This window comes from Amborella trichopoda, chromosome 5 (assembly GCF_054954075.1).
Source record: "Amborella trichopoda isolate Santa Cruz 75 chromosome 5, AtrichopodaSantaCruz75HAP2 v2.0, whole genome shotgun sequence".
Lineage (NCBI taxonomy): Eukaryota > Viridiplantae > Streptophyta > Magnoliopsida > Amborellales > Amborellaceae > Amborella > Amborella trichopoda.
The window spans coordinates 33,290,081-33,362,169 of record NC_142340.1 but is presented as its reverse complement, the minus strand read 5'-3'; the positions used below and the strand labels follow the sequence as shown (position 1 = coordinate 33,362,169).

The window sequence follows — 72,089 nt, the reverse complement described above, 5'->3', positions numbered from 1 at the left end:
GTAAGGTGTCCCGATAAACATGGGCATGTCATGAGGAACTTTACAGGATCGGCTTTTGATACAAGTTTTACTTCATGATCAAGCAGGTAATGATGGAGTTTTTATACTACGAAGATCAGGGTGAGACACATCTTTTCTATCGGGGGATAATTCTTCTCGGCCCCTTGCATCCTGCGATTGAGGTAATATAACACAATTTCTTTTCCTTCCTCATTGCTTTGTGCCAATAATGCTTCGAGGGACTCGTCTAAGGCAGTCACATATAGAATGAGGGGTCTTCCCAATACTGGTGTCGTGAGTACTGGAGTATTGAGTAAATAATACTTGATGTCATCAAGGGCTGCCTAACATGCTTCATCCAGATGAATGGGGTATCTTTCTTTAACAGGTGTGTAAAGGGTTTACAACAACCTAAGAGGTTCGAGATGAACTTGTGAATGTATGCCAGTTGCCCTTAGAGGGAGAGTAGTTCTCGAAGTGTAGTTGGTGACGACATTTATTAGATTTCCTTGATCTAAATTGGATCAACTTCAAGCCCTCGATGTCTGACGATGAACCCTAAGAATTTTCTCGAATGCACAAAAAAAGCGCTTTTTAGCGGGTTCATTTTTAGCTGATGGAGATGCAAACACTTGAACACTTTTTCAAGATCCCTCATGTGAGCATCCTTCGCTTTGGATTTTACAACCAGGTCATCCACATCACATTCCACCTCTTTGTGCATCATGTATTCGAAAATGGTTGTCATTGCTCTCTGGTACATGGTGTCAGCATTCTTTAGTCCAAAAGGAATCATTGTGTAACAGAAGACCCCTTTCGAAGTTAAGAATGTTGAGGCCTCTTCGTCTTCGGGCGCCATTCATATCTAATTATACTTGGAATATCCATCCATGCAGAAAAAGATTTGACAATGAGTTGTGGAGTCGATGAGCATCTCGGTGAATGCCAACGAGAAGTCATCCTTGGGACAGGCAGTATTCAAATCGTGAAACTCAATACACACCCTGATTTGAGCGTTCTCTGCTTGATCAGAACGACATTTCGGGTACTTTCCTTCATGGATGAAACCTGGTTGTTTAAGTTTGGTTATCTCGACGTCTATCTACAGTGTTTAGTCTGCACTGGATGGTGCTTCACAAACTTGTATCACGTAGCAAGTTTCCTGAGAGTAGATATTTTTCCCCCTTGATTCACTCAATCTTTGCTCGAAGTCAGGCTCAAGTGGCCACTGGGGTTTCTTTGGCTTAGACTTCTTGCGCTTGTTCGAAGAAGGTGGTTGCACCTTAGCTTTAGCTGTCAGGGCATCCACTACTGTTAAGAATCCTGCTGCCTGCTCCAGGGTCTTTCTCAACTGCTTCCGTTGCATCTTGGTTATGTGACCCCTTAAGTTCTCTATCAAGATCCTTGAAGTTCATACATATCAAGGTTGTACCTGCAAGAGACATAGACAAGGAAGAATGAGAAGCAGGAGAAGAAGGAGGAGTTGGGTTAGAAGGTAGAGGACTTTTAAGGTTGGTCCCCTCATCAGACCGATTTGGGCTACTTTTTACGTTGTCACCAGGGTTGGATGGGTGCAAGCAGTCTTTTGGGTCTTTCCCTTGCTTAGACTGCTGAGGAGTGCTTTTAACATCGTCACCCTCATTGGAAGTTTGCTGAGTGGGAGATGAGACGGGACCATCTTCTTGACAAAATGAAGAAGGAAAAAGGATTGTGCCATGGATGAAGTCCAGCAAGGTTGGCAAAGGGGGAAGGGGTTTGAGAAATTCCTGCTCGACTATGGGTTGAGCGGTCTTGTTTCTTCGACGAGCAGCCCTTGTGCCTGTCTCTTTCTGGTTTTCTGAAGTGATGTCTGATTCATCTTGCTGGGGTGAAAAACCACTCTAGGATGGCGAACTGCTTCTCGTCTTAAGGACTTGAGTGTTCTTCGGCCATGGTAGTTTATCCATGGCTAAGAATCCGAGTCGGCAGAGTCTGAGTCATTGATAGGAAGGTCCTGGTTTGTGAGACCTTCTTGCCAGGATGGAGAAGTGATTTGGGGATCAGTTACAAGGAGATTATAAAATTCTTGACACTCTCGCATCTTCTCTATGAATATATCGAGGAAAGTTGTGCATTCTGAAAAATAATGACCTCTTATCTGATGGAATGCGCACCAACGATCTTCGGTCCCCATAGTGTCTGCTTTGGTGTTATTATGCCTTCCTAAAGAATTATAATGAAGAAGTCATGGAGGATACCAGGCATTTCGTCTTCCTCTTGAATGGTTATAGCATGGGAGGCCTCAGCTGCCCCGATGGCCTTCTTCAAATCTTCAAGCTTTATCTGACCTTTCAGAATCAGGGCCTCAATGATATCCTTCAACGTGTAGCAATCATTTGTGGGATGATTGATCCTCCGATCGTAGGCATAATAATTATCAACGCCAGAATGCTCAAGGAATATTGCTTCTGAAAGCTAGATCATATTTTGTTCTAATAATAATCAGAACAGCGCAGGGACCCATTCCTTCTCGAAGGGATAGACCGTGTTCTTATGCCTAGTGAAATAATTGCCCCGATCAAAGTTGGCTAATGGAGGTACCCGATTGTACGACTGTTGCTGCTTGCCAGCATCGAGTGTTACCTTCGTCGTTCTTACCTCTTTAGAGAGATCCAAAGTATGGGAAGGAGCCACCGTTGAATCAGTGACCATGACGGCTGCACTAACTACCCCTTTCTGTTGGCTACCCCTTGTGTTATTCCGAGAGCTGCCATTGCCTCGCTTGTTTGCTGAACTTGCAGATGGTTGTCATGTTTCACCATGATGGCATGATAAACTCTCTATACGTACTGATTTAGAGATCAACTCTGACATGGAGGTCAGATTATAGAGCTTGACATGTAGAGCGATTTCAAGTCACACGTTTCGCACGCAAGTTTGGACTCCTTCCTTCTCAAGCATAGGATTAGGATGGCGAGAAGCCAAGTTTCTCCATCCTGATATGAACTGATCCACGGGTTCATAGGGGTTGTGAGTCAGGGTGAGATGTTCGATGGTTTGAACCTCGCTCTCGACCTCATAGAAGCATTAATAGAACAATTTCTCCATCCCTTCCCATGTATGCACCGAGTTTGGCGGAATTCGGGCATACCATTGGAATGGTGGTCCATCAAGGGTCTCAACAAACTCTCGGAGAAGAAGTCTCTCGTCAGCCATTGTTTCCCGACATGCTGCCTGGAAGTGGGCAATATGCTGGTTTGGGGACGTGGTTCCACTGAATAAAGGAAACTTCCATTTCTTATAGTTCGGGGGAAACGGGACCTGATCAATATAGGAGGGGTAAGGTCTTTGATAAGGCATCAGGCCCTATATCCCAGGAATTTGTCTGCGCTTCAGGCTATGGGTGACCATAGAGTCAATATCTGACTGAGAGACTGGATGAGGGACAAAATTGTCCTGTGAGGTAGACGGAGGGGGCTATCATGGAGGTGCACCATCAAAGTGATGGGAACTGCCCTCATGGTTAGCCGATTGGCATGCAGCATTGATACAATTGATCTTTGCCATCATCGCGTGCACCATGTCCTCAAACTTGTTCATGTGCTCTTTCTGTGCATCATCGGGCTCTACAACCATTACACTGACCATTTCAATAGGGAGGCCAACGTTAGTGGTGACTGAGGGCTTGCGAGCTTGACAGGTCGTACGTGGTAGGTCAGTCAATAGGGGGCCAGCATGCCCTAATTGAACTCGACTCCTGTATGTGGATCACATTTAGACCGGTTCTCGATGGTCTTAGGACCGTGTTTGCTGTGTGGCTGGGTCTTCATCTGCGACGGTCACCATAGCACAGGGCTCACAAAGCTCTTCTTTAGGCTTCATCATCTGAAGGGGGTAGAAGGGATTCAGGTGAAGAGAGTCACCATAATTGGTTGTTTCAACTACCTTGCTCACCTCCTCAGCCTAAATTTGCAGACCTCTATGGCATTTAGCCTTGGAGTTTTGATGGAACTCGTACCAAAACTGCGATCTAGGTCGCTACTGGTCCGCTCTTCTTGCACAGGAGAGAGCTGTCTCCATCAGATGCGACAATGGATGAGGTCCAGGAACTGAAGTCATCTTAGGTTGGGGAGGATGAAGGACTCGATCTTCTATCAGGTCGATGCCCCGAGGTCTCTTGTGGGCTCGAGAGACACGACCAAAGTGACGGGGCTGGTTCAGGATGGTACTCTTAGGGAAAACCTTCAAGTAATAAGGCTAAAGGTGCTTGCTCAATGAAGAAGGTGCAGGCAGGAGCAAGGTTGAGTCATGAGGAGGCCTGAGTCGAGGGCAAGGGGACGTTTGTGATGGTGATGCATGTGCGCCCCTTGAAGAAGGATTACAAGAGATCAGAGGTTCAACCGGGGCTCGTGCAAGTGATTTGGCCATAGGAGGCTAAGAACTATGAGCAAGTGTCTGTAAGAGAACAGGTGTAGGCCTGCCCCTTACAGGGTGTGCTTGTATGTGCATAGTAAGAGGACGAGGAGTCCGTCTCTTGTGTGCTCGGGTTGGCATAATAACGGCGTCGCCCCGAGCAGTGACATGCATATGAGTGGCGTGCACATGATCTAGCCTTCGAAGGTTTGATCTTGAACATGGTCTCGAGGCAACAAAAGGGTTGCCCCAAGGTGTGACTCGAATGGGTGACCCACGAGCCTTGTGATGTGTGTGAGGGGTGGGGACCGTGGAGTTTCCACCTCTATGTGTTGGACCTCGAGGGATGGAGACCAGTGGTGAAGAGATATATGGGGTAGCCTTATGGTGACCCACATAAGCAATGGAAAATTATTTGCCTTTTGTAGAAAGGGACTGAGCGGCCTTCCGACGTACCTCATGAACATGACTGGCAAGTGACTTGCCTATGGCTAGGTGCATGCTGTGTGAGGCAACAAAAGTGTTTCCGATGCAAGGCAGCTTGGTGGAGTTTCCCCCAAAGCGAGGAGATGGGGAGTGAGGGATTTTTAGGTCCCACCTCACGTTGGTCCAGGTTAAGACCTAGGAGCTAGACTAGGGGTCCTTGCTCCAGAGGATGGTCAAGAACAAAGTCGAAGGAACTTGTTCCCTACAGACACTCTCGAATACGGGGATAAGAAAATCCTCGATCCGGATAAATGAGTTCCAGAACCCAACAGCCATAGGTGAATGTGAAAAGATAATGAAAGCAGATAATAAAAGAAGAAACTAGCCAAACAATAACGTTTCGACTAAGGGGTAGTAAGTCCCCCGTGGAGTCGCCAAGCTGATTAAGTGTCTCGATCTCGCCCTCTGGATCATGGATGATCGGGCGGCACGTGTCTCGAGTTTCGAGGGAAGACCCGAGACTTTTTTGACATCTCTCTCTTGGGAACCCCATTCGAAAAGTGGGAAGGTATTACCAACTGATGAGAGATGAATTTTAAGATGGGTTCGAGACTCGCTCGGTCTGGCTCGCATGGGCACCCTCTTAAATCACGAAGAAAGCCCCCTAGTAATAAAATTGATTCGGTATTGCCCCTCTTGGCTTGTATTACTCTTGTTTTCTATTTTCTGTAATCACACATATATATGGTAAAGGTTATAAAATAGGTGGGTTAAACCTCACCCTTTTCCTCTATGATGAATGTACACAAGCATGCGCACTCATAAAGAAGAAGAGAAGAAAGATGGGGGAGAGAAGAATTTGACTAAGCGAGAGGATAAGAGCGGTGACTAGGCCGATGGATAATTGGCCCGACGTGGTAGTAAAACTGGCTCGATAACTACGACCGGCTCATAAGATTACTACTAGACGTCGTTACCAATACCGACTAGCTAGGCACGATGGTTAGTCTGTCTTGGCAATAACACGAGCCAAGTAACCCTGACACAACAAAATTATAGCTAGACGACATGACTATCATGAGAGGCTAATCTCATTCCCTCTTAGTCCAACGAAAGAGTAGCAGAATTAAGGATATGAGGAGAGAATAAGAAGAGAAGAAGGGAAAGAAAGAAGGAGGGAGAAGAAAGGAAGAGAAGAGTATGAAAGACGAGGGACTAAAGGAGAGAGGGGGAAGGAAGGCGCAGTCAGGGTTAACCATTGTCAACTATGTTTAGAAGGAAGAGAGAGAAATCCAGCTGGCACTAGGCTTCACCGACCAACAGGAGGGAAAACCAGTCGATGTTATATCTTACCGATTGATAAAGGAAGATAGAGAAAACCAGTCAACACTAGATCTCACCGACTGACAGAGGAAGAGAGATAAAATCAGTCGACACTAGGTCTCGCCGACTAATAGAAGAAGAGAGAAAACCAACAGGCACTAATCCTCACTGACTGGCAAAAGAAGAGAGAGAAAACCAACCGATGCTATGTCTCACCTACTGATAGAGGAAGAGAGAGATAATCAGTTGGCCTTAGGTCTCACCAATAGACAGAGGAAGAGGGAGAAAATCAATCGACACTAAGTCTCGTCGACTGATAGAGGAAGAGAGAAAACCAACAGGCACTAAGCCTCGTTGACTGACAGAAGAAGAGAGAGAAAACCAATTGATGCTGAGCCTCATCGACTGACTGAAGAAGTGAGAGAAAATCAACTGATGCTAGGTCTCGCCGATTGCCAAAAAATGAGAGAGAAAACCAACCGGCACTTGGCCTCACCAGTTGTGATAAAAGAAAGGAAGAATCAACTGGCACTAAGCCTCGTCGACTGACAGAAGAAGAGAGAGAAAATCAACTGGTGCTAAGTCTCGTCGATTGATAAAAGAAGAGAGAGAAAACCAACTGGTGCTAAGTCTCGTCGACTGATAGAAGAAGAGAGAGAAAACCAACTAGTGCTAAGCCCTGTCGACTGATAAAAAAGAGAGAGAAAATCAACCGACGTTTGGTCTCACCGATTAATAAAAGAAGAGAGAGAAAACCAACAGACTGTAAGCCTCGCCAGGTTGTGACAGAAGAAAGACAAAACTAATTGGCACTAAGCCTCATCGATTGATAGAAGAAGAGAGAGAAAACCAACCGGTGCTAAGCCTCACCGACTGATAAAAGAAGAGACAGAAAACCAACCAACGCTAAGTCTCACCGACTGACAGAAGAAGAGACAGAAAATCAACCGATGCTAAGCCTCATCGATTATGACAGAAGAAAGGAAGAACCAACCAACGCTAAGCCTCGCCGGTTGTAACAGAAGAGGACGGATGGAGATAGAGTTGAGAAGAAAAGAGAGAAGAGGATAGAAATGTGAAGAGGGGATGAGAGAGAAAGAGATAGAGGTACGAAGAGGGTATAAGAGAGAAAGAAATAGAGATGAGAATAAAGGAGAGGGAAAGAGATAGAGAGGAGAAGAGAGGAGAGAGAAAGAGTGGATGATAGAGAGAAAGATAGAGATGAAAAGAGAGAGAAAGAGGGAGGAGAGAGAAAGAGGGGAGCAGAGAGAAAGATAGATAGATGAGAGGAGAGAGAAGGAGGGAGGAGAGAGAAAGTTACTTACTTGAAGGGTACCAGTCCTTTTCTTCTCTCTCCTCTCTCTCTCTCCAAGACGTACTCACAGGCTCAAGCAAGAATGGAAATTTTTAATGAATGATCAAAGAATGAACCGAGCCTCTTTACAATTTAGCTTTGCATGTTTATATAGAATTGGGCTCAAACAAGGGTGAATACCCAAAACTACCTAAAATTGATGATAATTACAAGAATTAAAGAAAATTTAGAAAATGGGGTGCAAAAGGACTGTTTTGCCCCTGCCTAACAATTCATGAAATTTCAAAACAGTCCATGTTGCTGCACTAGAGCTTGTGTGATCTTTCATGATTGATCTAAGGTTGCTCTGACCCGTTTGATCGAAATATGATTGTTTTCTTGTAGGGCTTGGCATGACGATCAATTTGATACCAATTTTGAGCCATGGATCGTGTTTCAAACCACGATCACGAGACTTTCATTTTGCTCAAATCTTAAAAACTTTGGATCAATAATACACTCGTTCCTTGATGTTTTTCTATGCTTTCTTCATCATAGTGCACTAAGCATGTCGCCACGATCGCGTGGCAACAAATGGAACATGATTTAAAGCTCGAACGAAGATTTCGTAAGTTTTGAGTTTTGACCGAAATATGGAATCTAACGACCAGAATTTCGGTTACTTCGTCAGCTTCGTGCATGAAATCTGACCATCCATCAGGTACGGGGATCAAAGCAATGATAGCCTTGGACCATACGCACATAATGGAATTGATTTTACATTGATCTGTTGCGCAAGCATTGTGATTTGGTCCATCGAACGAGGCGTGTCACTGTTGAATTTTCTACAACTTCTTCACGAATCGAAAAATTTTCTTCAGCTTTTCTCCATGTTCGGATGTTGTCATGAGGCGTACCACATATCAAAACGCTCGTCTCGACGAGATGAACATGCTCACGAAATTTGAGAGCGATCTGACATGGATCGAGTGAGATATGGGCCCCAAATGTGGCTGCTTGTGACTGTGAAAACATCCACCTTTAATGGTGTTTTAGTGCAGTGAGGCCACATAGGAATAGTGTGCGGCCCCTTGTTTCAATGTTTTGCTCATAACTTTATCCTGTAGTGTCTGATTAAGCTGAAACATAGCCCATAAGGATTTTCAACTGTGCCGGATCCAATGGCGGTGGTCCCGCAACTGTTTGACGCACTGATAATGTAGTTCCAGTTATTGGGCCCTTTTCAAGGTGCTAGAGGCCAATTTTTTGAAAACTGTTTCTTTGTGTTCATTGCTTTAGACATGTTGACATGTGGCCTTTTGAAGTGCTTATAAAGATCTTGACCAGTTTTGGGGCCATTCTAGGACTGTCGGGAATTTCCACTATTTTTGTAGGCTTTTATTGACCTGCTTCTTATCAAGGACCAAGGTGCTGAAAAATACATTCAAACAGCTGTCACAGGAGAAGACTCAGCCCCTCAGTAAGCACTATCCCTAGAGCGATGAGAACCAGTCCAAACGTGATCAGCATACAAGAATCGAGTTCAGTCAGGGCATGTTGTTCCCCTACTAACTGACCTACCATGTACGACCTGTCAAGTTCACAAGACCTCAATTATCACTAACATTGACCTCCATAAAGAAACGGCCAATGTAATGGTTGGAAGCGAGCCCGATGATGCACATGAAGAGCGCATGAACAAGTTTGAGGATATGGTGTGTGCAATGATGGGAAAGATCGATCTTATCGATGTCGCATGCCAGTCGGCTACCCATAAGGTCAATTCCCATCACTCTAATAGTGCACCTCCACAGCAGCCCCCTCCTTCTACCTCACCGGACAATTCTGTCTGTCATCTCCTCTCTCATACAGACATTGATGCTATGGTCACCCATAGCTTAAAGAACAGACAATTCCTGAGAATACAGGGTGCAACGCCTTATCAAAGGCCATACCCCTCATATATTAATCAGGTCCTGTTTCCCTCAGATTATAAGAAAGGGAAGTTTCCTTTATTGAATGGAACCATGTCCCCGAAGTAGCATATTGCCCACTTCCAAGCAGCATGTCGAGAAAAAGCGACTGACGAGGGACTTCTTCTCCGACAATTCGTTGAGACCCTAAATGGTCCAGCATTTCAATGATATGCCAGACTTCCTTCAAACTCAGTGCATACATGGGAGGAGATGGAGAAACTGTTCTATCAACGCTTCTATGAGGTCGAGAGAGAGGTTCAAACCATCGAACTCCTCACCCTGACTCAAGACTCCGATGAGCCTGTGGATTAGTTCATATCAAGATGGAGAAATTTGGCTTTCCGCCATTCTAATCCTATGCCTAATAAGGAAGTAGTCCAAACTAGTGTGAGGAACATGCAACCCGAGATTGCTCTACATGTCGAGGCCTCTAATCCGACCTCCATGTCCTAGTTGATCTATAAATTAGTTGACATAGAAAGTTTATCATACCACCATGGTGGAATACGACAACCATCTACAAGCTCAATAAACAACCAGAGCATTGGTAGCTCTCGAAATAACACACGGCGTAGCCAACAAAAAGGGGTAATCAGTGCAACCGTTATGGTCACTGATTCAAAGAAGGCTCCCTCCCAGACTTTGGACCTCTTTAAAGGGGTAAGAACGACAAAGGTAACACCCCAGGCTGGCAAGCAACAATAGTCGTACAATCGGGTACCCCCTCCAACCAACCCTGATCGGGGTGATTATTTCACCAAGCATAGGAACAAGGTCTATCCCTTTGAGAAGGAATGAGTCCCTATGTTGTTCCTGTTATTATTGGAACAAAATATGATCCAGCGTCAAGAAACCAAGTTCCTTGACCATCCTGGCCTTGACACTCAGGCGAATTATTGTGCCTACCATCGGAGGATCAATCATCCCATAGATGACTGCTACATGCAGAAGAATGTTATCGAGGCCCTGATTCAAAAGGTTCAAATAAAGCTTGAAGACTTAAAGAAGGCCTTTGGGGCATCGGAGGCCTCCCATGCCATAACTATCCAAGAGGAAGACGAAATGCCTGGTATCCTTTTCGCCTTCTTCATTATAATGCTTCAGGAAGGCATAATCACATTGAAGTAGGCAAGGGAATCTTGTCGCCTTGCTAAGGGGATGAAAATCGTTCGTGTCCGTACCATCAGATAAGAGGCCATTACCTGTCAGAATGCACAAGCTTCCTTGATACATTCGCAAAGAAAATGTGGGAGTGTCAGGAGTTTTTCAATATCCCCATAAGTGATCCCCAAGTCATTCCTCTATCGAGGCAAGAAGATCTCACAAAGCAGGACCTTCCTATCAATGACTCGTACTCCATCGAATCCTCGACTTCCCAGCCATGGATAGTCTATCATGGCCGAAGCAGACTTAAGTCCTTAAGGTGAGAAGCAATCCGCCAAGCTAGAGTTGTTGGCAAGCCCAGCGAGATGAATCAAACATAACCTCAGAAAACCAAAAAGAGATGGCCACCAAGGGCTACTCGCCGAAGAAACAAGACCGCTCAACCCACAATCAAGCAGGAATTTCTCGAGCCCCTGTCGCCATTGCCAACTTTACTGGACTTCATCCCTAGCACGGTCCTTCTTCTTCTTCATCCTATCAAGAAGACGTCCGCATTCCATCTCCCACTCATACCATGTCGAATGAGGGTGACGACGTTAAAAGCATTCCCCAACAGTCTAAGCAAGGGAAAGTCTTAAAAGACCCCCTGCACCCGTCCAACCCTGATGATGACGTAAAAGCCTGTATAGATCGGTCTGATGAGGGGAATGACCTAAATATCCCCCACCTTCTAACCCTTCTCCTTATTCTTCTCCTACTTCTTATTCCCTTTATTATATGTGCCCTGCAGGTACAACATTGATATGCCTAGACTTCGAGGCTCTTGACCGGGAATTCAAAGGAATCGATATAAGCAGGATGCAACGAAAATGATTGAGAAAGACCCTAGCATAAGCAGCAGAATTTCTAACAGTTGTTGATGCCCTGGCAGCTAAAATCAAGGCAGAGCCACCTTCTTTAAGCAAGCACAAAAAGTCGAAGCCAAAGAAACCTCAATGGCCCCCCTGAGCCCGACTTCGAGCAGAGGCTGAGAGAATCGAGGGGCCAAAGCTTTTACTCTCAAGAGGCTTGCCGTATGGTGCAAGTCTATGAAGCACAAGTAATTGCAGAGAAAACACAATACACATCTACGTAAGGACCGTGTGATTCATACGAGGACACTTCGTGCCCAACCTTTGTTGAACCCCAAAACAAGCTCTTGCAGCCTAATTGGCTCCCTATGTTTTAGGCTGACCCTTCTGTCCCTCGATTCGAGAAAGGCACAGAAATCATGACATACTCTAAAACCCTTTTAGAAGCAGAGATGTTAGGGTCATGGGTCTCTGCGCTTGATGTTGATGAAAAGACCTCTGAAAATAATGATGAAGAGTTGCAAGAGGCCCTAAAAGAATGGGAAGAAGGTGGTCAGGCCACAGCTGACGAACTCAAAGAAATAAATCTTGGAGACGAAGCATATCCCAGACCCACTTTCATTTTAGTGAATATCTCTCAAGAAGAGAAAGAGCATTTCACTACTTTCTTACTAGCAAACCGTGAAGTCTTTGCTTGGCATTATCATGAGGTGCTCGGCTTGGACCCTCAAGTCATCGTTCACCGTCTCAGCATCGATTCAATTGTCAAGCTTGTCAAATAAAAATCTAGGAGGTTTAGGCCCGACCACAAAATGCAGATAGATGTCGAAGTAACCAAACTCAAACAAGCAGGTTTCATTCGTGAAGTTAAGTATCCGAAATGGCTAGCAAATGTCATTCCAGTCAAGAAGAAGAATGGCAAAATTAGGGTTTGCATTGACTTCTGCAACTTCAATATTGCCTATCTTAAGAATGACTTCTCGTTGCCAATCACCGAGATGCTCATCGACTCAATGGCTCACTGTCAAGTCTTTTCCTTCATGGACGGTCACTCTGGGTATAACCATATAAGGATGGCGCCTGAAGATGAAGAGGCCACTGCGTTCTTAGCTCCGAAAGGGTCTTCTGTTACACGATGATGCCTTTTGGATTAAAGAACGCAGGTACCACACACAAGAGAGCAATGACGACCATCTTCAAAGACATGATGCACAAAGAAGTAGAATGCTATGTAAATGATTTGGTGGTAAAATCTGAAGAGGCAGATGCTCACATGATAGACTTGAAAAGGTATTCGAGTGTTTGCGTCGTCATCAACTTTAAATGAACCCGCTAAAATGCGCTTTTGGTGTGTACTCTAGAAAATTCTTGGGGTTCATTGTCAGACATCGAGGGCTTGAAGTTGAGCAAGTCAAAATCAGGGCAATCTAAGAAATGCCCTCACCGACTACACTTTGAGAGCTGCGCTCCCTCAAAGGGAAACTGGCATACATTCACAGGTTCATCTCGAACCTCTCAGGTCGCTGTAAACCCTTTACACACCTGCTAAAGAAAGACACCGCTTTCATCTGAGATGAAGCATGTCAGGCAGCCCTTGATGACATCAACATTATTTACTCAACCCTCCAGTACTCTTTACACCAGTATTGGGAAAACCCCTCACTCTGTACATGACTACTTTAAACGATTCACTCGGATCATTGTTCGCACAAAACAATGAAGAGAGAAAAGAGACTGTGTTATAGTACCTCAGCTGTAGGATGCAATAGAAAAGATGTGTCTGGCTCTGATCTTCGCAGTACAAAAACTTCGCCATTACTTTCTTGGTCATGAAGTTAAACTTATATCAAAAGCTAATCCTGTAAAGTTTCTCAGGACACACCCATGCCTAATGCCTTGCTAAGTGGGCATTATTACTGATGTAGTTTGACGTCACGTATGTCCCACAGAAGGCCATCAAGGGCCAAGCCTTGGCTGACTTTCTCGTAGCACACCTCGTGCTAGGCGAAATCTCCATTATTAAGCGACCTCCCCAATGAAGAAGTATTATGTACTGAGCTCGCTCATGCTTGGGAAATGTAGTTTGATGGAGCCTTCCAATTAGATCGAAGAGGCACCGGAGTAGTCTTCTTAACCCCGAAAGGAGGAATATTTCCACTTTCTTTCTCCCTCGCCCAAGCCAGTTCTCACAATGAGGCAGAATGTCAGGCCCTTATAATTGGGCTAGAGATGGCCTTCGACCTAGATTTGGGGTAGCTCAAGATCTATGGTGACTCAGAGTTGGTTATCCGACAACTCAAAGGGATCTATGATGTAAGGAAAGACACTCTAAAGCCTTATCACGATACTGCAAAATTGTATATGGCTCAGTTTGAGGACGTATCCCTGAGTCACATCCTTAGGAGGCTAAACTCGTAGGTTCACGCACTTGCGAAACTTGACGCTACAATTCAGTTGTCGTCATCGGGACCCACACTTGTTTGAGTGGCAGAATGGAGACACATTGACCTAAGAACCGAGATCGATGTGGATGATGAGAGAAATATCTTCCTGGAGTGCCCTCCTTATCCGTTCGACGCACTTCTATCAGCCAAAGAAGTAATCAAGATTGAACAAGGAATAACACAGAGTCAAGGAGCTAAGAGTCAAAATCAAAGACCAGAATTCTTTGACCTAATACTCGTAGAAATTGAGCAGGTAGAAGATTGGAGAGAGCCCATCACTAGTTTCCTAAAACTTGGTAGGCTCTCGGAAGATCTTGCCGAACGCAACAACATACTTCGAATGTCCACCAAGTATACCCTCCTGGAAGGTGATGCTCTCTTCAAACGGTCGTTTGACGGCATTCTTCTTAGACGTGTGGACATCCAAGAAGCAAATAACGTGTTAGAAGTAGTCCACTCAGGCATTTGTGGACTACACTAGCCCAATCTTAAGCTCTATGAACGAACATGCTGGTTGGGATACTATTGGCCCTCAATGATCTTAGATTCCTTAATCTACGCTAAAAAGTGCCAAGTATGCCGAATACACTCCAACCATGTTCACCAGCCTCCAGAGCCCTTACACCCTACGGTTGCATCATGGCCCTTCTCACAATGCGGTATGGACATCGTAGGGCCTATTGACCATCCTTCCGCAATGGGCCATGTTTTTATCCTAGTTGCAACAGATTACTCCTCTAAGTGGGCTGAAGCGATCCCCCTTAAGCAGGTTCCTGGGACAGCGGTGGCCTACTTCATTCGACATCATATCATATATCGCTTCGGAGTACCCCACCATATTATATCTGACAACGATCCTCAATTTAGGAGTCATCACATCGATCGCTTAGTTAACCAATTCAGTTTCGAATGGAGGTACTCGACTATGTACCACCCTCAAGCGAATGGATTAGCTAAGGCTTTCAATAAGACTTTGTGCAACTTTTTAAGAAAGCCAGTATCAAAAACAAGGAAGAACTGAGATGAGAAGCTTCCCGAAGTACTATGGGCTTATCGTACTACTACCCAAAGTGCTACTGATTCAACTCCTTATTCTCTAGTCTATGGGAGTGAAGCAATTTTATCTCTTGAAATACAAGTCCCTTCATTGCGAGTCGCTATTCGCAAGCAATAACCGAAGATAAGAGAGTCAAGCTCCGGTACCAAGAATTGGATGCACTCAACGAGAGAGGCTAGAGGCTCAGCAAAACTTTGAACTCAACCAAGGGATAATGAAGAGGGCTCTTGGCAAGTCCATCAAGGTCCCCTCATTCACCAGTGGTGATCTAGTCTTAGTTGCTAAGAGACCTATTGTTATGCACGGCCGCGTAAAGGGAAGTTTGAGCTTAAGTTAGAAGGTCCCTTTATAGCCAAGAAAGTCTCGCCCAATGGAGCACATCCTGAGGGAGGGGAAGCAATGCCCCCTATCAATGGAAGATACTTAAAAGTATTATCCGTGATGCGTATTCAAAAGAAAGGGACTCAAAGCGAAAATAACCAAGATAGTCGAAACAAATTCTAACCCTTTTTATTGCAGTAAATATGAGTTACAATTTACGAAGAAACCCATTATGAGGGAGGCTACAAGTCTCTTACATTTAAGGATAAGAGGACAATTACAAACCAAAACTTGTACTTTTGTTCTTGCATCTGAGGATAAGAGGACAGTTACAGGCGAAAACAGATGCCTGCCCCATGAGGAAGAATCAAACCCACCAAAGAAAGGCCCTCCTCATGAAGAAGAAGCAAAACTACTTAGAGAGTTAGCTTTAATTCATCTAACGAGCAAGAGGATGGTTACAGGCCAGAAGACGTAGCAAAGCCACTCCAAGAAGTTAGCCTCGGTCCATTCGACATGTATATAAAACATACAAGCCAGATATCTCATTTGATGTGTACATCAAATATATGACGTAGGATTCATTCGACACTGTGTATCAAACATACAAAGCTGGCTTCCTTGGCAAGGAACTAGCCTATGACAGAAAGCATACCCTGTTCACAGTGGATGCCCTTCCACAAAACAACATGGATCTCACTGTTCTCGTAGAGGATTTGGCTTCCAACAGGTATTGCAAGCCACGCCTTACCATCATTCACCACTTTTTTCCGACCCATGAACATCGTCGTGCATAGCTCATCGTCGAACATCTCAAATCCCGCATGTAACTTACTGTTCCAAGCAAGTATCACTCTCCACATCATGATAGGCCACACGTGCTAATGAGAGCCGGCTGAAGACAACACCAGCTGTGTCCTCCAAGGCCCAGCACCGATTGTGCTCCTAACTCTCAATGCTGGTTGCCTTTCTTGAGGATGAACGCCAATTGTCTCATCGCTGGCTCCGCTTTTGTTAGCGCTAGACCCGTCACGACTGTTCACTTCTCGAGACTCCTCATTTTCAAAGATTAAGTTTTTGTACCTCCTTAATGGTCGCACGATTTTTGGAGGTAACCGTGCACCTTCCCTGCGACGGTTCACCTCCTGCAACTGTACACCTCCTATGATGGTCCACCTCCTGTGACCATTCGCCTCCCGTTGGAACTTCTCCTAACACTGCCAGAAACCAAATGAAAAACCTTCCTGCCTGCGTTTTCACCTGGATGTCAACAGAATCTCACCGAAAACTTTTGTAAACTTTCCCTAAGTCCTGGGAACCTCTGCAACATCACAAACAATTTCAAAAAAGTTACCACATTCCTCCAAAAACCCCTTAAAACTCCCAAGACGTGCAGAAATGCTCACTATTCCACCTCTCGCCTATTGTGTAAAAAACAAAATTGCAGCTGGAACCTCTTCTATTTCCCAGAAAACTCCCCAAAGAACTCTCCTTTCTTGCTCCTTTCTCTGCAACTTCACCAAATTCTTGGCAAAGTCTGCTCGCCGAAGGCCTTCCTTGTAAAACCGTCGAGAATCCCACTGTCTGCCAAAAACCTTCCCTGCAGAACTTTTGTTGGAATCCCACTGCTTGCTAGAACCTCAACCGAGCGCCCTTTCCTCACTGTAATTTTGCTTAAGATTTTTTACCTTTTGTGAAAAGTGAGGGAAAATTCCAGATGCATCCAAGGGACGCCAAGCGACGATGAGTCAGGTGGGCTATGACTCAAGCCTTGAGGTAACTCTCATCGATCCATGCCCAACGCCAGGTGAGCTTCAAACAACCCTAGCTTTGGTTGACATGGCGTCGGGTGAATTCCAAACAACCCTAGCGATGGTTGACTTAGTGCCAGGTGAGTTTTGAAATGACACTAGTGTCGATTGCGTTTAAACAGCCTCGCAGGTCGTTCAAAGTGTCAGCTGAGTTTTTCACAACCCAGCGTCGGTTGTGTTTTTGAGAACTCAGCTCCTGTTGAACACTCACGAGAAACAATTATCACTACACCTGGTGCCGGCTATATTTCAAGCAGCCTATTATCACCTACTCCAGGATGAAGCCTTGCGTATCCTCCCAATATCGCCAGTGGAGTTGCACCAAGTCGTTCCACCCAAACTGTGACCTATCATCCCTAATGGAGTCAGGAGCTATCCCTCATCCCCATAGGAGTCACACCCATACTGCAGCCCATTATCCCCAGTGGAGTTAGGGTCATTCTAATCGCTTCAACTCCTGATGGGTCTGTTTCACAACAAGCTATCTTATCCCCAGGAAGTCAGGTTACCTATTCTCCATAGAGTCACCCCAGGGAGTACGCTTATCCCCTAGCCCTAGTGAAGTCCGCCTCTGTTGGCCATCCTTCATCAGGTCACCATTTCCATCTGAGCCATTAGTTTGTGAACGGTCTTAACCATTTTATCCTTAGGGAGTCGGATTGCCACCCACAGACCTATTCCCCATGGTGCTTCACCGACATGGCGACCTACATGATGGTCTAGATGCATGAACCTAAACTACATGGTCCAAACTATATGACCTTAAATTATAGTGGAGGTCTAGTTGCACGACCTTAAACTACATGGTCTAGATGTATGACCTTTAACTACATGGTCCAAACTATATGACCTTAAACTATAATGGAGGTCTAGTTGTACGACCTTAAACTGCATCGTCTTAGTTTCATGACTTTAAAACTGCATACCTATGGTCCGTGCTGCATGACCCTAAACTGCACAGCCCAAGTCCTAGTTGTCTGACTTTAAACTACATAACCATGGTCCGAACCATATGACCTTAAACTATCGCGGAGGTTTAGTTGCACGACCTTAATCTGCATGGTCCTAGTTGTATTATTTTAAACTATATAGCCACGGTCCAGCTGTACGACCTTAAACCATAGTTTACATCCTAACCGCATGATGATAAAAGGCTCAGCACCATGGTCCAAACTATATGACCTTAAACTGTAGCGGAGGTCTAGTCGCACGACCTTAAACTGCACGATCCTAACTGTATGACTTTAAACTGCATAACCACGATCCAACTGTATGACCCTAAACCATAGTGCACGTCCTGACAACATGACGATAAACTGCTTTGCACAGGTCTAGGAGGCATGACCATAAAACTCGCCCCCACATGTGCTCACACGCCTTTACATGCACTTTCACACATGCCTTCCCTAACCTACTTGTTAGTATGTGCACAACACCTTCATTACGTCCCTAGTGAGTTCATTCCTTTCATCACCATGCCTCATTCCCCAGTGAGTCTCACCCACACTCACAAAACGACAAACCATCCTGCCATCCATACTTGTTGTAAGTTAGTGGGTCACCATCGTCCACTCACATTTCATACATCATCCATCTTTCATAGGTAGCCTAATGCAATTTTCTTAAGTGAGCCAAACCACCACCATACTCCCTCCATAGCCTCTACAGACTGTCATCCATCTCTATTATGGTCCAGTTGTATGACCTTAAACCATAGTGCACATCCTAACCGTATGACGTTAAACTGTTTCACACAGGTCCTGGAGACATGAGCTTAAACGTGCCCTCAAAAAAAAAAAAAAGAACAGCAGGTATGGTGTATACATGAACAAAGGAACACCATGAGTAAAAATGACGGACGGGCATGGTCATGAAACCATGAGTAAAAGAGTTCCATGAATAAAACAAAACCGAGCACAGTGAAAACTCAAAAGAGCATCGTGAGTAAAAATGGATGAAAAGGGTGGACACAGCTGAAAGGTCATGGGTAAAAGATCCCCAAAATATATATACAAAAAAAAAAGAAGTTGGTGAAAACTGTCGTTATGGCACCGCTTCCCAAGTTCAAGAAAAAATCCACAAAGGATGCTTGGACCAATAAACAAGTTGATGCAACACTCACGACTTCAGCCCTCACTCAAAAGAAGAAAATCCTTGGTGTCACTATGCCAAGAATCCAAAAATACGAGTGTTAAGGAAAAGATTCCGACAGCCTAAGTCCACTTGTCAAAGGACTCGAAAGATAAAAGACTTGCCAAGACGATGAGACAAGTCTCATGAGGAAGAACATTATTCCCATGAGGTTACAAACACACTTCCAAGATGTTTGAGATGCCCCAAGGAAGCTAAGTCAACCATGACTTTGGAGTGGCAAATCAGATGATTGTCGTAGCTGCCCAGTAGTGGGTAGGGTACCCAAAGTGGTTATCTCGACAAACTGAGGTATCTTACTCACCAAGGAATAACTAGTCAGTCATAACATTGATGCGGCAATCAAATGATTGTCGTAGCTGCAAAGCAGTGGGTAGGGGTGGTTGTACCCAAAGTGGCTATCTCGATAAACTAAGGTACCCTACTCACCAAGGAATGACTGATGCATGAAGCAGACAACGTCGACACAAGGCCTTTCAGCATACCATTCAAGTAATTCTCAAAATGTGGCTCAACACCAGAGGATATACACAAAATCCAGACCAAATGGGAACAATTCCCTTCAACATGGCACTCAATTGCCAGACGGGCCTAATTCTGACTGACGAGGTTCGTACAAAATCCTCAGCTTTAGAATCACCAATAGTCTGCACGAGGGTGAGAACTTTGACAAGATCTCTCCAAAAAAAGTTTCTTCTCCCCCTAAAGTCTCCATGAACGGACCCGTGAACAATGCATCCCTACGTTTGAGCATCCTAGTTACACCGTTACATGAATCTCCTTGGTGCTCACATGGTCTTGTGGCTAGGAAGGAAAAAAGTAAAAGCTGAAGAAAAGTTTTTGAATGATTGTATTTATCATTTTTCTTGAAGCATAACATTCGGCGGGGCAAGCTGTTTGAACGTATTTTTCAACACCTTGGTCCCTGATAGGAAGCAGGTCAATAAAGCCAATGAAATAGTGGAAATTCTTGACAGTCTCATAATTTCCCTAGAATTCGTCAAGATCGTCATCAGCACTTCAAAAGACCACCTGTCAAGTTTCATCACGATCAGACATGTCTAAGGCAGTGAACACAAATAAATAATTTTAGCGATATCGGTCTCTAGCACTCTTAAATAGACCCTGTAACTAGAGCCATACTTTTGATGTGTCAAAAAAGGAGTGGGACCACCTTCATTAGATCCGGAACAGTCGAAAACCCCTGTGGATCAAGTTTTGGCTTAATCGGGCACTCCAAGACAAAGTTACAGGTAAAATACCGAAAAGGGGTAGGCCGCACATTATTCTCGTGTGGCTTGACTCCATCCAAAGACCATTAAAGGTGGCTATTTTTATAGCCACGAGAAGTTACTTTCAGGGTCTATATCTCACTCGTTCCAAGTCAGATCGCTGTCAAATTTGGTGAACGTGTTCGTCTCATCAAGACGAGCAATTCCATATGTGGTACACCCCGTGACGATGCCTGAGCAGGGAGAAAAACTAAATGAAAGTCACTGATCCGTGAAGGAAGTTGCAGAAAATTCAGCAGCAGCACGCCTCGTTCAAGCCGCTAGATCACGACACTCGCATACCCGATTGGCATGAAACCAATTACATTATGTGCTTTAGGTTCGAGGCTATCTCTGGTCTTAACCTCGTTTAAGATGAACGGTTGGATTTCACACATGAAGGCGTCCAAATTTCTATAAATTTCGACCGCCGGATTCCAAGATTTCGGTCAAAACTCAAAACGACAAAATATTCATCTAAACGCGAAATCAAGCGACGGTTGTTGCAACGTGATCGTGATGGCATGCTCAGTGTAATTCATTGAAGAAATCATGAAGAAAAATTAAGGAACAATCACACAATCGATCTAAAGTTTTCAAGATTCATCTAAAATTCAAGTCTCTTGATCCTGGCTCAAAAGCATGATTCATGGCTGGAAGTTGGTATCAAAATGATCGTTATACTGAGCCTTACAAGAAAACAATAATCTTTCAATCAAACAGGCATCAAAACGACCCCGGGTTAGCCAAGGAAGGTCACACAAGTTCTCGAGTAGCAGTAGGGACTGTTCTGGAATTCTACATATTGTTAGGCAAGAGCAAAACAATCCGTTTGCACCCGTTTTTAGAATTTCTTTAAATTCAATTAAATTGTAATTATCTTCAATTCTAGCTAATTTTTTTTAGTACACCCACGTTTTAGCCCAACTCTATATAAACATGCAATGCTAACTGTAAGGAGCTTCGGTTCATTTTTCATTGATTCAATAAAATTTCCATCCATGCTGAAGTTCTTGAAAAACAAGAAGAATACAAGCCATGGGAGGTGATTCCAAACCATTTTATTACTTGGGGGCTTTCTTCGTGATCTAAGAGGGCGCCCACGTGAGCCAACCTGAGTTAGTGTGAAACCCACCTTATATTCCTCTTTCACTGATTGGTAACACCCTTGCAATCCTTGCTTTGATGGTTGATATTCCTCAAGAAATCACCACATTGCCATTCTTTGTGAAAGAGGTTTGGGGTAATAGTGCAGTGGCTTTTTGTGGTATTGATACTGTTGGGGCTTCTGGTGGGTTGGGGGTTTTGTGGGACCCCCTGATTTTGATTAATTTTGAGGTTATTGTCAGGGAACATTTTTATTCTTCTAGGCTTTCAGGGGCCTACAATGGGTTTCTCTTAGGGTTTGCTGAATGTCTATGCTCCATGCTTGTCCTCTTTGAAAGAAGCTTTCATTAATGATTTAGATTATGTTATTCGCTCCTTTTCTTTTCCTATGGTGATTGGTGGTGATTTCAATCTTATTCGTTGGCCTGACGAATGTTTATCGCCCCCCCCCATAAATTTGGCGATGAGATTATTCAATAGTTTCATTGTTAATAATTCTTTGGTGGATCTGCCCATTTCTGGCGCACAGTTCATGTGGTCGAATAATAGTCTTTCTAATTTGGCTATGTCCAAGCTAGAAAGATTCTTGGTCTTACTTGAGTGGTTGGAAGTTTTTCCTCTTGCCTCCGTCAAAGCTCTGCCGAGGGTCTCTATGGATCACTGTCCAATTTTGTTGACCTTTGGTCGATTGGATAGTGGTCCAAGGCCTTTTTAGATGGAGGCAGGATGGTTACTTGAAGTTGAGGTGGTGGAGTTGATTAGAAGAACTTGGGTTACTACGGTTGTGGAAGGTACTGTTGATTATCAACTTCATAAAAAACTCTTAAATGTCAAACATAAGTTGTTAGAATGGAAGAAAGAAAATGGGTTTGACATTAAGAGAAAGATTGATATGGCCCTTGCTGATTTAGAATTGGTAGATCTCAATGTCCAAGACATTGAGATACTGTCAGAGCAGTCTGCGTTTCTTAGGTGCCAAAAGTTGAAAGAATTAGAGGAATTACGGAGATCTGAAGAGGTTTATTGGTGTCAGAGATTGTGCTCAAAGTGGCTGAAGGAGGGGAATCTTAACACGAAATTTTTTCATGCTATTGCTAGTACTAGAAGAAGGCAATGACATCTCTGGGTTGTCTATTCCAGAGATAGATTCTGATAATGATGATGCCTTGAAAGGTGCAATCATTAATCATTTTAAGCAAGCTTTCTCCAAATAAATTAATACGTCCCCTTCTTTTAATAGAGTTCCTTTTAAGACTCTTTTTAATGATTTAAGAGCTTCTTTGGAGCGGGACATTTCTTTGGATGAATTACATAAGGCGGTTTTCTCTTTTTCTCTTTGCCTGAGGATAAAGCCCAAGGTCCCAATGGTTTCCCTCTGGCTTTTTTCCATAAGTTTTGGGATCTGGTTAAAGGGGAGCTTTTGGAATTTATTAAAGGCTTCATGATCAATGGTGATATTTTTACAGGGGTGAACTCAACTTTGCTGGCTCTGATTCCTAAGAAATCAATGATCTCATGTCTGTCTGATATTCGCTCTATTAGTCTTTTGACTAGCCTTTACAAAATTCTAGCTAAAGTTTTAACTGAGCGCTTGAAACTTGTTTTACCACTTTTGATCTCAGATAAGTAGTCGGCCTTTATCAATGACAGGCAAATTACAGACAGCGTACTCAAAGCCCAAGAGTTCATCCATTCCAGAGTGCTTCGTAGGAAACTTGATATTTTATTGAAGCTAGATATGGAAAAGGCTTACGACCGAGTTGAATGGAGAATTTTGTTGGATATTTTAAAATGTATGGGTTTTGGGGAGAGGTGGTGCAATTGGATTTATGGTTGCCTTTCTTCAAGGGAAGTCCTATCGATGTTTTTGGTACATCTATAGGTTTTCATCAGGGGGACCCCCTTTCCTCATTTCTTTTCACTATCTATGCAAAATGCTTCAGTTTGATGCTTGATGGAGTGGAAAGGGCTGGTCATTTCTCTGGTTTTTCTGTGGCTAATTCTGCTTTGGTAATTTCCTATCTACAATATGCAGATGACACTCTGATTTTTTGTGATGCGGATCCTTTTACAGATAGAGAGAGTTGCTACGTTTTTGGATATTTGTGAGGTAACTATTGGCTTTAAAGTGAATTTTCATAATCCGTGCTAGTAGAAATTAATTGTGAGGAAGCTGAGGTTGTTTCTCTGTCGAAAGGTTTGGGTTGCAAGGTTGGGACCTTCCCCATTCTTTATTTGGGCATACTTATTTCTGATTCTAGGTTTTCCATAGTAGTATCAGACATGGTTTTGGAGAGAATTCAAAGTAAGTTCGATTTGTGGAAATCAAGATACCTTTCTTTGGGGGCTAGAGTGACACTCCTTAGAGCTTGTCTGGCTAATCTTCCTAACTATCAGATGTCTCTTATTGAGATGCCTGCAACAGTTGTCAAAAAATTTGAGAAGATAATGAGGGATTTTTTGTGGGATTCTAGTTCTGAGCATCGAAAGTTCCATTTGCTCTGATGGGATAGAGTCTGCACACCCACAAAGGATGGTGGTCTGGGCATCAGGAGAATCAAAGTGGTCAACCAAGCACTGTTGTGCAAATGGTGGTGGTGCAGCCTCCATCTCAAAGACCATCTGGTATCAAGTTATCCTTGCAAAATATGGCATTGGACGTTTGGATGGTTGGCTCGAGAAAGGGATACATAGGAAAACATCTCAAGTTTGGAGATGTAGAGATGTAGACCTATTGTTCTTGATTACTGTAGATGGTCTCTAGGAAGTGGGGATTGTATTTTGTTTTGGCATCACTTATGGGTTTCGGATTTCCCTCTGAAGTCCCTCTTCCCTGAGCTGTTTGCAATAGTCACAAGGCCTAATATCAAGGTAGGTGAAGTGGTTGACAGAAGTGGAGAGAATTGGTCATGGAATATTCCTTTGGTTTATAACAGACTTGACAATTTAAGGCTTATGCAGTGGTGTGCTTTGATGGAATTGCTTGATGCAATCTATGTTGCCTCAAATGCAGCTAACGAGATGGTGTGGGTGTTGGAGAGTGATGGTGTCTTCGCGGTTAAATCTTGCTACAAGCTCCTCTTCTATGACCATTGCCAGTGGAGTTTTTCCCAGATTGTATTTCTATGGAAATGGCCCATACTCCATAAGGTTCAGGTCTTTATCTAGTTGTCCGCTATTAATAAAATTTTAACCATTGATAATTTGTCCAAAAGAGGGAAGATCCTTCCTAATGTTTGTTTATTGTGCTAGGCTAATGGTGAGTCGGTTGCACACCTTTTAGTCCACTGCCCTTTTACATGTCAGATTTGGTGTTGGCTTTTTGGTTTGGTCAACAGTAGTTTGACTCTGCCTTCTGTGGTGGATGGAATTGTTTTTCAATTATCTGTGCCACATCTGCCTACGGTTGGTAAAACTTTGTGGAACATTGCTAAAGGGGTTATTCTTTGGGAAGTGTGGAGAGAAAGAAATAGAAGAACTTTTGAGGGTGTCTCCCTTACTGTGGACTGTTTGATTTATGCTATGAAATTGTCCAATTAATCGTGGTTTTCTGTGACAAAGGAAGGGTGGGGAGTGTCTAAGATTGATGTTTTTGCAAATCTTAGAAATCTATTTCTGCTTGGGGTCAATAGGAGCCGGCCTAAATCCTTTTGGCTGCCACCTTTGGATGGTACTTTGAAGCTCAATTTTGATGGTAGTTCCATGAGCAATCCTGGAATTGCTGGCATAGGTGGGGTTCTTAGAGATGGTGGTGGAAATGTTATCTTCTCTTATGCTGGCCCTATTGGGTATGCTACTGCCAACAAGGCTGAACTGAGTACGCTGTATCACTGACTGAAGCTTTTGAAGGAGAGGAACTGTGGGAATACTGTTGGGTTGAAGGGGACTCTCTCAATGTCGTCAAGTGGTGCAACAAGGAGTAGCGTGTTCTTTGGGATCTTCGCCCTCTCGGTTGTGAATCATGGACATTTCCTCTACCCTTTTGGTTTTTTTTTGCTCATGTTTATTGTTTTGGCGGATCTTTTGGCTAAAGGGGGTGCGCAACTCTCTTCTTTGGTCATTTATGACTCTATAATTAAGTTCTCTTAGTTCTTAATAAAAGTAGTAACATTTGTCAAAAGAAGAAGAAGAAGTGGGTTGTGTTAGATATGCAGCTACCATAAAACACATCTTATCATGAATCTTGAACCTTTTCCTTACTAAAGGTATGGCCCTTGATAGAAAAAAATGGATGAAGAGAATAATGGACTTCAAATAATTGAGATAAGACTTGGATGATGATGATCATACTATATCTAAATTGTGACAAAAATAACATAATTATGACGTAGTCACTACACAAATTTACAAGCATGGACCACAACCAAATAACCTTACTAAGAAACTCCCAATCCAACTGTTTTATTTTTATCTTTATTGGATTAAAGAATGTAGTGAAAAAAAAAAAAAAATCAAACCTTGCAGAACAATGAAGAAAATAGAGAGAATTAGGTTAATAATTAAGATTTAAGAAGATGAAAACAAGGAACTTACGATTTCAAAACCAGTAAAGGAAAATATATATGATTTCCATATTTCCGATTTTCAGAGCAAAAGATTTACAGCTACATGATTTCCATATTTCCGATTGGACTACTAGAACATTTGTTTAAACTAAGATGTTCCATATGGAATGAGAACTTGCCTTCAGTCGATCTTGATACTAAAAAATGAGCAATCATTTTTTTTTTTAATGTCACCGATCACACTTGTTCCCTTTCTTAGTGAACCTCAAGTTTTTGTGATCTGTCCTAGAAAACACACTTGACAATTAGTGGATGATAATCTCCAACTGACTATCTAGACCATTTAAATCCAATTATCTAAATTTTGTGGAGTCTAACTGAGAGAAGGGTGCAGTTTGTATAGAGCCGAGGCTCTAAACAATCAAAGTAAAGCACACGTTTACATAGTGTCGAGAAATGTGGTTTCAATAATGAAAATTCTTGTGATAGCTTTAAAATATATTTTCATCTTTAATAAAATTTAAATCTTAAGAAATAATGTAGATCGAGCAGATCTATCAAAACTTAAATATATTGAAATTTGATGGTCTAAATATATGTTAGAAGATGCACTATTTTCAAAACTTGAAATCCATTTTTCTCTCATGTCCATCCATCTTGATGTCAAGATGATCAATTTGAAGATATTTGAGCATTAAAACAACCTCTTCTAGTGAAATTTTTGATGTGGGCTCTAATTTGATTAATTAGAGCCTTGGCTCAAAACTTTTTCCTTGAGGGAATAACTATCTGTGTGTTCAATAAAAATGAAGCAAACATTAAAAAAAAAGGAAAATAAACATTGTTGACTTATTGATACAGAGAAAAAATAAAACTAGAACATTAATAAATAAATAAATAATTGAGAGAATATACTCTGTTTCAAGACCTACAGGAGAATCGATCAAAAAAAAAAAGCTGATAAAATATACTCTCTCTCAAGGTCTGCTAGATAATCGACCCCAAAAACGATATTTTCACAATACCAAATTTACTCAATTCTCATTATCTGATGGATTCTCCTACTTTAAATACATTTCAAAGAAAGATAAATAAATAACTAAAAGAACCCAAAAAAGGGGAAATGTTTCTATACATCCCCTAAGGCATAGAAGATCTATGTTTCTCCTACCATCCAGCCATCCAATTTTGATCAAGAGAGTCACTCATCATTTGATCTTAGAACTGAAATCTCAAAGTATTTTATTTTTAGTTTTTTTTATACAAATTGTATGAATATAAAATTTAGTACGTGCCATATTTTCATTGGGGCACACATATAAAAAATATTAAAAATATTTTTTCAATAAAATATAATGATCAAAATACCCCTTGAAATTTTAAGGGGTATTTTGCTCATTTTATTTTTTTGGAAATATTTTATTTATTTTTAGCTAGCAAGAGTTTAATAGAGGATTGGACGTCCAAAATTTGGTATCAAAATACTTTATATAAAAAAAATTAAAAATAAAATAGTATAGAGACGTGACATTGTCATTAGGACACTCTTAGCCCTCCATTCAGAATGGAGGGTTGGATAAAGAGAAGTATATAAGTTTTCTGTTGTAAAGAAAGCATAAAAATCTTGCCCTTAAAAAAGAAAAAAAAAAACAAAAGGAAATTCTCTCTCTCTCAAAAGTGATGCACTTCCCTCCCACACTATCTTCTCTCTTCATCTCCCTATTTTTTCTCTGTCTTCATGTCTCTCTAATGTCTCTCATGTGGAGTCCCTTGAATCAAGGAAACTTCCCCCACATAATCTTCATGTACTCTCTCTATCTTTTATTTAACTAACCTCATCCTCTATCATCTAAAAGGTAAACTTGCTATCTTTAAAAAAACTTCCGCAAATTAGGGATAGCCCTAATTTAAAGATAGTATTTCCTAAAAAAATAACCCAATTGATCGAAACACCCTAATCTCTAACTCATGCCTAAAATATTTAGGCTCTTCATATCCCTAAGAAAAAAAAAAAAAAAAATACTAGATCTTTTTTTATTTAAACTTCGCATCTAGGACAATCTCCCCTGGTTGGGAGAAGCACAACCTCGAGCTTGATTCCAAATGAACTATTTTCATCACCATGCAAGACAATGTCTTAAACTTGATCTTCTTTTGGAATTTCATCATCTTCCTTAGCCAAGTGTACCTTCATCTTCGCTTTTGGCCATTCATACACACAGTATCCTAGTTCATGTATACTTTGCAATATCCATTTTTCTTCATTCAATTTTAGTTGGCGCGAAACCTCCTTCTGGGTTGAAAATTGCTTATCGATCCTCCATTGAAATTTAGTCTCTACTCGTATCACAATTAGAAAAACTTCACTTAAAGTCAATGGCTAATGTAGAAAAACATTGTCCCTAATGAAGGGTTGAAGACTATTTATATATCGAACAAATTTTTATCATTCTATATCTTGAAGGTTATTTCGAGCATTCGAGCAACTAATCAATAAAACTTTCAAGTATAATATTTCAATTTTTTTTCATTAAGTCGGAGATTTTGGAGTTCTGGAAAGAAAATTTGCTCATGATCCACAAGAAGAAAACTTTCTTTTAATTTTTTTTTCATCTTTCGCCAGTCACTAATTTCTCCCTTTAAGTCGGGATTGTTGATCTAGCTCCCACCAGTGCAATACACCCACAAAGCTTCGTTGCAAGCTGTTTAAACTTACGTTCCTCGGGACATTCACTCCATTCAAAATAACTTTCAACCGCACTGAACCAATAAATAAAAACTTCAATATGGGGCTTACCATGAAATTCTGAGAGATTGACTTATGTTTTTTGGGCGATTCTCTCGATTCAAAATAATTTTCAACCGCACTGAACCAATCAATAAAAAACTTCAATATGGAGCTTACCATGAAATTTCGAGAGATCAACTTTAATACCGAAACCTCATGATTGCTCTATGGGATGCAGATCTAGCCTATAAATTTCTTCGGTTTATAAATTTCTTCGTTACGCTTGGAATCAGCACCTTGGATTTGTTATATGACTATTGGTGCAAGATTAATGCTGCTGTGAGAATCTTTTTCATGATGGCATTGTTCTCCAACCCGTTGTAAACCGTTGATTCATTTCACGTATTTCTGTCCGAATATCGACCAAACTGTCACAAACATCCTCCATGTCAGCCAAATTTTCTATATCTTGTCTAAGCAATCGTCCAAGCTTGATTAGCTTTTGGTGGCATTGCAAAAAAAAATCTGGATAATCTTGCGAAAATGATCGAGAGAATATATCATCTCTCAAAGTCTGCAAGAAAATCCCCCAAAAATGATCTTTTCATAAGACCAAAGTTATTCAATTTTTATTCTTTAACCTCTACAATTAGGGATTCTTCCTCTTTAAGTACAACTCAATTGGAAGATAAATAATAACAGAAAGAACCCATAAAAAAATCGAAAATTCTCTCTCTTTTTAAAGAGTTACGCAGTTTCCTCCCTCCCTATCTTCTCTCTTTCATCTCCCTATTTTCTCTCTCGTCACGTATCTCTCTAATCTCCCTCATGTTGAGTCCCTTAATCAAAAAAATTCCCCCCAACCAATCTTCACGTACTCTCCTGATCTTCCATTTAACTTCCTCCTTTCTCCTCTAAAAGATAAATTTGTTATCCTTAACAAACTTCCTTAACCTAGGGATAGCCCTAATTCAAAGATATTATTTCCTAAAAACATAACCCAATTGATCATAACACCCAAATCTCTAACTCACGCCCAAAATATTTGAGCCTACCTAACATATCTTTTTTTATCCCTAAGAAAAATAGAAATAGTAATATTAATTTTATTTATTTATTTTTAACTTTTCTTTTGTGTCACTTATTAACCATTAAATATGGACCCGCGGGTCCAAGGGATCAATAATGTACCAACAACTGGGTGACATGGAAACTTATCAACACTTCTAGAAATAGATACGATGACCCTATTGAGCGTCCAATAGTGTGTCCCTCTTTTTGGACACGTTTCAACTTTAGAATGCGGCCTTTCTTTGTTAGAAACTTAGAAATATCATTCTTCAATGATGAAGATATTATTTTGGAAACAAAATATGTTTTAGAATAAAAAAATAAAGGATTTTCCATGTTATGTAAACTCGTAGCATGCACATTCTTCATGAAATGTATTTTTATTTTTTATTTCATTATATAAATAATTAAAATAGCCATATTCATTTTCTAAACGTAAGCTATTGTCCATGTGTACATAAATTACTTCTTTTTATGTTAGTTACATAAATTTATTCTGAAACAACCAATTTACATTAATCAATTTTAAATTGTTAAGGGGAATCAGGACGACTCCATAGCTGCTACTCCTGCTCCTCTTGTGATGCCAACTGCTGATTTTGCAATGGAAGAGGTTGGTATTCCATCAATCAATCTCTTTGAGGAGCACCAAGCTTATCTGGATATATTCGGGGATATGGGAGCTTCATTCAATGCACCGATGTCCTTGATTTTGTCATCTTTGGATTCCATTACCCAATCTACTGCGGATGAGCATGCTGCGCTGCGAGTGTTGTTAACTCTAATACTGCTGCTGCACATGTGCACTCTGTTGCCTCTCCCTTGGCCCCTTTTGAAGCAGTTTTGGCTGCTCCTGAAGCAACTACTGCTCACAATCCAGCTTCTTCTACTATGGCGGTTGCGAAAATCCAAAATTCTCCACACTGCCTCGCACTCATCGGCTCGTCTGGCTGCACGATTTCCCTGCATCTCTTCTGAGGATGTTTCTATTCAGAGCCTGTGCAATGATATACAACCTTTGGGGATCCCTAGCAACAACTTTTCTATTTCAAGCTCCGACGAAGATGGTGGCTTTGATGGGCTAGGTAATACATCCTCCTTTTATGAAGATCATTAGCCGGAATGTCCACGGCCTTGGAGAAGAACAACGTAAAAAGGATGTTCTTTTTCTTGTTAATAAGTTTCATTATTTTGCAAAAAACAAAACATATTTCCCCTACATTATTCGATGCTAAAGAAATTTGGGGTAATAGCTATGTTCGTTTTGATGGGTGGATGCTCTGGGCAATTCAGGTGAGCTATGGCTCCTTTGGGACCCCACAATTCTTCTGTGTTGCAATGTTGCAAACTTGGATCTAGTGCTTGACTATTATATTTGAATGATCCATTAGAAACATCCATTGGGTTCTTGTTAATGTTTATGGAGCCAATTCTCCTTCTCTTAAAACTGATTTTTTGGAAGATGTATTTAATATTTTTGTTTCATCTGGGCTTCTTGTTTGCATTCGGGGGACTTTAATTTGATTAGGCACCCTGATGAGATTTTTTCACCTGCTCGCTTCAATTCGTATATGCACTTATTAAATGACTTTATTATGAGTCACAATCTGTTAGATCTCCTGATTACTGGTCCACGATCTACTTGGTCTAACACCAGTGTTGACTACCTTTCTAAGTTGGATAGATTCTTTCTCTCTACTACTTGGAAAAATGCATTCCCTTTGGTTGAGGTACATGCTTTGATTTGCCTATTTGTTTAAGCATTGATGATGTTATTTCTGGCCCTAAGCCTTTTCGATTTGAAATTGGTTCGATTTGAAATTGGTTGGCTTGATGAACCTGATGTTATTGATCTTATTAGACAATCTTTGGAAAATGGTTATGCACATGGCAATGTGGGTTTTTAGCTTCACAAAAAACTCATAGCCCTCCAGCATAAAATTATTGCTTGAAAGAAAAAATAGAAACTACTTATTTGGATTTAGAGTTGATTGAAAACCACAGATTTAGGAATGTCAACAAATCTTAGAGGATCTATTGATTAATAAGAATTGTTAGCTCAAAAATTTGCATGACTATATGAGATTAGAGGAAATTTATTGGAGGAAAAAGTTGCATGTGAAATGGCTGAAGGAAGAAAATAGAAACACTAAGTTTTTCCATGCCATTGCCAATGCCCGTAGAAGACAAAATGACATCTCATTCTTAAGTTTGCCTGGAGTTACTGAAAGGGACTCCTTAGGCCAAAACAATGCCATTATTAAACATTTCTTAAAAACCTTCTCTATTGAGCCTCACTTTGATGTAAATCTGAATGGAGTACCTTTCAAGGTTTTGCCATCTTCTTTGGTAGAGGACTTCTCACTTTGATGTAAATCTGAATGGAGTACCTTTCAAGGTTTTGCCATCTTCTTTGGTAGAGGACTTGGAAAGGTACGTTTCAATGGAAGAAGTTAAAAATGCAGTATTTAGTTTTTTATGTGATAAGGCACCAGGACCTAATGGTTTCCCACTTATTTTCTTTCTGAGATTTTGGGGAATGCTTAAATTTGATCTTGTTCTTATGGCCAAGGAATTCATGAGTTCTAATCATATCCTCAAAGGTATCAACCTATATTTCTCTTATTTCAAAGAAAGATATTATTACAAAACTTGGTGATATCCGTCCAATCAGTCTTCTTTCTAGTCTTTATAAAATTATTGCCAAAATTCTTGCATAAAGACTTAAGGTTGTTTTACCATTCCTTGTTTCTGGAGAACAATCTGCCTTCATTCGCGATATGATGATAACAGACAGTATCCTAATTGCACAAGAATGTCTCCATTTAAGATCTTTAGATGAGAAGGCTGGGGTAATTATTAAATTGGATATGGATTTCTTGTATTTTGGGATGCCTTTCCTCAACGCATTTTTTTGTTCTTATAAATGATTGCCCAAAAGGGTTCTTCAAGGCAACTAGGGGTATCATACAAGGTGATCATCTTTCTCTCATTTTATTCACTTTGGTTGCAGAGGGTTTCAACATTATATTCAAAAATATTGTTCAGAAGGGCAGATTGTTGGGTTTCCAAGTGGGTTCCCGTGGGCCTGTCATATCCCACCTGCAATATATGGATGACACCTTAATTTTCTGTGATGCGGACCCTGTTATGATAAAAAACCTTAACACCTTCCTTATTTGTTGTTAGTTAGCTCTTGACCTTAATGTTAACTTTCATAAAACTTCAATGGTGGCGGTTTCTTGTGATTCTAATCTTATTCATTCTTTGGGTCCTATCCTTGGATGCAAAATTGATAAGTTTCCCATTAAATATTTGGGGGTCCCTATCCCAGACTCTAGGCTTTCTCGTCTAGTTTGGGACCCTCTAATCCATAGATACCAAGTTAAGTTGGATCTTTGGAAAACAAAAACTCTTTCTCTAGAAGGATGTATTACTCTTGTGAAGTCTACTTAAGCAGATCTATCCATTTATTTAATGTCTATCCTTCAAATGCCTAGTGATGGTATTAAGATTATTGAGAGACATATGCGGAATTTTATTTGGGGTTCTTATGATAATGATCACAAGAAATTTCATTTAATAAGCTCGGACAAAATTTGCACCCCAATTGAAGTGGGTGGGCTGGGTATTCGAAGGCTTAAATATATGAATCAGGCACTTCTCTCAAAGTGGTGGTAGAGAATAGTTCAAGGCCCAAACTATATTTAGATGGAAGTTTTAGGATCTAAGTATGATTTTGATCATATCTCTCATCTTATCAAACAAGGAAGGAGAGGAAAATTTTCATCTTAGGTTTGGAAAGGTATTTACAGTTTTAGGAATGTGGTTCTTGGTAATATTCGGTGGCTGATTGGCAGTACAGAGGATATTTATTTCTGGATTAATATATGGCACGGTGATAGCTCTCTTTCGCTTCTCTATCCAGATCTATTTTCTAGAGTCTCTTCTCCTTCAACAAAGATTGCAAATTTATTTTCTCGCAATCAGTCTGAGGATCTTGTATGGAACATTGCTTGCAGCTACAATAGTGTGCTTTATCATATCATCTCACAACTTCAAAGTCTCATTCTATTGCTTGAAAATATTTATATTTCGCCAAATAGAGAAGATAAGGTGATTTGGGAAAGTGAGAGTGATGGTTTTTTCTCAGTCAAATCAGCCTATAGTCTCTTTTATGATCGAGTTCAATGGTCTTTGGAGAGCTTTCTTGCTATTTGGAAATGGCCTATCCGGTGAAGATTCAATCCTTCCTATGGATAACCCTTCAAGAAAAGGGTCTTACTATAGACAACCTTTTCATTCAGGCTAAAATCCTGCCTAATGTTGGCCTTATGTGTAAGAATGTGGAAGAGACTGGTTGTCATTGGTTGTCATCGCTTTTTACACTGCCCTTTACCTGATTCAATATGGAGATGAGCATTTCATTTGCTTGGTTTCACTTTGACGCAACCTGCCAAATTATTCAATTATTAATAATCTTCATATTCCTTCCCCACCTTTTAAAGGTCTTATTATTTGGAAGATTTTTAGAAGTGTTATTATTTGGTAGATATGGCCGGAAAGAAATAGAAGAACTTTTGATGGGATCTCTTTGGATATATAAAGTATTAAAGATAAGATTTTGCAGTGTCTTTGGGACTGTTACTATGGAATGGTGTGGGGTTTCGACAGCAGATACGTTTTTTAATTTGAAAGTTCTTGCTTTCTCCTTTGTGCCCAAAAATAGGTCGGTCTCCTTCGGGATGCCTCCTCCTAAGGGTTCTTTCAAATTAAATTTCGATGGTAGTTCTTTAGGGAATTTGGGACCAACTGGAGTTGAAGGTGTTCTCAGAGATCATAGCGGGTCTGTTATCTTATCCTTTGCAAGGCCTTGTGGCTCCAACATAACTAACCAAGCTGAGATAGTTCCTCTCCTCAATGGCTTGCAAACTATTGTCAATCGGGGAATTTTGGGAACTATCTTTGTTGAAGGAAATTCCTATAATGTCATAAAATGGTGCCTGTTGGAGCAAAAGGTCCCTTGGACTCTTCATACTTTTTGGCTGAAAATCATGGATGTTTGCTCTTATCCTAGGCTTCAAGTTTCTTTCTCTCATATTTTTCGTGAAGCCAATGATTTAGTGGGTCGCTGGTTAAGCATGGATTCTCTTTATATTCCTTGTCTATTTTTTATGCTTTGATCCTAACTATGTAATCGATGCTTTTAAGCAAACCATAAATAAAAGTTCATAATATTATTAAAAAGAAAACAAAAATTGATTATGTTTCATAAATTAATTTAGAAAATGATATATTTTTTACTTTCAAAATAAGCAACAATTTAGAATAAAGATAAACAATATTTATATTTTTCTTAAATAGTGTTTACACATGTATAAATAAAACTACTTTGTTTTCCAGAAGCATTTTTGTCATTTTATTTTATTAAAAATATTTTTAAAAATTTGAGTTTAATAGAATATTGGATGCCCAAAATATGGCGTGAAAATAAATTATATAAAAAAAATTAAAAATAAAACAGTGTAGAGACGTGACATTATGATTACTTAGCCCTTTATTCATAATAGAGGGTTAGATAAGAGAAAGCATATAAGTTTTATGTTGTAGAAGAAGCATTGAAAGCCAGCCCAACTTTTTGGGGTTCACATTTCTATTACACACGTGTTACAAATAGAGGCGCGTTTCTATAGAGGCTATTTATCGTTTTCATTGCAACTGCAAATGATAATCGATAATGAGGAAATTGAAGCTAAAAAGCCCAAGATCCTTTCTTGTTCATGCGTTGAGTTTTGGCAATCTTCATTGAACTTTGACTACACTAAAATCTTGAGATTTTACTACGTTAAACCTTGCATACCATCAGGGAGACTCTGTTTTTACTGAAAAGACTGCTTTCCACAGTCATGTAGAATGCATCAGCCAATAATTACTTATCGGTATTATTGTGACTTTTTCTAACAATGTCCATCCAATAGTTTGAATATAAATTAATCTTATGGAGTTAAAATGCAAAGATAATGCCCATGAATATCAGTTAATAAGACCCAAATATTTTTTTTTTTGAGAAACAAAAAAAATTAAAAAATTCACCTGTGCATATAATAGATTCACATGGATCTGTTCATTTGTCAGTGCATATATATATATATATATATATATATATATATATATATATATATATATAAAATGATGAAGATGATCCTGTGAACCAATGGGCTTACAAGAAAAAATGAACTCAACAGCTCAGATTGAATCTGAATCGATTTGACGATCATGAATATCCGATAGTGTTTGAATTTTAATGTTTTTTATATAAATCCAAATCACTTGAAATTTTGGACGTATGTTCATCAAAAATAGATGAATCTTCGAAAAATATCAAAACAATATTTTACATGAAAAAATTGATCAAAATATCCCGATAAAGTTTCAAAAGCATTTTGGTCAATTTGTTTTTGGCGGAGAGAGAGAAAACATTGTCTTAAAAAAATTTATGCTGATGTAAGAGTGTCAAAAAGATGAAACTTTTTACCTATTGCACTTCAGAGGAGATTGTCTTCTACCAATTATAGACTAATATAATTGATTAGTGCATTCACATGCTAAGTTCTTGTGTTTCTGTCATTCTTCTTGGTATTAGAGTAGCCTAGGGATCAATGAGCATCCTGGAGCTGTTATAAGGAGATGCCACAGGTTTCTTTCCAAACACAGTGAAATTCAGAAACAAGGAAAGCTCCCACATCGTTCACCAAAATCCCGTAATGCACCATTGTGCCCCAAACAATGCATGTCCAGCTTGAAATTTTAAAAAAAAAAATCGAAAAACTCCATGAGAGCACAATTCCACTGATAAGTGTGGTGTCAAAAGGAAATCAAGGCCATTTTTTTTCTGAGCTCATGGCATTCATATATAACCAACTGGATTATAGTACATTTTAAATAATCAAAAGCTCAAGAAATAAAGATCTACTGCACACCAAGCTTAGGGCACCCTGAAGGTAGTGGTAGATCCAAATTTTCAACTGTTCTAAATGTCCTAGGGACCATTTTGTCAACATAAATTGTTCCATCCAAGTGGTCACATTCATGCTGCAATATCCGTGCCTTCCAACCAATTGCATTTACCTTGATGGGGCACCCATCGCGCCCAAGACCTATAACTTCAACCTCGAGGTATCGCTCCACCAATGCCCTAAACCCATCCACACTGAACCTAACAGTTTACTCATTAATAATTCATTCCTACGTAATAACAATATACTTAATCATAACTGCATGTTGAATCCACCAAAATCTCATCAATCTAGCCATTTTTTTCAGTTAATCATGATTCAAGAGTTTATTCCCTATCTTTCTTATGCCATAATCGTATGTTTAGGCAATGATAGTGTCCAATTCAATTGTTGATAAAATTTGATGCAATCAGTTTGTTTTTTATATCGTCAAATTGACTCTCTCAGTTACCCATGGAAGTCTGAAAAATTCGCCAATACCATCGGAAAGTACTATTACCAATTAATTCATATCTTAATAAATTTGGAATAACAAACTTATAATTATTACAGTGCATATCGGGGCACAGGCCAAATAACTTTACCAAGAAACTCAAGGCCCACTTTTATATTCTTTTATTAGATAAGAAATGATAAAAGATCAAACCTTGTACAACAATGAATGGAAATAAAAGAGAAGAGAGATTATATAGAAATAACATCAACCAAAAAGTTCTCGAAGGATGAAGATATGAGATAGAAAGAAGCCCAATACAATTTTTCGAGAATGATGCAGTGTGACTCAATCAGGTTTTTGAAGGAAGTCAGTCCAAAGCTTAAAATCGAAGATGTTTTCATGAGCCCACTTTTATATTCTTTTATAAGGTAATAAATGATAGTGAAAAGACGCTCAAACCTTGTACAAGAATAAATGGAAATAAAAGAGGAAAAATTATGTAGAGATAGCATGGATCATCAACCAAAAAATTCTCGAAGGTTGAAGATATGAGACAAAAAGAAGTCTAATACAAATTTTCCAGAACGGGCAGTGCAACTCAAATCAGCTTTTTGAAGGATGCAAGTCCAAAGCTTAAAACCGAAGATGTTTTCAGGACCTATGATCCCTGTCTCATTGTAATTCAGATATTTCAAGCTTCATATCATGGTTGAAATCTGTTGGAAAACTAGAAAACCCTAGGTTAAGTAGATCAATCTTTTAGAAGATTTTTGGTGCCATAGATTAGAAAGTTAAAAGAGTCTTCGAATTTTCGTAAAACATTCTTTCCTTGTTTTGCAAGTAAAGTCAGTATTCTAGTTTTAATGGTCAAAAGATTCTTTCAATGTTTAGCATGGTCCGCTAAAACTAAAGAGGCATCTTCTCATCCACTCTTACTCGATATAGGAGACCCCCAGACTACCACAACCCTGCTGCCGTAATAACAACCAAAAACCCTTTGAACATTCTAAATTCTAACCTAATTAGAACTCACTACTACTTTCAAATGCTCATCTTGCTCTTACACTCGTGTAGGAGCCAGGTACATATGGTCCTACAACACAATGGAAGGATAGGATTGACAAATTCCCAAACTAGACCACTGTAAGCATTAATATACTTCTTTTTGGCAAATAATCATAATTTTAGGAGGTCATTTATTTAAGTTTTAAAATAATTTTAAAGACATTCAATGCCAGTAACAAGTTATATTAACAATCAAGAAACAGAAAAATAACAAGTTATATAGCCTATCAAATATGAAGAAAAAAAACATAGAATATCGAATGAGAGCATATCATTAAGTACTAGTCATACTAAAAGTTCAGTAATCAAACATCATTTCTTACCTTAGACATCCTTCAAAGAATAGTGCAGACTTGTTGCCTTTCTTTGTGAGCTTCGGGTTAATTATGACCTATCTCAAAATATATAACTAGCAATTAATGGACATGATCTCCAATGGGTGACAAAAAGCCATTTACAAAACAGAAATAAGATATACAACAGTGTTCGCAAAATCGAAATGTAACGGTTAACCGGAAATGGGCCAAGAAGCAGTTTAATCGGCCCAATCAATAAACCAACATATTCAAACGTTCTAACCTGGCAAGTCCTAGGTGGTCAAAAAGGTGTTGAAAAGTAAAAAATATACAAAAAATATATCTATTAAAATATGAAAAGTATATAAAGAATGATTAAAACAAAACACATTCAATTGAAGTTTAAAATTAATGAAAAAAATAGATTTTAACGAATCAATTTTTGAATCCAAGTGAGTATTAATGGCAAAAAAAAAATTTCATCTTTACCATAATGTAAAGAATATTAAAAAATGCATTACAAACTAAATTCCTTATTTTTGGGAATTTATATATATATATATATATATATTTTTTTTTTTTTTTTTTTTTTTTTTTTTAAAATACTCGTCGATCACCAAAACCACCCAAAACTGGAACTGGTCGATCTAACCGGGTGGTTAACGGTTAGATTGCCCGGTTTTTCTAACAATGATATACAAGAACGAGATCATGTAACAATTTGTTTATAAAGAGATTGCCCTGGTTCCGCATAGACCTACCAAAAGATCAAAAGGTTCCCGTTGCTGTGCGTTGGTTTCTTCCTTTGGAGCATAGTTAATATAGGTCTCTGTATCTTCCAACACAATTATCTGCAGAGATATGAAATATTTGATACTTTAATCATAGATTGAAAAAGTAAACCAGTTACCTAAAACAGATGTTTCTCATCATTCTCTTGAATGTAGTAAAAATGGCATGGTCCTTTCCTATAATCAAGATCAGTCCCTGGCTAAGCAATCACTTTGCAATTTCATTATTCCTTTAGTTTGATTAAAGTCTTTCTAGGGTCTAGCCAAAGTGCTAAGTATTAGATCTGGATTACCTGAAGGACCACAGCCATCGCTAGCAGAGAGCAATGCAGGCACCAAAGAACAATACAATAATACACCTAACGGGTTTCAAGTCCAAGAGTTATCATTGCTCAGAAATTTTGATAGGCAGTTTATCAAAGAAGTATGTGGTTTCATAATGAAATTGTCGAAAAATCATCTAATGCTTCAGTGCTTCCTTTTTCTGATTTTTGTAACATGGCATCACAGATGCAACTAAGTGATAACTTCTGCGAAAAGATTTTACAGGAATTGCAATGGAACAATCTTTTGATCCCGCTTATACCAAAGCAACAAACCTACTTATGCCAAGGACTCCATCTCCCCATTAACATGGGAAGAAACACTGGACTCTATATTCTACATTTTAAAATGAAGATCTCTTCCAAGATTTAGGCATTCTATTTTTATGTTTGTCGCTTTGCCAGAAAATACCTGACAAAAACATGAAAAGCCCATCAATGTCTCCTGCACCTATCTTTTCAAAGTCGTAGACACTTGCCGGCCCTCAAAACACTGAAATTACTTTGCGTTGACAGTTTCCAAGGAATCCCTCACCCTTGGTAGGCCTGGATTTCCTAATGAAGTACAATAAAAGTAGAGTTTCAACTTTCAAGTAGCCCTCTAGTGGCATAGCACCCGGATAAAAGGAATGGAATTTAAGGGCGTAGGTTATTCAGTTTCATCTTCCATCATCGGAATGAATCATCATCATCATCCAAGCCTTATCCCAATTATTTGGGGTCCCCTACATAAATTCTTTTCCTCCATTCTTCTATAAGATGTGGCAAAGTTTTATGTTGGTTGCCTACCTAACGCAACCCACCACCTTTACCTAGGCTTGGGATGGGTTAAGAGAAAGTTTAAGGATCTCACCCTTATTAGACCCATTATGAGAATGAATAATTAGCTCTAACCCCTAGAATTCCTGACTAAGTAGAACCCAAGCAAGCACTCTATCTCTGATGCGTCCGAACATCTCCTTCCTAATGTATGCACCATTACAAGTTCCAATGTTTCATTCTCACTAGATGCCCCAAATGATTGTCAAGAGGGGCATCATCCATTGTAATCGACCTCTCTTTGAAAATATGCTTAGAAGAAATAACTCATAAAGATTCCCACAAAGTATAGTGTAATCCAAGACATCACAGATGTGTTTTAAGACATAGCTCTAAGACATTTTTCACATAGTGACATTGCAGAAGGTGGATCATTGCATGCAGCGTCCACACATAGAGAACATAAGTGTCTTGTTTGAACCACAGTTTTGGAGGTGGTTTCTTCCAACTTTTAAGAATTTTGTCAAGGAAGGTGCAACAGACAAAATCAGGATTCATAACGAAGCAAAATAAGGATTCCTCAAAACAAGGCAACATAGATAGCTTTCTTTGCCCACCTCTAATGGATCCTAAAAACAATTTAATTGAGAGCAATCCCACATGCAATCCTCTTGAGTGATTCATCCACAGGCTGTCTCTCTTCTAGACACCAAACAAGAATGACCCCTTATTTTCCAAATGCACTAAGTTCCCCATCTTAGTTTCCGTTTGAACAAGTAGCAAATTTTAGTAGCAATGGGCACAAGGATATTGTTTCAAGCTACCACGTATACATAGTCCCCACTTCCAAGATAACATGAAAATATCAAACAGAAACCACAAGAATTCCCTATGGAAGACATTAACCAAGATCCACATATACGCATCTGAGGGTATACAATGTACATACAAAACAAAAAAATGGAGAAAAAGTAAAGAGAGAAAAAAGGAGGTGGTTCACTGACTGATCAGTGTCCCTACAAATGAACCATATGTTTAGGGTTTGAATCCCAGAGTTTTGGTGGTGACTTGTGGAACATGTAAGAGTCTGATCAGGGGAGGCCATCCAGACAAACGTTTGAGAACAAAGAGAGATCAGGATTCACCAAACAAGGAAACTTACGGAGCTTTGTACATCTGTCCCCTAAAAGATCATAATGACCAATCTAACCAAGAAGCGTCTCAGTTTTTATGGAGCCCTCCACACAGAATATCTTCTTCAAGACAATTCAAGAGGAATCCTAACTCTGTTTTCTACAGTGCTCGAGTACACTTTGATAATTAATTGACCTTGTACAATAAATTGTTGTAGCTAAAGGCCCAAGAAAATCGCTTGAAGCTACCAGATGTGTATAGTGTGACCTTGCAAGATGTCAAATCAATCACTAGAGTCATACAAAAAGAATTTCGCAATGCCCACTACCATGTAAGCAGAAAAAAATATCGAACATAAATAACCAACTTCCCTGTGGCTAAAGGAAGTGTTTAGAACTGTATTGACAAAATACCCAAAATATGATCAGGTAAGGACTTATGGTCAAGAAATCTAACAAGATCAGCAAACAAGCTTCTGAAGCTACATCATAGATAGGATCTACATCCAACCACAAAACCAAAAAAAAAAGCAACCGAAAGAAAAAAAAGGAAATAAGAAGAAGAATATGGGAAGGTGAGAATGAATAAGCATGATTGTGCTTCAGATATCCCCTATCAATAAGCACGTGGATTATGAGAATCTAACTAACTAGCAGTGCAATGGACCACCTAATTTGAGAAAGAGTCCATATTGCAAAAGAAGGTAATAAGTAGCAAACAACACATTAAACTCTTAAAAACTGCCCAATTTCCATGAGTCATTAAAAGCAAAAATTTTCACTGAAATGAGAGATGGTTGCTTTTTAGTTCCACTGATCAACATGAATTCTACAATAACTAAATAAATTAATTAAAATCCATTCACTAATTAATTAATGAAATTACAGAACCCAAAATGCGTAAATGATCTTTTTTTTTACTTTCAAGTGAAAACTGCTCGAAGCCTTGAACTATACCAAAAACCAAAAATAAAAATGCCGTTCAGCTACTCAGATGACTGATGAGTTCCATTTTCCAGTGAAAAAATCATGGATTAAACTCAACAAGGGAAAACTCCAATCAAATCCAAAATGAGGATAATTTCTCCACTTTCTAGTGAAACCAGATATAAATTAGGGAAGAACTCCATACAAACTCAAAATGAGGATAATTTCTCCACTTTCTAGTGAAACCAGATATAAATTAGGGAAGAACTCCACACAAACCCAAAATGAGGATAATTTCTCCACTTTCTAGTGAAACCAGATATAAATTATAGAAAGAAAAAAAAATCTACAGAAATAGAAATGAAGAATTAGTGCTCTTACTGTCCAGTGAAAGTGTACTACATTGTGTGTGTGTACGAAAGAGATAGAGAGAGGTGTTTGTGTGTGTGTGTGAGAGAGAGAGAACGGAAAATCAAAAAGATAAGAGGAAAGAAAATTGACAAAAAATGGAAATTGCAGGTCAAAGAAAGAAAAAAATCAGTCAAAACCAAAACCTTTAATGGAATCCCTATCTGGGGAGCTGCTAACCCAACACCAGGGGCCTTTCTCATAACTTGAATCATGTCTTCGATTATTTTCTGTATCTTCTCGGACCCAATTTCTTCTGAGGCAATGTCAAGTGCTGGTTCATGAAGAACTGGATCACCAGCCTTCACAATATCAGGCAAATCCATCTTCTTCTGAGTCAATCCCTGAAACCAACCTGCTGAAACCAATGAAGAAGCCTCTCTAGTGCTTTGCAAGAGTAATGGAATTTTCCCAACTGTGAAATCAAGGGGCGGTCTCTTCAAAAATGGGTGTCTAAGGTTACAGAGTGGGAGTTTACTGGTGTTGTGATGAGGGTTTTTAGTGAAAGCTCGTCTCGTTGTGGAGAGTGAGAGCAGCCAAGAAGGGAGCCTGAATATGCTTTCCATAGTGACCCACACTTCAGTTACCATGGGTTTATCATGTTCATTGCCTCTGTAGCCATTTATGGCAAATGCGAGTTTCGAATGAAAACCTTAACCAAATTTTGCTTCTGTTAAAATCTGTTTATTGAAAAAGGACTGTTTGAATGGCTTTGACATTGGATTATCGTCTTCTATATCTGGATTTCCTATTAGGGATACCAAAAATAATCAGATTTGCTATTAGGGGTTGTTTGTTACGCGTGAAATTTTATAAACAGATAAAAAGATTTACATGTGGAGAGAGTTTACAAGAAAAAATTAAAACATCTTCTCTCACATCTTTCATAAATAAAAAAATTTAAAAATTTGGTGATCTAAATCGGAATCACCTAATCCAGAAAAAAAATCATCGATAATGATATGAATATTTCAATACATCGGGATCCGGACAATCGACTCTATGAAATGCAATTCTCGACAATCCACATCAGTGATTCGCTACAGTGAATCATCGAGTCCATACGCTACTTCAATAATGGAGTCACGGGTTCCTCTTTGGATGCTTTTTTCACAACTTTTGAAGCTTTTTTCAAATATTTGTAGTGCATTATTAAATTGAATGATTGTGTATTATCTACAAAACAATGATCCAACGAATGAAAAAAAGTATATATATAAAAAAATTTGTGACTATTTTTTGTGCGTTTTTCTCGGGGTTAAGAAAAATCCGTCAATCCAATGATTTTGGCCTCGATTTAGAACCATTTTGCATCAAATTTTGTGCATTTTGAAGCAAATCTAGTTGTTTACATGATTATTTGTTTGATTACACGAAGATTCAAGGTCGATTTTGCTCGAAACTTTGTTCCTGAATACCTATCTAGATATTGATTTATCATTTCATATTTTTTAATGAGTTTTGTGACTATTTTATGTGTGTTTTTATCAGGGTATTGAAAAATCCGCCAATCTGATGATTTTGGGCTCGATTTATAACCATGTTGTATCAATTTTTTTGTGTGTTTTGAAAAAAATCTAGTTCTTCACACAATAATTGGGTTGATTTGTTTGATTACACAAAGATTCATGGTCAAAATATATCTTAATACGTTATAGGGTTTTCTAAATAATTATTTTTTATTTATTTTACTAAATAAAATTAGAGATTTTGAATAATATGGACTCTTGATATATGCAGTGTGAGAATATTTATTTTTTATTTTTTTTGTAATTATAGTCTATTTTACCTCATGAATTTATAATTTTATGGGAAAATACTCATATTTTTTAATTTTATCTTTGATTTTTTTAATGCAATAAAATATTAACTTTATGCATGTATATTTTTTTTTTCTTTAATAGGACTTAATCTGATAATAATATGGTAGTATTTTTTATCATCGTTTTGTTAATCGGATTGTTTATGCAATATTATTCTGATGTTTTTTTAATTGATATGAACAAGTGGATACAAATATCCAAACAAGGGAATAATGTTTGAATATTTATGTATTTTAGAAAAATAATTAAAATACATGCTGCACCACCTCTACATTTTCGTGAAACTAAAAATCTACTATTTTTAGGAATTTTTAGTATTTTTGAAAAAAACATTGGGTCAAAACCTACTAATCCAATCTGGAATGCTGATCCACAGATCCGCAACATTTTTGAGGTCGCCGATCCGAGTCTGTGATCTGTTTTTTCAAACTTGGTAAATACAATTGTAAATAGGCACACAGAGGGAGAGAGAGAACACATCAAAATTGAAATTTTGTGATAGTTTATCTCTCTAAAAATGTTGAAATAGATTTTCTCTTTAAAATTTAAAATTTGATATATTATCTCTAAAAAATTTAAGAAAGTTTCTCTCTCTAAAAATTATTAAGCAGTTTCTTTCTCTAAAAATTTTTGAAATTTGCGATGGTTTCTCTCCATAGTCGACCCCAAATAGTTGAGAAAAGGCCCTAAGGATGATGGTGAAAAAATAGTTTCTCTCTAACAATTTTGAGGCCACTTCTCTATCCAAAACTTTTGAGATAGTTTTTCTCTCTAAAACTTTTTAGCAAGTCTCTCTCTCTCTAAAATTTGATATAGTTTTTCTCTCTAAAATTTTAAGATATTTTCCATCTTTAAAATTCAATATTTTGAGGTAGTTTCTTTCTTTAAAAATTTTGAGATAGTTTCTCTCTAAAATTTGTTAGGTAGTTTCTCTCTCTATAATTTTGGCACATATAATAGAGTTTGAATCTTTATTGCCTAGCTGTGCTTAAATTGTGGGCTACCGGTTGGAGACTCTTTCTGTGTGATGATTGTGTAAAACTTTGATTGGAGGTATGTCCTACCCCATCTAGTTGAGAACTAATGCATGCCATGTGATTGTAGTGATAAATGTTCGTTGTTATGATCTTTGTGGTCAATCTCACAACGAGTACTACGTGATGAGTGAAACAAGGTATGATTATAGCAAGTGCTAGGGCGTGCTTTGTGCGAATTGCATGACCCTAGTTGTTTCTAGAAGGGTACCTACTTTGAGTGTATTGTAGGGTCTGACTTTGTGATTTTGTGGTGCATGCTTTAAGCGTATTGCGTGACTACGACTGATGTTTGTATAGGGTGCCTACTCTGAGTGTATTGTAGGGCCTGATTTTGTGATTTGGTGGTGCACGCTTTGAGCGTATTGCGTGACCATTATTGATGTTTGTATAGGGTCCCTACTTTGAGTGTATTGTAGGGTCCGACTTTCTGATTTTGTAGTATACACTTTAAGCGTATTGCATGGCCACAACTGATGTTTGTATAGGGTTCCTACTTTGAGTGTATTATAGGGCATGAATTTGTGATTTTGTGGTGCACGCTTTAAGCGTATTGCGTGACCACGACTGATGTTTGTATAGGGTGCCTACTTTGAGTTTATTGTAGGGCCTGACTTTATGATTTTGTGGTGCACGCTTTTAGTGTATTGAGTGGCCACGACTGATGTTTGTATAGGGTGCCTCCTTTGAGTGTATTGTAGGGCCTGACTTTGTGATTTTTTGTTGCACGCTTTGAGCGTATTGTGTGACTACGACTGATATTTGTATAGGGTGCCTACTTTGAACTTATTGTAGGGTTTGACTTTGTGATTTTGTGGTGCACACTTTGAGCATATTGCTTGACCACGACTGATGTTGTAGGGTGCCTGTTTTGAACGTATTGCAGGACTTGATATTGTGATTTTACTAATAGAAAGCCTGCGTTGAGCATATTACTGGATATGATTTTTTGACTGTGTGACTTCATGATTCTGTGATTTTATGGCACCTTCTCTGAGCGTATTGCAGGGACCGACTCTCTAGTTGAGATTTTGTGACTATGTGGTGCCTGCTTTCTGTGTATCGCAGGACCCACTTTTCTAATTTCGTGACTCTGTGTTTCTATGGTGTGTGCTCCAATGTACACTGCATGATTGATATTAGTAATATGTGTGTTTTGAATGTACTGTATGATTGATACTTGTAAGATGCCACTTTGTGAATACTGTTGGACCCTAACTGGAGATTGATCCCAACGAGGCAGCTGGAAGTTGCTGATCGGCTGTGATTGCTCATGGTTGAAAGACCTAGTCTGTATGTATTAGCATGTTAGTGTTTACATGTTAGGATAGATATAATATCTGGATAATTGGTGCACACTCTGTGTACTGCTATGAAGTATAAAGTATAAGACAATGTGATGCTAGGGATAACACTATAGACAGTTGTATGAGACAGTGGTGAATGTGAGGATGCCCCTCCCCCGACTGTTGGATGTCATACGTGTGATTTTGGAGAAAAAATCCTTTTTAAGGGGGGGATGATGTAAGGACCCCAATTCTCCTAAACATAAAACACTCGCAACCATATAGATAAGTTAAGGGAAGGACATGCACGGCAGGGAGTGTGAGGCAATGCCATTTGGAAAGGAGGAGAGAGATAGAAGAACATTGCTGCTTGTGTGGTAAGAGGTAGCGCCAGCTATGGAGTGATGGGGTAACACCATGCGTAAAATGGTATCGCCGCGCTTGAATGGAAGTATCACCACGCACGTAAGGGGCCATGTCAAGTGCGTAAGAGGTTATGTTGTGCGTGTGGAGATGTAACGCTGCGTGCGAATGGACTAGCTCCGTGTACGAAGAGAGGCCTAGTGCCGTTTGGCGTATCGCCACGTGCGAAGGAAGCTATCGCCGAGCATGGAAAAGAGGATTTGGTTGTCAAAGCCATATCTACTAACGCCGCTTCTGTCAGAGACGACGCCACCCACCTGCTAGCCGCAATGATTTCCACTTACCCATGGGTGCTTAAGCCCTTTCCCCTTTCATCTCACTGCCGTTTTGCTTTTTCCCCTTATGCTCTCTCTCTCTAGAAGCACTAGTAAGAGCCCTTTGCTGCTGCCGTTGGGAAGCTGCTGTTGGAGCTTAGAGTGGCCTGCAAAGTGCAAAAACTTGGAGACACCATGAACAATTGGTAAGTGGGTCTAGCTCCTCTGCATCAGTAACTTATAGGGACTGTTTTAGAGTATGAATAGGGGGCGTAAATGATGGGAGGAGGCATGCAAGTTTGAATGGGGTAGATGAGATGGAAAACACTAAATTAGTGCTCTCTGTGTGATGGTTGTCTAGGCAATGCAAACGAACTCGTTAGCTGTAAAAGATGTGCATTGTCAATCTCTTGTATGACTAGCATAAAATGAATATGGTCTTGCATCAAGATTTGCCTTGGATTGTGTATTGCTAAGTGTTCTTTGAAACATGCAAAACTTTAGGATGAGAATTTTTCAGAACTGTGACAGTTCTTGCATCACGTTTTTCAGTGACCAAACGATACCCAAACGAGACCAAACTGGTTTTAAATGAAAGATATGCTTGTATACTGTAATCATGTTGTTTACACTATTTCGAAATTGTACATGGATTAAGAGACACACCCCAAAATATGGGGGGGGTGTCACTGCCACAATCACAGGTGAATTCCAGCCACTGTTGCCTACTTTGCTCCAAGCTTTTGACCACCAAACGATGCCCAAATGTTCCCAAAACCTCTGCCATTTGAAAGATCAATATGTTGGCTTAAAGTTGCATGTAGAACCCGTTTTAAAATTCTCCCTAGATTGGGGGTTATGCCTCCGAGAAAGGGACTACGTCACTGTTACTTAACACCGAGATTTTCAAATTCGTGCCTATTCTAGAAATAAATTTTTTTGCGTTTAAACTCTGCCCAAAATGTGTTTAAATCTCTTTCAGATGAGCTTTGAGTGAGTCCATTTCGAAATCGACTTCAAGACCACGCTAAAACCGCCATTGCTTGATAATAACACTTCTTTTCCCACAAGAATGTCACAGGTATGGTTCTGATGAATGATACTCTTTCTGATTGAACTATTCACTGATTGATTTAAGTGACCAAGTGTTATGAGTATTGATCGATAAATATGAATGCTATGGGATGGTCTCCCTGTGATAAATACTACAAGTTAAAGTCCATGGAGTCATGTGATTAATGACATGCCACCATGCTCTAATTGATAATTTGACTAATGCGAATTCCCTATGATAGCCCTGTGACACACGTTACATAAATGAGACTATGAGTATGAATGCTAATTGACAAATGTAAATGTCATGAGATAGCTCTCTTATGATGGATGCCTCATGATAGTGGCAGTGCATACATGACAGTTGTATATTGCTGAATAAGTCTTAGACGTTGTTAATGAGATTGAACTTGTCTGACATGGGATGTTGACTAAGTGCGAATAAAGAATGATGCTTGACTGTTCTGTTCTGTAATGATACTAATATATATACCACTATGCAATGGGCCACCCTTTCGTAGTGGGTATTGTTCTGATGTGATATTATGATATAGAGCACTACGCAATGGGACACCCATTGGTAGTGCGACCGAAGTGACAGATGCAATGAGAATTCATTGGCACACTTTGAGCGTGTTGCATGACCATACTGTGATATGTGACTGATTGGCATGCTTTGAGCGTATTGCATGACCATATTGTGATATATGACTGATTGGCCTGCTTTGAGCGTATTGCATGACCATACTATGATATGTGACTGATTGGCATACTTTGAGCGTATTGCATGACCATAATGTGATATGTGACTGATTGGTCTGCTTTGAGAATATTGTAGGGCCTGCCTGTGTGATTAAGACTAGTGAGGTACATGCTTTGTATGTATTGCATGATCGGATCTTGTGAATGTTATGAAATGAGAATACGCTTCCATGAAATTGAAATGCATGCTGTAAAACATGTTCAGTTATAGATGAATGAATGATACTGTGAAATGCATGACTGTTATGTTCTATGATGGTGTTTGCCGGAAAAAGGTGTTTTGAACTTCCAATTCTTGCGACATCTATTACCTGTGTCGGAAATTTGAATGTAATTAGTGCATTGTCTAAATGAAGAATTCTGATACCTGCTTTGATGTTCGTGATTTTTATACTGATGAGATTCCTGATTTATCTGATATATTTACTGTGATAGATTTGTTATGATTCTGAGTATGTAGACTTACTTACTGGGTTGTAAAGTTCATCCCGCTATTATATTTTTTTACCATCTCTGTAGAGCAAGAGTCACAGGTGGAAGGCGTGGTCTAGTGGAAGCTGTAGACGGTTGATATTCGGAGAAGATGAAGATACCCTCCTTCATTGTATGTTCTAGAGGGCAATGTGGCCCTAGTTTTTATTTATTGTGGAATATATGTGCTAATGGGCCTTGATGCCCCAAACGGATTGTAATACTTTTGGGAATAAATTTATATAGTGGATTTTAGTTTGACTGGGAATTCTATTTCTAGATGTTCTTCTGCTCTTTATACCATGGTTTTAAGTTCCTGGCTATGGTTTGCTTTGTTTACTACGTTGATAAAGTGATGAGCGCCCTCCGACCTAAGTGGCAATCGTGACATATGGTTCACGAACCCGCAACCGGTCACCCTCCGTTGAGCATGGCAAGGGGGTGTCACCCTCCGTTGAGCATGGCAAGGGGGTAGGGCGTGGGTCATGACATTTATAGACAAGGGTTACACAAAGTACCCTTAACAAGCTCGAAATGGTGCTCCAGTCCTCGTCTTCAGACGACGATAAGTCCAGGCCGGGGTGGGTCAAGCCTGAGACCCGAATGCTAGTCGCTGCCACCTGTGCCTCATGAACCTGCTGCCGTCTATGCCTTAACACCGTGCGATGTTAACACCGCGTGCTTTACTAAAGAAGTTATTGTCATGCGCTTCACAAGAAGCTATCACCGTGCGCTTCATAAGAAGCTATCACCGTGCGCTTCACAAGAAACTATCGTCGTGCGCTTCACAAGAAGCTAACACCATGCGCATTATCAAGGCCTAACGCAGCGCCATCCGCATGGCCACCATTCTGTATCCTCAGGGAGTCAAGTCTTCAGTTACGGCTCTGTTCCCCATGGAACCGCATTTTCTTACCACTACAACGGTCTAGGTGCACGACCATAAACTGTATGGTCTAAACTATATGACCTTAAACTGTATCCAGTTGCATGACTTTAAACTGCATGGTCCTAGCCGCATGACTTTAAACTGCACAACCACGGTCCGTGCTGCATGATCTTAAACTGTAGCAGAGGTTCAGTTGCACGACCTTAAATTGCATGGTCCTAGCCGCATGACTTTAAATTGCACTGCTGTGGTTCAAACTATATGACCTTAAACTGTAGCGGAGGTCTATTTGCACGACCTTAAACTGCATGGTCCTAGCTGCATGACTTCAAACTGCATATCCATGGTCTGAGCTACAAGACCTTAGCTGTGATGCACGTCTATGTAGCAAGACGCTAAACAGCGCGACAAATAGTCCCTGCGCATGACTTTAAATTGTGAAATGGACGCACCTCTCCGCCTGGTGTAATCTCCCACTATCCTCAGTAGGGTTACACCTATGCTCCGGACTGTCATTCCCACTAAAGCTACATGTATGCCATTGTCCCTCATCCCCAGTAGGAGTCACATCTGTATTGCAGCCCAATCCCCAGTGGAGTTAGGGTCATTCTTATCTCTTTAATTCCCAGTGGGGTTACATCTGTGCTCCAGTCTGCCATTCTCAGTGGAGTTACGTGCATACCATTGCTCATTATCCACATGGAGTCATATATACCCCAAAAATCCTCAGTGAGTCCTCCTCTAGTCGGGCCACTCTATCCCCCCACGAAGTTTTACTTACACGACAACCCACGCAATGGTCTAGCTGCACGACCTTAAATTGCATGGTCCAAGTTGCATGACTCTAAACTACGTAACCATGGTCCAAGCTATGTGACCTTAAACCATAGTGCTCGTCCTGGCCGCATGACGATAAACTGCTTTGCACAAGTTCAGGAGGCATGACCCTAAAAAAGCCCTCACACACACGCACTTTACGTGCATTTTTATGCACGTCTTCCCTAACTGACCCATTCGTTTGCGCACACAACCTTCATCACCTCCCTAGTAAATCTATCTTTCTTCGTTACCATTCATCATTCTCCAATGAGTCTCACCAATGCTCACATAACAATGAACCATCCCACCATCCATATTCGCCGTCAGCTAGTGGATCACCACTATCCACTTCACATTTCCCCAAAATGAGTATAAACACCACCATGCTCACTCTATCACCTTCAAAGGCTGCCATGTATCATCACCATGGTCCAGCTATATGACCTTAAACTGTAGTGCACGTCTTGGCCACATGACAATAATAGGCTTCACACAGGTCCCGAAGGCATGACCTTAGACACGCCTTTACAAAAAAAAAAAAAAAATTAACAGGCATGGAGTATGCCTAAACAAGGGAATGCCATGAGTAAAACTGACGGACGGACATGGTCACGAAACCATGAGTAAAAGGGTTCCATGGAAATAAAAATCTGGGCACGGTGAAAACCTTAATAGGGCACCGTGAGCAAAAATGGATGAAAAGGGTAGACGTGGCCGCAAGGTCATGGGTAAAAGAGCCCAAAAATAAAAGATGTTGGTGAAAACCGTCTTTACTGTCCCACTTCCTCAGTCCAGATGAAAACTCACAAAGGGCCCTTGGACCAATGAAGCAGGTTGACGCAGCATCACAGCCTCAGCCAATACCCAATTGCCAAACAGGAGTAATTCTGGCAAATGAGGTCCACATAAAATCCTCAGCTATCAGAAGCCAATAAAAAATCTCACGAGATATCCCAAACACCAAAAAAAGAAAGGGTCCTTGAGGGTGAGGACAAAGATCGAAAGATCCCTCAAAAAATAAAAGGAGAGAGTGAGGACGAAGACCGAAAGATCCCTCCGAAAAACAAGAAGAGTCCTTGAGGGTGAGGACGAAGACTGAAAGATCGCTTCGAAAATAAAAAGAGTCCTTGAGGGTGAGGACAATGAACAAAAGATCCCTCAAAATAAAAAAGAGTCCATGAGAGTGAGGACCACGACAAGATCTCTTAAAGTCTCTTCTCCCCCTAAAGTCTCCACTGATGGACCTATACATTGCATCCAAAAGTCTGAGCATCCTAGTTACAGCACTGCGTGAATCTCCTCATCGTTCACGTGGTCTTGTGGCTAGTAAGAAAAAAGAAATAAAGCCAAAGCAAATTTTTCAAATGTTATCCTTCTCGCTTCTCTCGAAGCACAAACATTCAGTGGGGCATGCTATTTAAAGACATTTTTCAACACCATAGGTCCCCGATGAGGAATAAAAGGGAGAAATCGGTCAATAAAGTCTGACAAACAGTAGAAATTTTGACAATCTCAGAATAGCCTCAAAACTGGTCAAGATCTTCATAAGGACTCTTAATATCCTCCTGCCAAGTTTCATCGCATCCCGACATCTCTAAGGCAATACAGACTAGAAACAATTTCGAAAAAATCAACATCCATCACCCTAAAACGGACCCTGTAACTTGAGCTCTATTTTCTGTACGTCAAATTATTGTGGGACCACCTCCATTGGATCTGATACGGTCGAAAAAACCTTATAGGTCAAGTTTTGTCTTAATCGGGCACTCCAAGATAAAACTATGGGTAAACTACCGAAAAGGCAGTGTGGCCTCTGCACCAAATCACCAATAAAGGTGATTGTTTTTACAACCACGGGCAATGACTTTCGAGATCCATATCTCATTCGTTATGAGTCAGATCGTGCTCAAATTTTGTGAATATGTTCGTCTCGTCAAGATGAGCATTTGAATATGTGGCACGCACATGACGACACTCGAACAAGGAGAAAATCTAGAGAGAAATTGCTGATCCGTGAAGAAAATTGCAGGAAAATCAGCAATAACACGCCTCGCTCGAGTGGCTAAATCACAGCTCTCACGCATCGGATTGACAAGAGACTAGTTCCATCGTATTCGTAAGGTCTAGGGTTATCTCTGATCCGAACACCGTATATGATGAAAGGCCGGATTTCACACATGAAGCCAATATAGTGACTGCAAGTTTCGATGCCGGAATTCCATATTCCAGCCAAAACTCTAAAGTTGTGAAATCTTCGTCTGGGAACGAAATCTAGCTGCGTTTGTTGCCACGTGATCATGACGGCATGATCAGTGTGATCCAGTAAAGAAATCACGGAAAAACATTAAGAAATGAGCACACTATCGATCCAAAATTTTCAAGATTCATCCAAATTTCCAGTTGTATGATCGTGGCTTAAAAACACGATCCATGGCTCGAAGTTGGTATCAAATCGATCGTCATGCCAAGCCCTATAAGAAAAGAATCATCTTTCGGACAAACGGGCACCAGAGTAACCCCAGATCATCCACGGAATATTACGTCTGTTCTAGGGCAACAGAAGGGACTGTTTTGAAATTCCATGAATTGTTAGACAGAGGCAAATCAGTCATTTTGTACCCTATTTTCTTAATTTTTTAAATTAAAATAAACCATAATTATCATCAATTAAGAGTTTTGGGTGATACACCCACGTTTTGGCCATAGTCTGTAAATAGATGTTACCTCTCATTGAGAGGAGGCTCGAAAATCATTGTAAAGGATCCCCCTTTCGTTCTCTATGTTGAGAAATAAAATTTGAGATTTTTCCTTGAATTCATGAGTACATCTTGGAGAGAAAGAGGAGAGAGACAGTTTAAAGCGGTACCCCTCCCACCTTCAAGGTATTTTCTCTCTCTTCCTTTCTTCCCTCCTAATTTTCCTTTCCTCTCTTCTTCTTTCTTCTTCTCTTTCTTCTTCATCTCCTTTGCTGAGTAATTCTCAGAGGCCATGCACAATAGTGGCAGTGTTGTGCATGCCTCTTTCTCTCTTCCTCCTGCTGTGACTTCGCAGGGCTTGCATGACGATGGCAATGCCATGTGCAAGCTGTTCTCTCTCTCTCTATCTCTCTCTCTCTCTTCATTCATTTCTTTTCTTCACATGGTTTACGCACAGCATTAGTCACCGTTGTGTGTAACACCATCTGAAGGAGACACGATGAGCCAGGCCATGCTCAAGCAACGGGTCGAGCTCCTGTTTCGGTTCCAGAATTGACATCACACATGGCGATGTGTATCGCCGACCGCAGACTATCTTTCTTCCTCTTACGAGTCACAGACGGCGATGTCTATCACCGCCCCATGCTTCATGCCCATCGCAGACGGTGATGCCTATCACCACCTGCAAAGGGTCGCGGCAATGTGTAACACCGTTTATAGGCTTCTCTTGTGTCCTATGCCTATCAAGGATGGCGATGCCTATCGCCGCCTCCGAAGGGTCGCGGTGATGCATAACGCCATTCGCAAGCTTCTCTTGCGGCCTGTGCCTATCACAGACAGTGATGCCTATCGCCGCCCGTGAAGGGTCATAGCGATGAGCAACGCTGTCCGCAGGCTTCTCTTGCACCCTACGCCCATCACAGACGGTGATGCCTATTGCCGCTGATAAAGGGTTGCGACGATGTGTAACACTATCCGCAGGCTTCTCTTGCACCTTGTGCCTATCACATACAGCGATGCCTATCGCCGCAGGCGAAGGGTCGTGACGGTGCATAACGTCGTCAACAAGCTTCTCTAGTGCGCTCAGTACCTATCGTCGCATGCTGCCTTCTTGTGTTGCCGACGGAAATGGCAAACTTCGTCTGCACTGCACGGTTGTGGACGAGAATACCTAACGCCGTCTGAGACCTTCTCTCTCCTTCATCTTGCACCATCTCTTCGCTTTCTTCTCTTCTCTTCTCTTTTCGCTTGACTGAAGGATTGACTTAGTCTAATATTGTTATAGTGGTTTGGCTGTCGAGAAGTATTGTCATCGTGCTGGTCCAAAGTACCATGCCCGTCTTGCTGCTACACCAGATTAGGACAATCATATCCGCCTTGGTTTCGAGTAGTATTGTCGTCATGCCGATCTAAGTTACTGTGCCCTTCTTGCTACCACTTTTAGTCAGTAACTGTACTTGTCCAACTATCATGCTAGTATCGTCCCCTTGTTGAGTCCTCTTCTCTTTTCTTCTTTTATTCATCACCCTAATTTCTCATCTTCTTTTCCATATGAAGGTGCATCGTCCTAAGAAAAGGGTGGGTCCTTCGGCCCACTTGCCTTGCAAATTAACCATGTTAGTGTTGCACAGAAAACAAGGAGATTGCAGGTCAAGGGAGGCAAGTTCAAACCAGTTGAAGCAGCTGGGGGACTTTTCGCCTGTGGGAGTCAGCCCAAGTAAGTCACGGACCCAGGTGAGGTTGGTCCCCACCTCACGTTCAAAATTCGTCTTTCACCAGGTGGGCACCTGCCCTTGTTCTGTGAACAAGGTTCGAGAGAGAGCGGTCTCAGGTCCTAGGTCTTCCGAACCCGAGACACGTGTTACCCGATCACCTAGATCCGGGGAGGCGAGGTCGAGGCATCCAACCACTCTCGTCCTCTTATCTCTCTCTTTCTCTCTCCTCTCATCTCTCTCTTTCTCTTTCCTCACATCTCTCTCTTTCTCTCTCCTCCCCTCATCTATTTCTTTCTCTCTCTTCTCGTCTATCTCTTCCTCTCTTTTTTCTCTCTTTCCTGATCTTCTTTATTTATTTTCCTTCCCTCTCTTCTATCTTTCCTTTCTTTCCTAATCTCTCTCTTCCTCCTATCTCCCTGTTCTCTTCTCAATCTTCTCCATTCAAGCATGGCGGAGCCTATCGTCAGGCATGATGTTCTTCTCTCCCTGAAACATAAACAGTGAGTCGGGCTTTAACCCGAGTGGCGGGCTGAGCCTTTGTCAAAGTTCCCCTCTCTCACTTCTTTGTCATGGACGGCGAAAGCTCATCGCCGTCCATGTTCTCTCTCTCTTCTCCCTCCTTTGTTATGGACAGTGGAAGCTCATCGTCATCCATATTTTCTCTCTCTTCTTATTCCTCTGTCTTGAACAGCAAAAGCTCATCACCGTCCGTATTTTCTCTCTCTTCTCACTCCTTAGTCATGGACAGTAGAAGCTCATCGCTGTCCATTCTTTCTCTCTCTTCTTATTCCTCTACCATAGACGACAGAAACTCATTGTCGTTCATGCTTTCTCTCTCTTCTTATTCCTCTGTCAAGGACAACAGAAGCTCATCGTCGTCCATATTTTCTCTCTCTTCTTATTCCTCTATCATAGACAGTAAAAGCTCATCGCCATCCATATTTTCTCTTCTTCTCTCTCCCATGTCATGGATGGTGGAAGCTCATCGTCATCCATATTTTCTCTCTCTTCTTACTCCTCTATCAGGGACGGTGGAAGCTCATCGCCATCCGTATTTAGCTCATCGCCATCAATATTTTCTCTCTCCTCTGTCATGGATGGCGGAAGCTCATCACAATCCATGTTTTCTCTCCTCTGTCATAGATGGCAGAAGCACATTGTCGTCTATGTTTTCTCTCTCCTCTGTCATGGACGGCAAAAGCTCATCGCCGTCCATGTTTTCTCTCCTCTGTCATGGACAACAGAAGCTCATCACCGTCCATGTTTTCTCTCTCCTTTGTCAATGATAGTGGAAGCTCATCATCGTCCATGCTTCTCTCCCTTTCATTCTCCTTTATCATGGATTGCGGGACCTCATCGTCATCCATGTTCCCCTTCTTTCTTCTCTCTCTCTTTCTTCTTCTTCTTTTTCTCCCTTCTTTTTTTATTCTTCCCTATTTTTATCTTCTTTCTCATTGCTCCTTTCTTCTTCTTTTCCTCTCTCTCTTCCCTTTCTTCTTCTCACATGCACGACATCGGTAGTACTGTGCATGCCTCTCCTTCTCTTTTCTTTCTCCTTCTCTATTTCCCTCCCGTTTGACCAAGGGAGGCTAAGTCAAGCATTGCCATGGTAGTCTCGTCGTCTAGTAGTATTGCCGTTGTGCCTGTCTTTGTTACCGTGCCCGTCTTACTGCCACGATAGGTTAGCCATCGAGCCAGACTGGTTAGTGATCGTTCTATCATCTAGTGGTATTGTTGTTGTTCCGATCTAGTTACCGTGCCCGTCGTGCTACCACACCGGGTCAATCACATGCTAGTCTAGCTACTGTGTTAGTCTAGCCACTTAGTCAAATTCATTTCTTCCCCATTCTTCTATTCGATCCTCTTACTCTTTTTCTTCTTTTGAATGTGCATGCCCATTGCCCAAAGACAAGTTCGGGACACTTGGCCCACTTGTCTTATAAATTAACTGTGTGTGTGATTGCATAAACAGGAGGGTACAGGGCCAAGGGAGGCGATTCCGAACCAGTTGAATGAGTGGAGGCTTTCTTCGTGTTCTAAGAGGGCGCCTATACGAGCCAGCACGAGTAAGTCTCGAACCCACCTTAAATTCCTCTCTCCTTGGTTGGTATACCTACCCTTATTTCTTAACAAGGTTCCCGAAAGAGCGATCTCAAGTCTCGGGTTCCCCTGAAACTCGAGACACGTGCCGCCAGGTCATCCCGACCCAGAGGGCGAGATTGAGGCACTTAACCAGTTACCCCAGTGAGTCTCATTCAAATATAACCTCTTTATCCTATGCCTTGTCAAGGAAAGAAGTTTCTCTAAAAATATAAAAGAACTCGGGCATCATGAGCATCTGATGGCGATCATCATGTGTAAAAATGAGAGCTTCAGGAGAACATAGCCACAAAGCTATGGGTAAAAATTGCTAAAATAAAACAAAATGGAGCATGGTGAAAATCCGATAAGGCACCATGAGTAAAAATGATAGACGACCATGTCCATGAAACCATGAGTAAAATAGTTCTGAAAACAAGAAATCATGCATGGTGAAAACCCGAAAGGGCAAAAAGGTGGGTAAAAGAGCCTCAATAAAAAGAAGAAATTGGTGAAACCCTTTTTTTTTAAAGCGGCACTTCTAATCAGTTTAGGTGAAAACCTGAAAATCCGTTTGAACTAATAAACAGGTTGACACAGTTCTTCATCGAAGATGACCTCAACCAATTCAGCAAAAGCTTGAAAAAAAATTGGAAGGTACTGGGTGAAAGTCATATCAGCCCTTTCTCACAAAGAAGTTCTCACCACAGGGGGATAAAGTCCTTCGGGGACACTCAGCTGTTGTGCCAAGAAACCCTCTAATGTGGGAAAAAGCCCTTGAAAAGGCACTCACTTAGAGAAAAAGAGAAAGTTCCGACCATAGAGGGATAAAGTCCTTTGGGGACACTCAGGTGTTGTGCAAAGAAACCCACTAATGTGGGAGAAAGCCCCTGAAAAGGTACTCACTTGGAGAAAAGAAGAAGTTCTGGCCACAGGGGGATAAAGTCCTTCGAGGACACTCAGCTGTTGTGTCAAGAAACCCTCTAATGTAGGAGAAAGGCACTCACTTAGAGAAAAGAAGAAGCTCTGGCCACAGGGGCATAAAGTCCTTCAGGGACACTCAGCTGTTGCGGCAAGAAATGTTTTTCTAATGTGGGAGAAAGCCCTTGAAAAGGCACTAACTTAGAGAAAAGAAGAAGCTCTGACCACAGGGGGATAAAGTCCTTTGGGGACACTCTGATGTTGTTCCAAGAAAATTTCTAATGTGGGAGAAATCCCTTGAAAAGGCACTCACTTAGAGAAAAATAAGAAGTTCTCGCCACACTGGGACAAAGTCCTTCGGGGACACTCTGCTAGTACAATAAAAGAAGGTCTTTTGATGTGGGAGCAAGCCTTTGAAAAGGTACTCATGTAGAGACTGAGGTGTTCCATACCACTAGATTGGGAGCAAGCCCCCAAGGGCACCCACCAACTGGATCATTAGGAAGTGTTGTTGAGGAAGACACTGTAAACCCTTCTATTCGGCACACTTCCCAGAAAACGGATTCTAGTGACATTAGGAAAGAAACCCTTAAACAAGGCCGGCAGGTTGCTAGAATTCACTTCGGTCATCCCCTCGGGGAGGAATCTTAGCATTGTCTCCCCCTCAAGGATCGTGTTGATGTCGGTGATCGAGAAGAAAAAAATTGTTGAGAGGCAACAATATGGATTCGAAAGATGAACGTCAACAAAATTTTGTTTCGAATGCTGCACTTCTCACTTTTCTCAAAGATTAGCCTTCGGTATTTTTTATTTACTTGTATCCTCGGGACGAATAAGGAGAGAGTCAGTAACAACCTGGTTCTATCGGTACCTAAAACACCACCAGAACACATTAATAGTGCAAAATTAGTTTGAAACTGAGCGACCTTTAAAGAAGTATTGGAACGGCTTCAAAATGCATGAATATGGTAGTTTGGGGTATCCTAAGGACACTGGCAAAGTTTCGTCACATTCTAATAAGTTTTGATATGATCAGAATGAAACTCAGTTTTCAAGACTAGCCCCAATCATGTTTAAAGTAGACCCTATAACTACAATCATATTTTATGGGTTTCAAAACAGTACCAGACTACTGCTATTAAATCTGGAATGTTCAAAAAAACCCCAGGTTCCAAATTTCAGCTCAATTAGACCCTCAGGGAGCATTATAAGCCTAAATTACGGTGTAGGTTTTATACTATAGCGATGCGGCCTCAGCGAACCAATTTCTATTTATGAAAACTGTGTCTACTCATTTCGGGTGAATTTTCAAATGATCCTATCTAACTTGTTTTTAGTCTGATCAAGCTAAAATTTGGACATGAGCTAGATCTTGACGGCCCGATCATTTTGACATAAGGCACGCATCTTATCGTGACCTAAAGAGAGAGAATTTCTAGAGAGAATATGTGCTAAAAATTGTACGAATTCATAAGAAAACATCTGATTCTTTGGAAGGCCATAGCTTAAGATTCCAATGAAGGATCATCACAAAAATGGATATGTTGCGATCGTATGTTGATGAGCTACAGTTTGGTACAAGTCTTATACACAATTGAAAGCCGGATGATGCAAATTTTGTGGTTGAAGAAAGGCGCAATTTTTTGGTAGTCGAAAACCCATTTTCCAGTAACCTCCCAAAATTGGAAAGAGCTTAATTCTAGACCAAAATGGATGAAAATTACTGCAAAATGATTGTGACAGTGTCTTCTAAAATTTGTGTAAAAAATGAAGACTTGGAATATCACGAATCAAACTACATTGATGGTTAAAGATTTGCAGAGTTCATGAACTAGATCAAATTTTGGGTTTTTCCTCAAAAATCTGTTACAAGGCAATTAAAGGATATCAAAACATTCACAAGAATGCAAGCATCAATTCTACAATGTTTGATCGTCCGAATTACCATCGTAGGTGTCCGAAAAAACTACCGAACAATAGCCATGGCAAGAGGTCCCTTATGGAGGGATGGTTTTGTCATTTAATCAAAAGTGCTTAGGGAAGTTTGGTCATTTGATCCAATTTCGAGATGATTATATTCATTATGAAATATGTATTTTTTGACAATTTGGGATACTTTTGAGCATTCCACCCTTTTTTAATGGTTGCCCTATATAGGGAAACCCATGTCACTTGTAAAAAGAGGTTGGTTGGTTATAAAAGAATGAAAGTTGGAAATTAGATGGTTGGTCTAATTTTTGAAGCATTCAGAATGCTTAACTTATTTGCTATGTTTTCTTTGCTTGTGAGTTTGAGACCAACGAGAGAGGAGAGAGAAACATTTTCCTAGAGAGATATATACCCCGAAACCACCATACACCATAGCCCATTCCGTACACCACCCACACCCAACCCGTACACCACACTCAACCCAAACTCAAACCTTCTCTCTCACATGCTTCAAAGAGGACTCACGAAGGTACACATAGGCACACACGTACCATAAGTCTACTCTCTCTCCTCTCTTCCTTCTCTCACCTCCCTTCCTTTCTCATCCCTTATCGCTAGGACTCTCGACCTGCACCTTGGGCAGGTCCTACTCCTTCTCTACTTCTTTCCGCGCTTTGATGCACACCCTGTCCTCCTGCACTTTGATGCACGCCCAGCCTTTCGCACTTTGACGTGCACCCATCCACGCTTCGACGCACGCCCATCCTCTCGGTTGACGCGCACCTTGTCTTCCCGCGCTTTGATGCACGCCCATCCTCTTGTGCTTTGAAGCGCACCTGTCCTCCCGCACCTTGATGCGCACCAGTCCTCCTGTGCTTTGACGCGCACCCGTCTTCCCCGGCCTTGACGAGCACTGGTCCTCCCGCTCTTTGACGTGCACTCATCCTCCCGCACTTGGACGTGGACCTGTCTTGCCCCTCCTTGATGCGCACCTATCCTCCCGCACCTTGTCGTGCTCTCGTCTTCCCACGCTTTGACGCGCACTTGTGTTCCCGCGCCTTGATGCGCACCTGTCATCCCGTGCCTTGACGCGCATCTGTCCACTTGCGCTTTGCCATGCACATTTCCCTTTTCTTTTGTTAATCATCTTTCTCATCACTTGAAACAGGCGATCCAGGGGGTCAAAGGATAGTGTTTTAGAAGCTTAATTTTGGGGTTATTGCTCTAACTACCTTCTCGTAAAGTAAATTGAGGTCGCAAGAGACATTGTTTCTCTAGCAGCTTTTACTCGAATTGTAGTCATCCTGAGTTAGTTTTCTCTAGAATTTTGATATTCTCGCTGTCTCAAAGCCTCATTACAAGGTATTCAAGTAGTGAGAGGACTTTTCTCCCTTCCTCTTCCTAAATCATACCAGAGCTATTCACTCATCAAACCTATTGAACGACGAGCATTTTTACCTGAATTCCCATAGTAGTTTATGAGAAAGAGTTGAGATGAATTACTGATGTTTGAAAGGGATTTGCCACCAAACCACGATGGCAGACAGCTGGAGGGCTTTCGTGAAGTGATCTAAGAGGGCTCTTTTGCCTGGGCTATTCCCACGATGCCAACCACGGTGAGTTAGGCTCTTCATTCTTTAAAATCCTCTCACAGAGTTGGACCTGCCTATCAACACACAAGTGATACCACGAGAGACATGCGAGCGCGACACTCGTGAGGTCACGTAGTTGTTCGAGAGGGGGAATGCGAGCGCGAACCCAAGCACCCCGACCAATGTAGTTGCATTATACTATGATACAACCATTGCATGAAATCGCTACCCCACTTTGCTATAAGATATGAGAGTTGCGACACAGTAAGCATGGGCGATTGGTGTCGTGTTGGATGTCGCGCAACTAAGCTCTTTGTTGCTTAGTGGTTGTGGGGAGACGCATACACGTGTTGGCCGACTCGTGTGTCAGACACTTGGTGTGCAATGCCTCAATACGAACAATTATAGCTGCTAGGAGACCAATTACAAATGGTTGTAATTGGGTTAAGAACTATTCCTCTTCCTAAATCATACCAGAGCTATTCACTCATCAAACCTATTGAACGAGGAGCATTTTTACCTGAATTCCCATAGTAGTTTATGAGAAAGAGTTGAGATGAATTATTGATGTTTGAAAGGGATTTGCCACCAAACCACGATGGCAGACAGCCGGAGGGCTTTCGTGAAGTGATCTAAGAGGGCTCCTTTGCCTGGGCTATTCCCACGATGCCAACCACGGTGAGGTATGCTCTTCATTCTTTAAAATCCTCTCACAGAGTTGGACCTGCCTATCAACACACAAGTGATACCACGAGAGACATGCGAGCGCGACACTCGTGAGGTCACGTAGTTGTTCGAGAGGGGGAATGCGAGCGCGAACCCAAGCACCCCGACCAGTGTAGTTGCATTATACTATGATACAACCATTGCATGAAATCGCTACCCCACTTTGCGATAAGATATGAGAGATGCGACACAGTAAGCATGGGCGATTGGTGTCGTGTTGGATGTCGCGCAACTAAGCTCTTTGTTGCTTAGTGGTTGTGGGGAGACGCATACACGTGTTGGCCGACTCGTGTGTCAGACACTTGGTGTGCAATGCCTCAATACGAACAATCATAGCTGTTAGGAGACCAATTACAAACGGTTGTAATTGGGTTAAGAAAAACAAAAAAAGGATATGCCGTTTTTGAAACACCAAAGATGAACAATTTCTATAAATGGGACTCGTTTTCACACCCAAAGTACAACCTTTTACACGTTTGCTCTTCTTCAAAAACTTCTTTTTTCTAAATGAAAGGCAATTCTGGTGTTTTTAAATTTTGTCATTCCCACACATTAAATATATACTTAATTATTACCAAGGGGCAAATATTATCTTAAAATAACGTATTGATAAACAAGAAAATCTATCTTCAATTTGATTTCAAATGTCTCCAACAAAGTTGAAAGCCCTAGTCTCACCCACACCTAATATTTCCGACAGCTATACACCCAAGACTCACCAGAGGTGTCTACTTCAAATAAGACCATCCAAAAATTGGATGATCACTAATGTTATTTTTCCTCACATATACTGGGTGGAGTTTGATTTTCTATAGGGATTATACCCATAATTCTTGAGCTTAAAACACTTCTAAATTGGATGCAATTATATGGAGTAAATAGTTGAAATGCTACCACGGGCGCATAAATCGTCTAACACTTATATCTATGGGTCAGAGATGCATGGGAATCACTATCTTTGAGGGGAAAAAAAGGTCAAAAACAAATGAGAAAGATAAAAGGGGTCATTGTCTCGAGAAAAAGAGATCCAATGCAAGTGAAATGCAATGGAAGATAAACGATCATGGCTGGAAAGAGAGTTTTGTGGACCATTATCTGGAGAGAGAGAGATTTGTTGTGGGGCCTGCTCCCGAGAGAGAGGATAGGATGTGAAAGACAGGCTCAAGAGAGAGAATGTTTGTGGGCCTGCTCCCTTAATGAGAGAGAGTGCTCGTGGGCCTGCTCCGTTTGTTAAAAACCAGTGGCGAAGGTCATGAGACCATACAAGTCAAAGGTATGAAACCAAAACGCCAACTTTTATAACTTGTTGACTAAAAGGCTTTGGCCTCCCTCAAGGAAATTCACCTGTCAAGAAAACAACAGCAAAAGTTTAAATATTTTCTCATTTACAGTGTCCTTGCTGGATGAATTGCATTTTGCACTTCCTCCTCACTCCGCTGTGGTGCTTTGACCCGTTATACCCAAGCTTTGATTTCATTCGGTGAGAAGGTCAGTTTCTAACTTCTAACTTCATTCAGTTTATTCTTGGATGCTCTTCATTATTTGTTTAAGTCTTCAACTCTCTATGGTGGTGTGTTTAAGCTACAGTAGAGTAGATTAGGGAAGTCGCCCAACCCCCATAATTTCAATGAAAAAGATCTGTTGGGTTCTTGTTTTTTGCAGTCCAGATAGTGGTTTTTATGGTTTCCAATCTTTGATTTGATGATGCTTTTTCGGTGCAGGTTTTCATTTGGCCACCTAATTTGAAGAATCAGTTTTTTGTTTTGGCTGGGAATTCATTTTGATCCCTGGTTTTGGTCGAATAAGAGGTTGGGATAAATAGAGAATGGATGCCCAGCAAATTGTTTCCTCTGCTACTCAGATTGTTTCTGGCATGATTGGTGCGGTGGGCGCTCTGGAGCAAGCCTCGAGAAACCTCGATGCAGCTCCTGGTAAGATCAGAAGCCTCGAAGAGTTCATGCTTGAGCTCGAAAATTTGGTTGGGAGAGTCAAGCAAAGACATGCTCAAAAGGTCCATAATCCCCAATTAGAAAACCAGATTCATAGCCTTCACTCCTTGATCGAAAGATTACAACCCAATGTCAGGAAAGTGAAGAAGATTGTGTCACAGAGCACAGTTAAGAATTGGGCATCTGTAGTTTGGGATTCAATGGTTGGTGATCCTCTCTCTAAATCGATTTTTTCAATTAGGCAAGACCTGAACCATTGGCTTGAATTGCAGCACTTAACAGAAGACATTGAGAGAGCCATTGATTCCAACGCCAAGAGTGTGCCCCTACTGTTCAAGACTAGCTCTGATAAGGGATACCCAATTTCAAAAATAGTCGATATGTGAAGAGTTTATTGGTGCAAAAGAAATCTCATAAAGTTGTTCTTATTGTGGGGTTATCAGGAATTGGAAAGTCTTGTTTGGCTAGACAGGTGGCCTCTAATCCACCAAAGAGGTTCATTCATGGAGCTATTGAGCTAAGCCTCGGGCAATGGTGTAGTAGAACAGCTTGTGATGGGAGTAATTCCAAGTATAGGGAGCGTTTGGCCAAGGAAATTTCCAGGTTCTTGGTTCAAATTGGTTGTGATAAGAAGATTTTGCAAGAGACTAATGGGGACCTAGATGCCGTATGTGCCTTGCTCCAAGAAACTTTGGTTGGGAAGAGCATTTTGGTATTTCTAGATGATGTTTGGGAGCAAGATATAGTAGGCCGTTTCGCCAAATTGCATGGCAATGATTGCAAATACTTAGTTACTACTAGAAATGAAGCTGTTTATGAGATTACTGAAGCTGAGAAGGTAGAAATAAGCAAAGATGATCTGAGAGAAATAAGCAAGGCTATTCTTCTACATCACACCCTTCTTACAGAAGAAGAGCTACCGGTATGCTGAGTATTCTTTTGTTGTTTCTACATGTTAATCAAATTTTTTTTTCGGTGAGTGTTAGTCAATGACTAAAATGATATATTTTGTTTTTGTTCGCGGGGCTGTTTGTTGGCAAGGATCATGGGCATTTTGTAGTGTATACACATTTGAGGATGTGATTGTGATTGTGATTGTTGGGACTGATTATGGTACATATGATTTATTCTATGTGGTCCAAAATAATATTGCATTTTGATCTTCATGCTATACATGGAACATTCATTAAGTTTGTCAAGGGAAAACATGGCACGTCATATTTGCATTTCTTCCAGCTGTGTCCGTTGTGACTTGTGTGTATTGTTATACTTTTCATTTTTGACCAATAAACACTAGGCTCTTCAATAGCAAGCATCTAGAATAATTTATGACTCTTGTTTGGTTCCTCTTTTATTGCGGAATATGGTTTCTTTGAAGGTTAGAGATTAGTTGAAGGGATAACAGATTCCTGCATGGACCCTTATGAAAACTAATTGGATGCATTGATGCAATCTGGATAGCAATGTTATTATCTACATATGGTGGTATTTATTGTATAAGCTACTTATGGTAGGATTGGTACTTGAAATATAAATGACAATATAACATGATATCCATGACACTCATACTACTACATCCCAAGTGCTGGACTTTGTGTGATGCACCAGTTCTTGGCAGATCTTGATGCATTGAAACGGAAAGCTAAGTAACATGGGAAATGCTGTTATTGATGAGGGGATTATTAGACCAAATCATCTTGTGAACCAAACTTTAACATGTGATATACTATGATCTAACGCGGTTGTCCAGCCATGACAATCTGAACTTCATTTCTCTATTCTGGCAATTGTGTTTTGTAGCCCTCTGCGCCTTCAACAGTTTGTGAAGATTTGCACCACATGTAGCTCACCCTTATTTACAGGCTTCACGGTTAGCTCAACTTGAATATTCAGATACTTTTCTCTTATGAAATATGATTTGCAAATTTTTATGAGACATAATTTGCAAAATATTCTTTACTAAACAAAATTAAAAAGGGATATTGTGGAGCACCAATCTTACTTGTAAAAGCATGAAGTGGGTTTAAATGTCCCAAAGCACCAATGAAAACTTTCATATTATTGTTGATATCTTGTTCTATATCCTATCTCACAAATGTTTCGTGATTTGAGAATGTAATTCTTCATCCACAAAGCCATTGAGTTGGATTTTGGGCCCAAAGTGCCTCAAATAAGCGAGTATGTAGCCAGCTTTTGGAGGAGCCTTTCCCTCATATCTCCTCTTATGGGGATCCAATGCTCAAATCATAGATCTCTTTGAGCTCCACACAGCATTTTCTCTATATATATTTCCCAATTCTGGAGTGTTGCCATCCAAATCATGGTTGAAGCATGTTAAAGAATTCAGTCAAAAATTTTAGTATGCCAAAAGATGCCACCACGGGAGCATCTTGTCCATTTACTCTCTCAAGTAAAACCTAATCTAGAAGTACTCTTAGGACCCAAATTTTGGGGATATAACTTCTTAACTAACCTTCACAAAAAAAAAAATAGACAAAGACATTTTCAGACCACACTCTGTATGTGCCGTTTTCAATTGGCAGTCCAATTTTTGGAGGGTGAGATCTATGTGATGAAGAACTCAAAATCCAAACTTATTTTATGAAACTATTGTATAGTGATTCTTTGGTCATCATCTTTGCCGGAGTCTTTTTCCAACTAAGTGGGATCAACTACAGAAAAGCTAATCCACCATTCTGTTCTGTCAAGGGCCATACCCTCAGTGAGGCCATAAGTCTTCGTATCTTTTCTTACTACTTCTAACCAAAGTCCTTTTATGTCTACCCTTTACGCTTTTTTAGCTTTCTACTCGAACAAACTTACAACTCTTAAACGGTGTTGTGCTAAGTCTGCGCTGCACATGGCCAGCCCACCTAATTCTACTTTCTCTTATCTTATCGCCTATTAGTGCCACACCTAAATTCTTCTAAATGTATTCATTTCGAGTTCTATCACTTCTTGTCTTACCACTCATCCATCTCAATGTATAGTGATTTTTAGGTGGATCCCAAAATTTCAGATTGAAAAAAAGTCCTCCCAAGTAGGTCTTTCACCTAACAGAGCAAGTTTACGGTATTGCCCTAAGCATAGTATATGAACTAATTTACTATTAATTAGGTTTAGGTTTAATTTTGGTAGGTTAAACTCCTTTACAGTTTTTGGCAAGTTGTTATTCTTTTCCAAATCTGAAATTAGAAGATAGTTTACTATCTTGTTTAAGAATCTAGCTCTTTCCATGTTTTTTAGGAGTCCAATTCCTCTAAAACTATAAAGGAACTATGTACCTAATTTTGAAAGAATCTACAAGATTAGAAACTTCAAGAAAGTATAGATAGCTTGAGTTCAAAGCTTAGTCAAACAAAGAGGGGTTTTTACCTCTCTCTAAATACCCATGTAGGTTATGTCCAAATCAATTCGAGTGATAAAATTTGTGTTTTAATTGTGGTGGGAGGCCAACTTTAAAGTAGAGACAACTCAACTCATTTTGTAGAAAGGGTAATTTTCAAAAAGTGGTTCTACAGCTCTAACCTAGGGCTGCAAGTGTCTCTACTTAAGGTTAGAGTCCATTTGTTTCTTCTGGTGGATTTATTCCCTGCAAGCAAAACTTAAGGCTTGGGGGTTCTCCCCACATAAGTTTGGGCCCTTTTTTCTTTCCCGCTTGTGTGGCACATCGGCTAATCAAGATTTTTGCGCAACCAAATTCATCACCCTTCTTGTACTCTTCTAAATGGACAATCTAGAACCTTAGTTAACTAGCCAACACCTCCCGAAACCCATCACCCATACCCCTGTAACCCCAAACGTTAGATTTTCCCTTACTCAACCCTAAAATCGATTTTACTGCTCTTATACCTTGTTGGACTAAGAAATTCCAGCATGCTTTAAACCCTTTAGAAACCCTGAAACCTACCGAAAGAACCCCAATGGAACCTACCCCTTCTCCATAGCCCTAAACCTTGTTGAACTTTATTTTGACCTGATATTATTTGATCCTACCCAAATTAGGAGACCATCTTATGGAAAAAATTCTGCTGTTATAATCTTTAAGGGACTTACAAACCTTTACGGCACATAATTCCTGTCTTAATTTAGAACTCACAATCCAAACCCAATCAATCCTTCCTAGCCCATCTTATGTGTTTCACTCTCATGTATAACCAACCCCTTGGTCCTACATCGAGGAGAAATTTGTAGACTTTTTTAGGTTTCTTTAGCTTTAAGAGACTTAGCCGAGCTTTGTTTTAAGCAATCGATGATATACCATCCGAGTGATTTTTTATTCAAGACCATGTTATATATGGTGCTCTCGTGCAACTTGACATCACCATGAGAAACCCATTGCTTGGTGCTCTTTCCTGCAAAACATTTAGTAGAAAAGGGGAAACACAAATTCCACTGATTTCTCATAAATAATGTATTCTATAACTATGGGTAATAATGGGTTCTCTATCGAAGTATAAATGAAAATTGGTTTTGTTGCTTGAGTTCAGGATTTCATTAGAATATGGAATCAATATAGTTATGATGCTGTGTGGAATCACCATTATGACTGTTGTTGACGTGAACAAGAATCGATTGCAGGAAGTGGCATGTTTAAATACACATGACTGAGGTGGTTGAAACTTGAAATAGAGCTCCCATGAAGAAACTTTATATCCTCTTTAGGTTAATCATATTATGTATGCTTTATGAGAAAAAATTTCAGTGTTGCTCCTTATCAGTGGCCTTTGACTCAGTTTTTTAGTCATAACAAGTTCCTTTGCTACACTATCATGCACCATGGGCTCTTCACAAAATGTAGGGCAATTTTAATTCACTATTTTGTCTCTAATCAGATTGCTGAAGTAACTGCCTGTTTGTAGGATCTTGGGGAGCGCTTGCTTGAACGTTGTGGCCACCACCCTCTTACGATTGCAGTCATGGGGAAGGCTCTAAGGAAAGAGACCAGGCCAAAGAAGTGGGAAAATGCCATAAACAATCTTTCCACTTATGCAACATGTGCACCGGGCCCTGTTTCTTATGTGAATGAGAAAGAGGCAGAAAATGTTCCTGTATTTGGATCGTTTGAATTTAGTTTGGAAGCCATGCCTGCACACTCCAAAAGACTTTTTATTGCACTTGCAGCTGTTTATTTGGCAGAACCAGCCCCTGAGGCCTGTCTTGAAGCTCTTTGGTACTCTCTAGGTCAAGGTAGTGTATTCTCTCTGGTGGTCTGTAAGCTTGTTGAAGGCTCTCTATTGATCAAAGATGATTCAAATCCAATGTACTATGTACATGACATGGTTTCTCTTTATTTTGATAGCAAAGTAGATGAAGCAGTTAACATTCTTTTAACCCAATCTAGTTCAGAAAGTGCAGCATCAGTTGCCCCATGGCTTTTTTCCTCTGGGAAAGAGAAGGTGAAGATAGCAGCAGAAGAGAAACTGATGAGTTTCCTCAGTATATCACAGGAAAGGTTGGGAGTCGTTACTTTAGAAGCCATAGTCAATGCTCTTATGGCTAGTAAATCTGTCTCTGACTTGGAAGCAAGCAGCGCTAGCTTTAGAAGTATAATTGGACCAAGAATAGTGGAACTAATATCGATTGGTTCTCCATATATCAGAGCATCAGCTGCTAGGTGCATGGTGAACATATTTAGCAGGGATGATTATTGCCAATACCATCAATCTCTTGAAGATGTCAGTGCGATTGATAAGCTTGCCAATCTCTTGGAAAACTGTGACAACCCAGTTATCCAAACTGATGTATCGGGTGTCTTGGCAAAGCTTGCAGAGTATGGAAGCCAAAAAACAGTAAATGAAGTGTTACTTAAGATACCCATGAACAAGCTCGCACAATTGCTTGATCCTGATGCAGAAGAGGGGCATGATAGCTTATTTACTACACTAATGTCCTTGGCTAAGGCAGGCAAGTCAAAGTGGAGAGGATGTTTGCCTCAGGCATTGATAAGAAGCTTATCAAACTTCTTGAAAGCGGTTCTGAGGTTACCCAACATCATGCCATGGTTGCCTTGAAGTCATTTTACGAGCTGGGTGGAACCCATGCTAGCGATTGTCTTAGACCTGGGACTTTGAACCTTTTGCCATGGCAAGCTAGGCTTAGCTTAGAGAAGTTTACTCTCTTGGATAGAAATGTCCCAATGTCTCCAAAGTCCTTTGATAGGGAAGTTAGTGTCCCTTTTACAATATGGGAATCCTGATGGGATGAGATCAGAGAGCGCCTTTTTGCTCATGAAACTCTCTTGCTTTGGTGGTGCACCTTGCATTTGTAAGATGCTCGATTATGACACAATTCAGGCTTTGATTAAGATGATGCATTGTAACATGAAAGATTTGCAAGACTCAGCATACACTTCAGTGCACGAGATGCTTTTTGGGGAGGGTGGGCCTCTTCTTCTTAATCGAATCCTTCGGACTGGCCAAATTGAGAAGTTGGTTCATTCTCTCGATAGCAAATCAATTAAGACAAAGGAGGTTAGCTTATTATGCCTTCAAGATCTTGTTGAGGTCGGCAGCAAGGCATGCATTGATAAAATCTTCTCCCTTCATGTCATTGAGAAAATAGCACTCGATAAGAACAACTCCAAAATTAAGGATATTATTGTGAATTTTGTTAAGGGGTTGGATAAGTGTAAGAATCTGTCCAGTGCAGAGCGTGGAGTGCTGAAGCAGCAAATAATCAG

The 72,089-nt window shown here is 40.5% G+C and overlaps 1 protein-coding gene and 1 non-coding gene across 3 annotated transcripts in view; one reads left to right on the top strand and one right to left on the bottom strand.

Annotated features, from left to right (window-relative positions):
• Positions 1-36,554: 36,554 nt before the first annotated feature.
• On the bottom strand, positions 36,555-43,645 carry PDF1A (peptide deformylase 1A). 2 transcript variants are annotated; one of them, XM_011624503.3, is made up of 4 exons: positions 43,133-43,645; positions 39,407-39,496; positions 38,673-38,740; positions 36,555-37,048 (listed from the first exon to the last, which is right to left on the bottom strand). In XM_011624503.3, exons 1-4 carry the CDS (start codon positions 43,574-43,576, stop codon positions 36,802-36,804), a joined length of 849 nt encoding a protein of 282 aa, XP_011622805.1. In that variant the 5' UTR covers positions 43,577-43,645; the 3' UTR covers positions 36,555-36,801. The 2 variants fall into 2 exon arrangements, with proteins under 2 accessions (XP_011622805.1, XP_006842848.2); XM_006842785.4 differs by having other exon boundaries at positions 36,555-37,042.
• A 21,126-nt stretch (positions 43,646-64,771) lies between these two features.
• Positions 64,772-72,089, top strand: part of LOC18432680 (uncharacterized) — an 8,259-nt gene continuing 941 nt past the window's right edge. Inside the window, exons 1-3 of the transcript XR_016055368.1 lie at positions 64,772-64,946; positions 65,180-66,329; positions 70,270-72,089. The exon at positions 70,270-72,089 is cut by the window's right edge and continues 941 nt beyond it. This is a non-coding gene — a transcript (uncharacterized LOC18432680). The remainder of the gene's footprint in view (positions 64,947-65,179; positions 66,330-70,269) is intronic.

What these genes read in the sequence shown, in the direction of transcription:
- PDF1A (XM_011624503.3), bottom strand. Translation starts at nt 43,576, where the DNA reads ATGGTAACTGAAGTGTGGGTCACTATGGAAAGCATATTCAGGCTCCCT. An exon ending in AGATAGGGATTCCATTAAAG is followed by an intron (nt 39,497 to 43,132) that starts GTTTTGGTTTTG and finishes ATATCTCTGCAG; the next exon opens with ATAATTGTGTTGGAAGATAC. An exon ending in TTCTTTGAAGGATGTCTAAG is followed by an intron (nt 37,049 to 38,672) that starts GTAAGAAATGAT and finishes GTAAACTGTTAG; the next exon opens with GTTCAGTGTGGATGGGTTTA.